The sequence below is a fragment of the Artemia franciscana genome, unplaced genomic scaffold (assembly GCF_032884065.1).
Source record: "Artemia franciscana unplaced genomic scaffold, ASM3288406v1 Scaffold_1510, whole genome shotgun sequence".
NCBI lineage: Eukaryota > Metazoa > Arthropoda > Branchiopoda > Anostraca > Artemiidae > Artemia > Artemia franciscana.
In genome coordinates this window covers 9-72,097 of record NW_027062853.1, presented here as the reverse complement: position 1 = coordinate 72,097, position 72,089 = coordinate 9, and the positions used below count along the sequence as shown (strand labels likewise).

The following is a 72,089-nucleotide window of genomic DNA, read 5'->3' as shown; positions in this document are numbered from 1 at the left end:
ATATATGGCCAATCTTACCGTTATTTTTAATCAGGTAAGAAATTTATTCAGTCTTTTCTTATGTCAGTTTACAAATTGTGCCAAGTGATTCTTCCTACAGATTTAGTAAAAGATATTGCTAACAGATCGCTTTAAGCGCCTTTTGTAGCTGACATCCAGCTATATTTTGCTAAACTAAATGTTTGGCTTTCATTGTGAAAATATTTAGCTTTCAACTATTTTCAGCAATTTCCACGACTATGCAGGAAAGTTACAAAATGATGAAAAAAAAAAAAAAAAAAATGAAGTTTATGCTGCCAGAATTAAATATTATGATCCAGTAACATGGGTAGAGGTAGAGAGTGTTAGTAAATAGTGGACGTTACAGTAGTGACCCCCTCACCCATTTCATAAAAATTAAAATCTGCTGATTTTGTTGTTGTCTTCAAAAGCTACATATATCTTGGACTCATGAGTTCACGTTCCTTCTGATTCATCCAAGGGGGGGGGGGGGGGTATTTTAAGTACCCTTCTGCTCAATTTGTCTGCTCTTTATGTATGCTTGGGAATGTGGGTTTAAATTTTTCACTCCTGAACAGATAGGCCAGATATTAATCCTGTTTTAAGCTTTGTTGTGTTGCTATTCATTTTACATCTTCTTATCATAGGACTATGGATGAATATCAGATCCATTGATGGCACGTAGGGTGTCGAATCTTCATTTCAGTTGTTGCTAGGTATTTTTTACAGGGACAGAGAGCTAGCCTGTTGACCAGCCTTGCGGCAGCTGGAATCGAATCCCAGGTATTCTATTGCCAAGCAAAGCATAAATCCACTGTACAGCCACATGGCTAACTTTTTATCAACATAGATAGAAAACTTGCGTCGTTGAGTAGCGTCATTCTGGCCTACTCATGGGATAGGCATCCAAACAAACTTTTCAACTATTTTAAGTTTTTAGCGTGTCGATGAAAACATTCACGAACGGTCTGATAAGCCAGTATTTCAAATACTCGGATTTTGATACAAAACAATGTAAATTATCAAATTAAAATTTGTCTTTTTTTTTTGTAAAAATTAATTGTGTGTTTCGCAAGCGCATCTTGCCAAGTGGCTGATCTCTTGGCTAATCTTTTTATCAGCTAATACACCTCATGCATTGTTTACATATATACAGTATTGAAATCTTCTATCTTTGCTTTGAAAGGTACCTGTGTGCCAATACAAATATTTCCATTAAAATTCAATCGAACCTCTGCCAATCAATACTCAATCCAATATTTCCGGCTCTGGTCACTTTCCTCTATAGCCCTAATACTGCTGTGACTCATCTTCAAAACAAAATTGCTTGACGGTATACTATATCTTCGCTGTGGTTTTATATATCTGCTGGTGTTGGTTAGTTCAAAACAGCTTTTTCTCCACGTCAATCAGAAATCCTGTAGAGTGTGAACTATAGTGACTTATTTATCTTTGAAATGTCAATAAAGAGGTCCGTCCTGCTGAAAATCACCGATACATCTTAAAAGTTAGTACTTCAGTCGAATGTTTAATTTTGCATTTTATACTGTCGTCTTCTTTTCTCTCATATTGCTAAAACAATAATTTTGAAATATAATTTTGCCAAAAAAACAGTGCATCCAATTATGAATACTTTTTGGCCCCAAAAAATAGGAGTATTCTTTTAAAGTTTTCTTTTCTTATTTAAGACCCACAAACTTGTCTTCTAGGTGGCGTAGAAACATCTTTGACATCTTTGACAGCAAGGGTGTTCAAGTGGTGTATCAACATTTCAAATGTCGCGGGCATGAAGTAAGTGTTGTCTTCGACCCAACGTGGAGAACGCGACTCGAGGGGGATCCTTTAATGCGAGAGATTATCGATGACAAGGCTGTTGTTTACCCATCGCAAAGCAGAACGGTTTTTGTGTCTGTTGATTGGTAAGTTTAATAATAATAAAAAAAAAACGTAAACTTAGCGATTTTTTATGGTAGACCTAGTCGTCATAAAAGGTAGTAACCGTTTTGTTTTGTTGCTAAAGTTGATCCTGGGAATTAAAATCTGTTCCGGGTAGTTTAAGGTAGCGGAGTTGGAAATCCGTTGAAATCAGTAGAGTTGTAATTTAACAAACCTGTGGTTTGAAGTATGTATTGGTAGGATATTAGCCCTGGTCAACCCTATTGCTCCCGCTCAGCTTCATGGCCTTTTACTCTCATAGTCTTTTTGTCCTTTTTTTCTTTTAATCGTATCTAATAAATTATTTTAGAGCTCAAAACTTCAAAATTGTCGAGAACTTTTGCATTGAGCGGCAATTCATTCAACTCACTCATTTCAAATCATTCAACACAGTTATTGTAAAAGAAGCTGCAAAAAAATATTATGCATCTATTTTATTAGCATTGTGATACACAGGGGTCGATCTGTCAATGGGAAATATGGTCATGTTCCTTAAACTTGTCGCACTGGTGCGTTCAAATAAGACGCTGATCTAGTGCACAGAAAATGTGAAATCATACCTCATTAATACAATGCTTCATTGCTTTTAAGTTCTAATGGTTAATTGTCTGTATTATATGATGTGGGTCTTGGTATGCTGAGGTAAGGAACAGGACATCTCGCGTATTCTATTACTCTTGGACTTGTTTAACCGTCTCAGTTCTGGTCCGAATACTGGTATTTTTGAGGAGCATTTGAACTAACACACTCTGGGAGTTATTATGCATCTCAAATGAAAAAGTGTATCTACACACTGCCCCGAGGGAAGAAGTGATTTTTTCCTCCATTTCTCCTACTCTGAATGTGAAAAGTGTTTTCCTTCACAAAAACCACTTTGGAGTTGATCCCTGGTTCGTAGCCATTTCTTGGCTGCAGCCTATATGGTGATAGAGCACTTGTTGGATCCAGTCTTTTTCATATACAAATATTGCCCAAATAAGTCTGCGGTATGTGGGGGCACCTAGGCCGCTGTCTATACCGCAAAAGGACCCTTGTTGGAGTTGACCTTAACCAGAACTTATGATAAGAGCAACTAAAACATCGCCAATTGAAATTTCGTATGGAAATACTGCCTTAGAAAATAAGCTAAGGGATATCACCCAGAGGCATGAATGAATTGACTGTCCCAACTTGTTGGGTATATGTACATACAGGAAATTTAAAGATACAAATTTGGGATCTTTAAATCTAGCTTTGAGTTGAGTCAAAATCTGTAATTTTACTTTTGGAACGGAACTAACAATGGAAAACAAACAAGTCTTAAGGTCTTTCCTGAAATAAATTAAATAAAAAAACAAGTTTTTTTTCAACTGAAATTAAGAAGCAACATTAAAACTTAAAACAAACAGAATTTATTATGTATATGAAGGGTATTCCCCTCTCCTCCACACGTCGCTCTTTACGCTGAAGTTTTCTTTTACTTTTAGTAAAGCTTCTTGTTGTTCTAATTAAACGAACCTTGCCTTTTAGAAGTCGTTCTCAAAAAGCTGGTACAAAATTTCAACTTTAGCGTAAAGAGCGAGTGTGGAGGCGGGGTTAATCCACTTCATATATGTTATAATTTCTATTCGTTTTAAGTTTTAATGTTGCTTCTAGCTTTAAGGTGGAAAAACTTCTTTGTTTTGTTTTTTTCATTTCTGATGGGTTTTTTTTTAAATAATGCCAGGTAATCTGGTCCAACCTACACGGGGAAATCCCCCTCCCTATGGAAATATTCTCTGGACAATTCAAATCGGTGAAAATTTACCCCGGACAATTATTCTTAACAACTCTGCACGTAAAATTGAGACGGAAAAGAGAAAGGAATTGAGACGGAAAGGGAAGGGAAGGAGACTTCTCTTCCCAAGGAAATTTTCCTGTTGAAACACCCCCAGCAGAAAATTCGTCCCAATCCAACCCGAAAATGTATACATACTTCCCAATAACAAATAGTATGCGCAAACAATAGTAATTCTTTTAACTTAAAGACCTTTCCTTGTGCCTGTGGGGGGGGGGGGTTCATGTATCCAAAGGCATAGTTATTAGGCTTTTAAACTAAGATGAATAAAATAGTTGACTCAAAATTTTGATCGGACGATTTTGGGAAAAAGGGGCTTGCCCTCCAATCTGATTGGTCACTTAAAAAGGGCACTAGAACTTTTAATTTCCGTTTGAATGAGCCAACTAACGATATTCTAGGACCACTGGGTCAATACAATCACCCCTAGAGAAAAACAAAAACAAATAAACGCACATCTGTGATCTTTCTTCTGGCAAAAAATACAAAATTCCACATTTTTGCAAATAGGAGTTTTAAACCTTTACAATGGGGTTTTTGACACGTTGAATCTGATGGTGTGATTTTCCTTAAAATCATATCATCAGAGGAGTGTTTCCCCCTCTTTTCGGAAATCGGTCAAATTTTCTCAGGCCCAAAGCCTTTTATGGATAAAACTAAACTTAATGAAACTTATGTATTTGAAAATAATATAATAAGCTGATTCTTTTTATATATCTGATAGTATAAAAATTTCGTTTTTTTTTTAGAGTTTCAGTTACTATTGAGCCGGGTTGCTCCTTCCTCAAAGTTCATTATCATGAATTGTTTGATAGTTTTTTGATCTATCTGGTTTTTTGACGTTTTGAATTCTGTATTGTTGTTCTTTAAGAGCTCATTTCTGTTTTAATTTTTTTTTTTGCTTCTTTTATTGTCACTGAGTTTTAACTCATTACGTGCTAGTGATTCTTGTGGCTTTTAAAAATTTTCACCTAAGCCATTATTTTGTTTTTTTCTGCTCGTGATTGTCCTTTATGAAAAAGTACTGTGTTATTAAATTATAAACTTACAATGGTGATTCTTGGAAAGATATTGAATGTCAAAATTTATTACTTTAAGGTTTACTGTTGAATTTGCAAGTGAGAAACAAGGAGTGATTGTTTCTGGTAACTCTTATCAACGTGTTCTACGACATGCAAACGAAAAGAATATTCAAGGTTGGCTTGATACTATCGAGTCAAGGTAACTATTAAATCATTTGAATAATATACCTAGTGTAGTTCTCAAAGAAAGTAGGAAACTAAAGTGTGAGGTCTGTGTTGATTTAACATGGCTCCTAAAAAGTTCGGAATTACCAGCACCACAGAATATACGCTGGTTAATCAGCTTTAAAAAAAAAGTAAAGTGGAATAAAAGTGCCTTTTGAAGAAGCACTTCAAGCAGCAGTCTGTTTGGAGCTCAAGTATTTTATGATGTAAGGGATATCACATTGATTGGGATGATTGCGCTAGTACTTCGATTGATGCTCTTACTCTAAATACCATAAATCACTACTGCCAATAATAAACTGCATCAAATAAAATACGACAAGTATTCAACGAAAAGTAAAGAGTGCTTTCAAGCCACTAATATATAATTCAATATTTTGTCATGTTTGGTATTTTTGAATTTCAATAAAGAAATTTATTAAATTTAATAAATTAAATTTAATTAAATTTATTGTAAACAATAAGATTGTTTGTTCAAATATTTAATGTGTAGTTAATAAATAAAACATTTGCAATTAACTACTGGCTGTGTTTTTACATTCTAACTTGGCCTACACGAGTATGGGTGTCTCATTTATAAATAAGATGATTTATGTTTCATTTGTTTTAAACTATGCTTTTTACTGTAATTAAAAAAAACATTGTTTTTTTTAAAGATAAATATTAATATTAAAGACAAATGAAGAATAGAACATTTTGTACGTATTTGTATCATATAATACCACTTGAAATTACTAGAGTTGATAGTATTAGTTTTTCGTGAATAAGGACCCAAAAAAAAAGAATTTTAGTTGGGATTACAGCCTCCCCTAAAAAGGGGCCAACATTTTTTTTTTTTTTTTTTTTTTTTTTTTTTTTCCGCTCGAAATTTATATCCATAAGTACTTAGGCTAACGGGAAGCTTATGTTAAAGGAAAAATTGAAACAAACAAAAAACATTTCAGTATTTTTTTGGACAGCTTGGAACCTATCACCTCAAGTCAATGGGTCATGAGGCTTAATTCGGCTCGCCCAAATTGGCGCCCATAAAAAAAATAATTGGTTGGGGTACGGGCTCTTGAAGTATGAAACTCGGAATTATCCAGAAACTTTATTTGATTGGCTTGTAACTTTCAAGAAGCTTTGTCTCGGCTAAGGGACTAGACATTTTGTGAAGAGGAGGAAGGATGTTAGGGGGCCTGAAAATGAGTAGAAAAACCTGTTACACTTGATGATTTTCAAACTTAAATTCAAGTCCCATACCCATCCACTCCTAATTTCATTATTTTTTTTTCATAGCTCTGCTAATGTGTGGCTTATCAAACATTTTGACTGAATGTTCAAATAATAACCAAATTTAAATTACTATCCAACTTTTTACTTACTAAGCAGAAACACTGAATTTGCTTTACAAATATTCCTCTAATTACCTTGTATAAATCTGTGGTGATTAAAGAACAAACATAAATAAATTTAAATTAACGGGTTCCCAAAAGGAATCTTTTCGAAAGAAGGTATAACCAAATAGAAATTGAATAGTACATCAAATATAAAGATAGAAGCTATGGATGAATAGATGAATGTTAAAACCAACAGAAATTAAAATCATTAATAAACTCAAGCTTAAAGCGAACAGAAATTACCACAAAAACGAATAGAGCTATCCCCTCCCCCTCCCCTCTAGAGCTCGGTTTGCACTTCACTGAAAACAAGAAATTTTGAAGATATTTTCTCTTTTCAAGTTCAAGATCTTTTAATGTTCATACTAATTTACCTGCATGACAATGATTCAGCGGAAAATATAGCATTTACAGAAGATGCCTACAAAATGAGTTATAGTCGAAAACAGTCACTTAAATAAAAAACTACAACAAAAATAAATCAGGAATACCATAAAGAAAAAAATAAATGACAATAAAAATATTGAACATAGAAAAAAAATAGATCTACGTTGTAGGGGCAACGTGAGGTGTTGTGCCAACCTTTGTTCAGCTTCGCCGAGTAAAGTGTTGCGAGAGCAACCCTTTGGTTTTGTTTCCTTGCTTCGATTAAACGCTGAAGTTGTTAATCTGTAAGGATCTTAAAATAAATACTAGGTACACCAACTCGCAAAAGCTGCAAACTCTTTATCGCTGAAGATCATTGTAGCCTGGCAGCCAATTATTACTTCCAGGTCCCCCACATGTCTTACCACTTGAGCCAAATTGGTCTTACCATCAAATACACCGAAAACAAATTATAGGTAGATCAACTAGCAAAAGTTTCAAACCCCTCATTGCCGAAGATGATCATGAGCTAACAGCCGACTGTTCCTTAAAACTTCCCTATATGTCTCACAAATGGTATCGGCCTATTTCTGGTTTCAGTGTGTACCTTTTTACTGAAGTTCTCAACCCCTTTAAACTTTCCAACTGGTATATCTCATGAAGAAATTTTTCTACCAAAAATGAATGACATATGCTTTGATCAGTTCATCAAGAGCTATCGACTGTCGTCAAGAAAAAAAAAATCTATCTGTCATAGTTAAAAAGTTGACTTTTTTGTCCTAGGCTAAGTTTCTAACGTCATCACTTAGAAAGGAGCTAAAGGATGAACTCTAACTTATTTAGCAATGAGAAAACTTTTAAAATTTAAAAGGCACATCTGATACCATTTCTGTATCCGCCTATTTTTGGTTGCAGTGTGTACCTTACTACTGGAAGTTGTTAACTCCTTTAAACTTTCAAAAGCTCATTAAGAGCTATCGACTGCTGTCCAAAAAAAAATTCAATTTGTCTTAGTTCAGAAGTTGACTTTTTTGTCGTAGGCCACGTGTCTAACGTCATCACTTAGAAAGGAGCAAAGGATGAACTCTAATTTCTTTTGCAATCAGAGAACTTTTAAAGTTTAAGGGCACATATGACGCCATTTCTCTACCGCAATCCCAAGTGCAAAAAACCGAATGATAAACTCAGCTGAAATCACGAACAGAAATGGCTAAAAAGAATAGATTTTCGGCCCCAGGCAAGAGTTCTACGAAGCTTTTCTAAATGCAAAGTCATATTCATCAATCCTAAGGTCCATGTTTTCCGTGAAAACTACTGAGGTTAAACCCTTACCACTTTCCAGGAATAAGCTGAAATCGGGGTGCTAAAAAAAAAACACGACTAAACCAAAGTGTTGCTCTCGCAACACAATGAGACAACACCTTCAACTCACAATCCGCATTCCAATTCAAATATTAACCCTAATATAGACAAACCTTTTTCTTTCCCTTTTATCATTTTATCTTTGGAAAGTAAATAGTAATGAGACTTCCAGGAAGTCACACAGTTTTATTCTGGAAAATCAGTCCGTTTTCATTAAGTTTTTGATTTAATCTTTATTATTAGCGTCATTGTTTTTTTTTTTTTTTTTTTTTTTTTTTTTGTTGCTAATGTTTTGAAAAATTAGAATCACACTCTTCGAAAATACTATCGTTTCCATTAAAATGTAAATAACTGAGAAAGAGGGGGATTGTCCCACTTTTATTTACTGTAGCTCTTATTTTTAAACCTTGATTTACGTTGTGATATTTTTGCATGTTGTGATAAATAAAATTCATGTGGTTCGATTTAAAATCGTTTTTTGTAAGGTGCAAATCCTGTTCTTATCTTTAAAAGGTTTAGAAGGGCGATATTTGTACTCTTAATTATAGTAATTTCTGTTAATTTTAAGTCTGATTTGTTTTTTTATTTTAATTTCTGTTTGTTTTATGATTCATGATTTAAGCCATAGCAGTGTATTTTCTTTATGTTAGATCTGCTTAATTTCTTTTCGCTTTTGTTTTCATTTATTCTTTCACAGTAATATCTGTTTGATTTAAGTTTTAAAAATTAATTGGCTTTATATATGCTCATTTTGTGTTTGAATAAGACTCTTTAATTTGCTTTACAACACTAAGTTTTTGGAAGATGTTTGTTAAAATTGGATCATGAGAAATAAAGAGATTTAGTTGGGAAAGTAGTTGTGAAACTTTTCTGTTTCACAGCTCAAATAAATTAGTATTAAAAAAATGAACCCTGAGAAAGAAAATGAACTCAGCATTCTCTTTTTTTTTTTTTTTTTTCGTAGATAAGAATTTGCTTAAAGGTTACTTTTTTCTACGTCAGATTTTATTTTCTATCCTTTTCAGACTCTTGGTACCAACCTTCGCGAAGGATACAGTGTTGTTTTGTGATAAGCCATACGGACCCGAAGGACCATCGCTTCAAAGTATCCTCAGGATGTGAATAATGCTCAAGTATGCAGTGAAAAAGAAAATGTGCATTTTTTTATACAAATTCATACATTTTTCAATACAAATTCTCTTTGTATTGTGTTTTTTTTTTTTCGTAGATAAGAATATGCTTAATGGTTACTTTTTTCTAAGTCAGATTTTATTTTCTATCCTTTTCAGACTTTTGGTTGCATACAGTCTTGCATTGGGACGGTGACAAGACAAATAATCAGCACATTAACGATAATTGCGTTCTAAAACACGTCCTAAATAGATTATAATACACTTATATAAAGGCGGCCGAGCTATATCGGGTAGTTTTGGTTCTTTGCAATTTATTTGATAACTGATAATTTTCTTTGAATACTTCGGTCTGTAAAGTATTCCTTAGACGGTGAATTCTAACATCAAGTACCTCCCAAGTAACTCTAGCTTACTCATATGACTTCATTTTAAGCTAGCAATTTTGAGGTGTTTTTCCAATAAAATACAAGACAATGAAAGTACATATTTAGAGCAAAACTATTCTTCATATGAGGACCCCTCGCTTATTCCCCACAATCACTAGCTGAAGTCTTGATACTCGTTTCCTCAGCACTGCAAGGATGGATGCTACGTCATAAAAACATTGTGCAAACAAGTGAACTTATTTTTTCCATAATATTTTAAGAATGTAACAGTCTAACTTTAAGAAATAAACTTCTCAGTTTAATTGTATTGAAAAGCAGCTGGTAAACACAAATCTTGAAACTACTAACCAGGCATAGCTTGTGTATTTAACGGTCATACTAGTCAAAATTTAGTGGACAGAGCGGGAGGTGTGTGGGGGTGACAACCCTCTCTCTCTCTCTCACACAAACACAAACAAATATATATATATATATATATATATATATATATATATATATATATATATATATATATATATATATATATATATATATATATATATCCTAGCTGGGTCCCGGCGGCAGTACATCCAAAACAAAAAATAGGTGCATCAACAGACAAGATCAAAAACCAATCATCTTCAAAGATGACCATGGTTTAGCAGCTAAATATCACCCCTAAACCAAAGCCATACCAACCCTGATACAGCAAAAACTTAAGAAAGAAAAAGTCAATGTTATAATTTTAAAAGTTACAATGTAGTAGATCATGAATTACGGCGTGAAATAATGTTAAGGACAACACAATACTCGTCACTTCAAATAGGCTAGAGCCTTCATAGTGGAGGAAAGATAAGGAAAAAAAATGGTCAATCCTCAGGGAAATTACAACAGAATTTTTTTTTTGTACCAAAATGTTCATAAAAACAAGTTTAATCACACAAATAAAATCCTCCTGAATCCCCCTTGTACAAATATCCTAAATTCGGATTTGAAGGAGGAAAATGAGGGGGCAATCGATTTTTGTGTTTATAAATATTTTGGAGTTTAAATAGTCGTATCCTATCAAATCAATCATGCAGACTCCAAATCTGAATTCAGATTTTCATTTTTCCGTGCCCTAATCCCCATTTCTACCCTTAAAGGGTGGAAGGAGGGGGGGGGGTACAACTCAATATCAAGAGGTTGCAGGATTTTTGGTCGTTTCTTATGAAATTAATGGCGGCGAATTTGGAAATGAAGTTAAAAACTTGATGTTATGTAGTCTAGTAACTCATCCTACCTAAAACAGCTTCGAACGTTAACCTACATGAACTAGTTATTTAATCATTTGTTGGTCTATTTACCATTTCCTATCAAGCACGGAATGGCTTCTTAGAATATGAGCCTCGAACAGTTTAATTTCAAACCAGTATTCCAGACTCCGCCTCCCCCTCCAGTTTGCGGTTTCCATTTCTTAGTGCAATTCTTTAAGTGATCTAATCAGTGAAGCCATCTACCATAGTATTTGCTATATGACTGGCGAGTTCAAGGCTATGTACAATGTTTGTGCCGTTTTTTATACTTCTGCAGAAAAAGACAAAAGAATAAACTGGCATCTGCGAACGTTGTGCAGAAGTATTTAGTGAGATAGTGTTTAGGATAATGCTTCTGATTAGAAAAAAGGGGATAATCATTCCTGTTTTTCAACTCATTTGTGCAATGCCATCTACTGCGTGTCATTCAAGCTGAGTCTGTTCTCTTAGGTAGTGATAGGTTGAATTCTGATTGGACACCGCCTGGGTTGACTGAACAAAAAGTGGTATGAATTAAGAATTCTCTTTTTCTTCTAGAACAGTCAATGAAGACAACATGGTCTGCCCGATATGCCATAGTAGCATCAAACCCAGTGAAAACAGTGCCATATTATCCGAAAAAGAAGCCTTTGCCGTGGATAACACAATCAAAGAAAGAGGTAGTAGCATAGCTGTGACGACCGGAAATGAAGTCCACATCGCGTGTCGTCGTAACCTCTGTGACAGACATCGGATCGACAGAGAAAAGAACGCTCAAAAGAAACTTGAGCAGAAAGAACCTGTTGCAGCCTCCTCCCCTGCTAGATCTTCCAATCCACGCTTTGATTTTTTGAAGAACTGGCTATTCTGTGGTCAAGCAGTGAAATTATGCAAGATAACACGTCGCGTATTTGATGAAGCTTATGCAGTACGAACTCATAGCTTCGACTACTCGATTAGTGAAATATATAAAAGCAGCAAGGATTAGTGGGCCATGGCAGTGCTTGGTCAGATAAAATCAAAGACTTCTGACCTTCATGCAGAGGATGCATTTATCATCAAATATGTTCAGTGAACTTCAGGGCAGGAAAAAAGATTCCGCAATAATTATGTGGTCATGAAAAAGTGAGTGACGTGCCTCCACCAAAGAAATGGAAGGGAAGACCGTGTGATAGTGTATGGAAAGACGCTCTCGAAGAAGCGCTTTGGTGCTATGCCCACAGTGAGGAGCCTGTACCTCTGATGACCATTTTAAGAAAGATGGCTCATATTCTCTCTGAAACTGATTGTAATAGCTTAGTATACAGCTTTCGTCAAGCTAAGGATCTGCAAGTCAGTGCGAGTTGCAAGTGCTTTCGTTCAGGCAGAGCGGCGTCCGTCGACTTTGGCTGCCGCAAAGTACCCCTTTTACTGGTGTAATTTGCAAATAATGAAGTGGCAAGACACGTTCAATTCTCTAAAGCCCGAAGAAAGGGGTTGGCACCTCTCTCCGTCAAGGACAATGCATCTTCTCATAATGACAGATGCTTCACCAGCACTGGAAATCTGACCGGAGGTCAGGGATATGCACAATTTGACTTGATAAAGTTGTTTTCCCCAACTCGACCATCTGGGGGGCTGAAAGGAGAGGAAATATTAGAAAAAATTAGGTATTTTTAACTTACGAGTGGGTGATCGGGTCTTAATGAATTTTGATATTTAGAAGGATCTTGTGTCTCAGAGCTTAAATCCTGACCGGCATTAAGCCTCTGATTTTCCTCTTAAATCAATCTGTTGATTCTTAGAATTTTGCTAGAGCTCATGCCATATGAGCTCTTGGCTGTTCTGACCTCGTCACAAGTGCCATATGAGCTCTTAGTTCTTGTTTCTGAAGGCCAACTTAAATTTTCACTATTACTTGTTTAATTTTTCTTCTCGATGTATTTAGGTAAAGTCTATGAAGGCGGTTGGTTAAATTCAATCCATGGGCTCTAGTTCAGAAACCCCCGCAATAGAGACAGGCATTAAGGCTAATGACGTATGAATTGGAGTTGCAAGAATTTCTATTTTCTAGTGTTAATTTTTAAGATGAGGTTTTTTAATCTTCTTCCTCTTGGTTTCCGAATTGTTTTTTTAAATATCCAAACTTTTAGCTTTAATAGTTTAGAGTTACACTTGACAGAATTAGTCTCTGATAGCTTTTTTAGTTAACATAGATAAGAGGATAAATATTTGTTTGTTCTCTCAACTAAAAAGTGATTTAATTTTTTTACAGTTTTTTGCATTTATCTAATACATTTATCTTACTCTTTAAATTTTACGATCTAAAAATTTGTTGTATATTGAAGATTATTATAGATGAAAAGGCACACTATTTTGAAAATACGGAGTTCTACTGCTAGATCCTACGAAAAGCTGATCGAGGGAGTTAGAAGAGGGAGTTCCTCTAGGCATGGAGCTAGTTTTAATTTTATAATCTCTATTTACATTTTAACGTATCTCTAAATTACCAATGCTTTCCCTCTGGGCTAGAGTTCAGTATCACATTTTGCCGTTTTACCTACACTTTATGAATCTATCGAAAAAAAACTTTAAAGTTTTAACATACAAATCTATCAAGCAGGAAAAAGAAGAAAGAAAGTTGTAAAATTTCTCACCACGGACCGTCTCTTTTCTAAATCATGGCGCGGTCAGTTAACTTGTGCAAATAATTTGTGTCATATTATGTATTTTTGTTGTAATTCCTTTTCAATGAGGATTATTAGTTCATGTCGTATAAAAGTCTTTGTGATGCGTTTCAAAGTGACATGTTTGATGATAAAAATACAAAAGGTTATATATTTTACGATGAATATTAAATGATGAAACACCTGATGAAATTTTTATGTCTCTTTTGTAAAAATATTTACTTAAGGAGATTCTTTAAAATCATTTCCTGGGCCTTGGTGTCGGCTGGCCGTCTCAAACACGAAGGGCCGCTTAGTGAACTCTCCCACTAGATGAACCACCATAGAGAGAAATTGAGGATATGTGGCTTGACTATGAAATTTGATTGAAAAGACAATAAGATTTAATTTCCTCAATATTGGTGCGGTCTTCAGTTAATGCGGGTAGCACTACAGAGAACAATCAACGCTGTCAAATTTCTCAAACGATAGTTCCTCCGCTTTAATTTTTAGCGTTTTTCTAGCGAATATGCTGAAAAGTTCTTAGGGACTGCCCTTTTCTGAACTTCCGAATGAAAATTATGCTCCATTTAAACGAAAAAAACGAAATTCACACTTTCTAAGGATGTAAATTTCTTTAAAACTGAATATGTTTATTTCTGGTACAAATAAGGGGAAGTTTAAAGGTTTTTTTTTTTCAAGATTTATGGAAAAGTATGTGTCGGCTTTTAGCTTTATGTGATTCATTTGGATCTCTTATCAAAACTCTACATGCTATGATCAATTTTGAATAGTTTGACCTCAAAACCTAGAAAAGTATAATAATTGACGAGATGGGGCGATCTTTAAAGGTATTGAATTCCCTTAAGTGCTTGTAATCATTTGTTTATATTATCTATCGAATCTATTATTGGATATTTAAGGGGGAGGGGAGGGTATCCGCTCTGAGCTTTTCATGTGTATTAATTTCCACACATAGTAATATTCATTTTAGGAGTTATGTCTGCTAGAGGAATGTTGGAAAATCCTGCCTTGTTTTTCGGCTATGTAAAAACTCCTCAAGAATGTGTAAAACGATACATCAAAATAGCTGAATTGAAAGAGCCCCTTTTTATGACTTTCCACCATCATTTAGTTTTCATGTTAGAAAAATCCCTGCCAAAACCTAAAAGGAAAGTATTCAACAATCTGCGAAATAAGGAGGCTGTCTTGGAATTCCTTAGTGAACATTACTTTGCACAAGAATAGTAAGTATAGAAATTTCTGATAATACAAAAATTAAGTACAATAAAAATTTAAAAAGAAAATAAATTAAAGCTAGTTTTTCCAGCAGGGCAATTGTATGAAGAATGAAGCCTGGAAAAATATTTTAATATCCGTGTAAAAGATATTATAACATTGAAGATGAAAAACTTTTTGAATACAGGTTTATGCTGCGATACTGGCCGATTCAGATGTTTCTACTATATCATTTTGAAAATATAGCTAAGTCAAGAAACGAAGCTGGAACATGCCCCTATACCAAGAAAAAAGGAACGTGCCAACATCGTGCAGTGAAATTGCAAATAATGATTGGAAAAAAAAACTGAGAATATAATCTTTGAAGTTTAATGCCCTAAATTCCACCCTAAGCTTGGCAAGAGGTGGAACGAAGCTGATAGGGTGTACGTTTCGTTTTTATGGATGTGATCTTTTGTCAGTGTGATCTTTTTACTGACGCATTTTCTGGTGATTGCAACCCTAAATGGGTGGTTTTTCTGTTTAAGAATATCAGTGGGTATAATGGGTACGTTTTGAATATATTTCTATCAACTAATGCTGTTACTACGAACAACTGACATCAACACAAAGCTACCTGAGGCCAACCCAACTGCACATGATCCTCCTCCACCCAATCTGTTCAAAGCTCTACTTATTACGCCTTCCAATGAAGCTCCAGTTTCCATCAAATCATTTCTTATGACTTCACAACCCTCCCCCCCCCCCATTTGGGATGACCTGCTTTCCCTCTGGTCGCAGATGAATGACCAAAAAGCCAGATCTCTTTGAATGTCTGTCATTCATCATCCGTAAAACTAGGCCTAGGCTTCTTAACCTTTCTTTCATTTTAGGCCTAGAAAGTGGGATATACTCATCTTTTTCATACAACTTACTATATGATATGTGGTTAGTCAAAGGAGTGCCTAAAACTATTCTGATACAGTTCCTCTGTAAGAAACATCATTGGCTCTCTAGACTAGACACCTTTTATGGCTCAACTATAGGGTCATCATATTTTCTATTGGAGAGTAGCAACTTTGATCCAAGAGAAATTGCACAAGTCATAAATTCAAGTAGCTATCCCAAAAAGATTGCACTAATGCGATTACACCTGTGAGATTACACACACAAAGGAAAATATGCTAGATTTTCTATTGTTAATACAAAAGGGCGTTTCCACAATAAACTATTGAATGCTACCAAGTTTTCGTGGACTTGTTCAGGTAATTCTTCCAAATTGGAGGTTTTCTATAGCCCGAAAGGTTTGTACCCCTCTCAATGTTTCCTAGACAATGACCGTGTCATTTTAGTTTCTGTAGAGATGCTTGTTGTATACTCAGTGAATTGTATGCTATTCATGGCTTTGTCAAATGCTAGGGGAAATACCTGTTGAAGATATTTGATTGGTCATGCTATTCTCGTCTAAATTCATAAGTAGAAGTTATCCTTACCTGCCTGTATGAAAGAATCATGCAAATAATCAGTTGTGCTTCGGGGGAGGGGGGGGGGGCTTATAAACATTTTAATAGAAAAGATAGACGCTTTGTACCTAGTTAAAATTTTAATAATGTGAAGAATCAAAAATGTATGGAGGGACTGGCAAAGAGGATTCTTGTTATCTCTAAGCACCCTGTCCCCTGTACTACCAACCTTTTAGCAGAAAGTTTGTCATGTTGCGTCTTTTTTAAACCAAAATCATGAACAGATTCTCTTCTTAGTGGAAAAATAACTCAATCGTTTCTCGACATCTTAATCTACTATTTCAAAGCTGTTCACTGGTTCAGTGCTTTGGAAGTCCAAGCTTTGGATTTTTGGTGACTCCCGGCAACAGCAATTTAAGTGCTTTCTGGGTTCTAAGCGATTAAAACTCTAAATTCGTTTTCTTTTTTGCCAAAAATGGCTTTCAAATTAAAATTATATCAACCTCTGGGATTTGTGTGTTCATTCCTTGTTTTTCAGCTAGGTGGCACTCTTGTTTAGAGTTGTTTAGTCCCTTTTTCTAACAGACGGCGTTCGTAAAGTCGTTCGCAAAGTTCGTAAAGTTGCTTCGTTAACCTTCCGAAAACCTTTACGTGAGCAAACATTAAAGTTAAACTTTGGTCAACTTTTTTCGTAAAGTTCATAAAAATAGGAAAAGAGTTCAAGAGCAAAACTTTTTAACAGATTTGGAAATGTGGAATCAGGAACCAGAAGATATGCTGATTTCAAGTGCAGTAGACATCAGTGGTTTGGAGTTTTGCACTAAATATCTAGGGTGCTATGGGACTGAATTCTTGCCAGGATTTTTGGCACCACCTGTCAACTTCACAAGAAAATAGGAAAAACCAGGAAATCTTGATATGCTCGATCCTGAAAACAGAATATGCAACAAGCCCTTATGCCTCAAATCGCATCACAAGCTCCTTATTTCTTCAAGACTTTTCTCTGAATTATGAAATGCTTCAGAAATTTGAATAGTTTGCTGCTCAAAACGCGCGCAAAGTACAAGGCTCATATGAGCGGTGAAAACTTTACGGAAAATACTTTGCGAACGACTTTACGAACGCCGTCACTTGGAGTTTTAGTTTCTTTTGACAGGGATCGGCTTTTAAATACCTTTGGTTACTACTGACTGTTTGATCCATGGTTTTCGTAATCTAAAGAAAATCTGCAAACTAGCCCCTCCCCACCCCCTCAATCAGTCTTTTATATATAAGTATACCATCCGTTCTACAGCGCTTTGATCATCCCTTAAAAGTGCATGACCACCGTAGTAAGGGAGGGGGAGAGGTATATAATATCAACAATAATCTTGAGATCATTCTTTTCCCGGTTTCAAAAAGAAATATTTCGAACAACTCTTTTCACACCATTACCACTTGCCACTCCCGCCGTCGGCGCAGGTATGCCTGTGAATGTAATTTTATATGCTACACTTCATAGTTTTGCAAATGTAATTATAAGATTTTTGCCTATTTTGATGCTTTTTGAGGCTTCTAGCATACCCTTTCCTACCATATGACCAACACCCGAGTGACACACTCTGCCATTCATATTTTTATGAAGCTTTAAATCATTCGACACAGTTAAATGAAGCCTTTAAATAATTATATGTAATAAGCGCTTATTTTGAATCGACTGCATGAATATTTAGGAGCGGATGTGCCACCGCGTGGCTTTGTGCCGTCCCAAACTTCGAAGCTTATTATATGGCTTTTTGATGTTTCAAAATCGATCGTCTATCTTAACGTTTTTATTCGGTTGTATTTTGACCCTCTTTGTCAGTTTATGCTTCAAAATGTAAAGAACGCCAATTTCTATGGCCTAGTATCTTTTGCTACCTAAAAGGGGCTCCAGAACCTTCAGTTTCAGTTTAAATAATCCCCTTTCAATGTTTTAGGACCTTGGTTCGATACCATAACCTATAAAAAAAAAACTCACCCACAGACTGTAGCACATTTTCCTAGTAAGTGCTTGAAACCTTTGTAACAGGGTTCTCTGATGTGCTGGAAATGATGATTTAGTTTTCATTGCAAGACCCCCCCCCCTTTTCCTATTGTTAACCAAATTTGATCAAGCTCGAAATATTAGACAGGGAATTTTTAACTTGATAGGTTTTACATATCTGGAGTTACCATAATATGCAGATTATTTTGATGTATATATTGCTATCAAAATCCCTTTTTGTAGTATTTTGTCTACTATTAGCACGAGTCGCTCGTAGCTCACTGTCCGTTGCAAAGAACCTCTTTTTTTATCAAGAAATTCTAAGTTTTGGCTTCAATTTTACAAGCATCATAATCATAAAGGATTACCTGGTTATTCTATTTATTAACGAACACATATTGAGTAGGTTTATAAAATTTGAGTTGAAAAACGAATCAATGAAATAGTCAATCGATTGAACAAGACCAAAGAAATTAGAGAGGTTGATTTGAGAGCTGTGAGAGAGGCCCGAGATGCCGCGGAAAGAGAGGACAAGAAATGATTATTAAGAGAGCAAAACCAGCGTGAAAAGGAAGAAGAAAAAAGACGGAAAGAAGAAGCAGAGCAAAGGTATTTTTTTTTTTAAATTTTGTTCCTTTTGTTACACAACCATTGTTGTCTTTACAAATCTCTTAAAGTTAGAGTTAAGATCAAAGAGTATGGGTAACATACAAGAGTGGGAGATGGCGGTATTGTCGGCAAAAAAAGAAAATGCGCTAACTAGCGTTTGGCGATACTGGTATTTTTTTTTTTTTAGTGTATTAATAGCAATAATTAATTTAATTATTACTATTATTTCCTTGATATTATTTATGCTATTTGTAACGCTAGTTAGCGCGGTTTTAAGTGTCTGATCTCAGTTCCTGACAAGAATCCAATAAGAAAGCTTAAAAAATGCCAAATGTATCCGCAATCGAGATGGTGTTGATGTTTTCTTGGCCGACACTAGAGCCAGTTTCCACTCCTATAAGTTACACATACTCTTTAGTTAAGATAGTAACATTTACTAACCTCAGTAAATTTTTCTAAGGCCAGCTCAGTCATGTTTTTGCCGAGGCCAGCCAAGTCAAGTTTTTGCTGAGGCCGCTCCAGTCAAATTTTTTTCGGCAACTATTGTTGAAAGTTGGACGAGAGCTTGGTCAACGCGAATGCTTGGAATTCCAGTTATCTTTTTTAAGGAGAAAATCGATCGGTAAGGGTATCCATTCACCCTTTATGTATCACATTGCTACTAATAAATATCAAGGCTGCCGTGTGGGTCAGAAGGAACTAAACTTTTGTATGTTGATACTTTAAATTTCCTTTTTTTAAAGGTAAAAAAAGCCCATTGGTTTACGTCACTTCCTCAAGACTGTGGGTTATGGAAAAATTTTGATTATACTTTTGAAGCTGGGGTTTAGGTTTAGCGTTGAATTGCTAAGTGTGGCACATAACTTCTTCCGTCTTGAAACATATTTTCCATATCAGGGAAGACAGTTACCCTATTCTGGCTACTCATTGTACTATTTCTGAAAAAAAAAACTACAAAACGATTAAATTCGGTGAATATATAGTTATTGCTTTCTCTTTCTTAGGGCTACGACAAGTTAATTAAAATTGAAAGCATGCAGTCTAACAAAGATGGCAACGATTCTGACGACTTCATGTAAATAAGAAAATTGCTGATTTTTGTAATTTGTATTATAATTGAAATTTTTTTTTTAAAACCAGCAAACAAGACTTCACAGGAGAAATTTCACCATGTAAGTGCCTTCTAATTCATATCCTAAATTCCGATAGTAGTTTCTCGTTCCCACTCCTAGAAAATAAAAACTACGTTAAAACAGGAAAAGTACACATGATTAAATGAAGTAAACTCGAACGATTTGATGGCCAACCTTTCAATTAATATCGACATTGCTGAAAGATAGAACATCACAAAAATGGAACGTTTTGACACACATCAATTGTAGGTACCCATTTAGGATGCCAGGCCACTACTGGCTTATCTATCTCGACAGTAAAGTTTTTTATTGTTGCAAATTGGGCTATTTTTGGCTTTCCGATGTGCTTTTTTGGAATATTTTAATCACTATAAATTGTAGGTTGGAAGTAAGCTTCATCTAAATTCTTTCAAATCAAAATCACACTTTTTTATCGTTTACCCCTCGAAAAGCTGAAAGTCAATTTGATATTTTACACGGGTAAAGTAAAATGAAGATGCTACGTAAATTCGCAGTGATTTTCCTTTAACTTGGAGAATTTAGCTAATTCGACTAGTAATTTAGGTCCCTCAGGTGAGTCTCTATGAACCTCGTGTTCATAGATATTTCTCTTTATCAAATGAAAACGCAAGATTAGTATGTTTACTCTCTTAGTCATTTTTACCGAGGCCAATTAATTTTTTCTAGTAATTAGTGATTTTCCTAGTAATTTCCAAGTAATTTTCCCTAGTAATTAGGGCAAGTTTCCTTCCCCTGGAAAAGCTAGCGCAACGTACAGCCCTTATCCTTTCACAGTTTAATTTAAACTGTTTACCTGATATAACAGCGATTTTATGTGATCCATGTTCCTCTAAGGCGATTCTTTCTGCTTCTTCCATGAGTAGCGTACCAAAACCTTTATGTTGGAATTTCCGTGGATCCCTTGCACTGACGGGAACAACAGACCCATAAACATGAAGCTCTTGAAATCGATACACCTCTTTTGGTAGATGGCGCTGTTGCGCTAGCACAGCTGCAGAGCCCATCTAACAAGTTTAGCTTAATAGTGCCCAATATATGTGTGCTGGTTCGTCAATGGCGTCACCAGTTAAAGCAGTGGCTATCCTGACAGTTTTCTGTGCCATCAATATGCAAATTAAATACAGGAACGATACTTTGTTTGACCTTTCTTCACCCTTGTATACGGTGGCGCCATCTACTTTTTTGATTTTGTGACTTTTAGATGTCAGCACTGTTCACAGTAGAGCTACTTCTATACCTCAAACTGATTCCAGTAGCTTCACGCACGAACCGCCACGCAAACTCAGTGACCCAGAAACGTTTAGTTGAGTGAATATAGGTCCTTCAATATTACACATTGCTCACCTGATGTACAACCTAGAGTCAGTGCAATAAAGGGCAGTTAGGATTATCCTGGGTTCTAGAGATGTTCCTTACCATGAAGCACTCATTACACTAAAATTTAGTGCATAGAACAAAAGATTGTGTGATCTCATCATGAGGTTTGAAAAAACATTGCTTTTAGACCCAGGCCATCGAGACATCTTACCCGTAGACGGCCCGCATGACAGTAGAACAAGACAGATGTCCAAACTGATTCCTATATGTGAACTGACAAACCGATATTATTATCCATTTGTGTATGTTTTACGTCTATGTTTAACAGTGCATTACTTTTGTTTTTAATGTTTATGCAACTGCAAATTAGCCAAGAGCTACGAAAGTTGTTTAATAAACCGTTCTCTCTCTCTCCCCTTTCTTTAATTCAGGCCTAAAAAATTGAAGTTTAATCAGATCATTCTGTCATTGCATGAAAAAAATAAAATAAAAACCTGTTTAAATTTCTAGTTTTTTTTTCGTGGCTGTAATAACCTAGGAAAAGATTCTCCATGCATTCCAACCCTCAAAGTCTTGCGTGAGGTATATGATGCTGTATATACTCTTATTGTTTACTATTTGGCTGCATATGGATATTACCAACAAAACGGCTTTGAATAGTAGGATACAAAAAATCGATTCGTTCATAAGATTGATAGACATTAATAGATATTATAGATACGGTTGACTAAATCAATTCATAGAAACACGGATAGACTAAGAAGGAATAATAAAAGAGGGAGTAAAATATAAAAAAGGGAGTACAAAGTAGTATGACGCAGTCTTTTCGTGCACACATTGTATTGGACATTTGGATCAAAATCTAATTAAGAATTCTTCCGTATGCAGTTTTCAAGCTGCGTCGAATAGAACCCCCCCCCCCCCCCCCAAAGCAACTTTAACTATCTCTTGATGCAAGATGGGTCTTCCAGCAACCATTAATTTTTAACAGTGATTACACAGCCAATGCTTTTTATTATAAAAAGCATGCCAAACTGACATGACTAGAAAAGTCTTTAAGCTTGTTGTGAAATACTCTTAAGTGAATTTCCGGTTCTCAGCCGAAGTAGATTTTTCTCCAAGGTACAAGTGTTGTTTTATGTATAAGTATATTTATATTTGCTGGAGAGTTTTGTTTTTGAAAGTTTTGGAAAGATGACATTTTAATGAATTTTCTATGATGAATTTAGCGTAACCGTTAGTAATACTGCGTGAATTTTCCACTACAACCGTTCTCTCATTTTCTATCAAGAATATAAATTTTTAGGGATTAATGCCTCACCGCGCGACAATATTGTATCTGAAACTTGGGGGCTAAGTGAAGATCTTTTTCCATAGTTTTAGACGGATTCATTGTCTCAGAACTTTTTCTTGATTGCATGTGTAGCACTAGTCACACCAAAATTATGGTTTTACATGGCAGAAATCGCCAGCTTTGTTGTGGCAAAACTTCTTTTGTTGCTTAAAAAGACACTAACGCTGTAAGATTCCATAACGATGAGTTTGATACGATCGCTCCTGGTGGAAAAATGAAACGAAAAACAAAGACGCATCTGTGATCACCCTTCTCAAAATAAATGTAAAATTTTGTATTTTGTATATATGGCTAGATACCTCCTGTTTTGGATTCCCAGACTTTGATGATGTAATTGTTGATGATGATGATGATGTGTTCATCAAGAACACTTTCCCTTTTTAGGGGAATTCTTCCTAATACAAATTTATGTAGGTTTTTTAACTAATAAATTTTGATAGGGAACCATATTCTTAATGAGATACATATATTGGAATTACCATTAAAAGTAGATTATTTTGATGTGGATTATCCAGCTTCGCTTTTTTAGAATTTCGGTTTCAGGTGACAAAGCTCACTCCTTACTCTTCATTACTACGAACAGGATAAAAAAAGACTTGCGACAGAGAACTAATTAATTTGTCCCCCTGAACCCTTCAAACATAATTTTATTGTAATGGACTTACGCAAAACAGGCGAATTATACGCAACATCAAGCAAAATTTAAAAGAAAATTGTAAAACCACAAAAAATTCAGGGAAGGGTCCAGGCGCTAATTCTAACCTGAGCACGTACTCAACTTCTTTGAATATTTATCTTAGAAAAAAATACCAACTTTACACTGTTCAGAACACTTATATTGAAAGCTTTCAATTATTTTAAAGAAAATGGCTGGAAAAATAAATTTTCCACTGAGAAGCAAATGGAATATTTGGCCCCATGGCATTTTTTTTCTTTCTACAAATTTGAGATTCAGCTATAAAAGCGAAATTTAATACCTGTCAAAACCCATCAAAAATCCTTGAACATAAGACTAATCACAAGCGAAATAATTTTCTAACCATAATACAAACTGAATAGAATAGAAAAAAAAGGTAAAGCATACGGCATTAGACTTTACAGTCCGTACCGGCGGTGCTGATCTCGGTTTCTTGGCCCTTCAGCCAGGAAGTACAATGGGGGGCTGGGGGCCAGCCATCCTGTGCTTTCGCACACCCTTCCTGTTTATCTTCCCCAGATTTCTCCACAAAAAAGCAATTACAAACATCAAAATCCACTCGAAATCAACTCAAATAATTAAAACACTTGCCGAAATGTGTCATCCATGTGCCGAAATGTGTTTCCCACCCATTGTTAGCAGCATAGTCTCTTCGAACAAGTTCCACCTACAGATGAAAAAGAGAAAATAAGAGGCTACAGAGAGATAAAAAAAAATACATGAATACAGGGATAGATATAGAAATACTGTTTGGAGAGGAACTGATAAAATTTGCCTTTCAAATCGCCATTTTCACTCCTCCGATACTGTAATTAGAGCAATTTTCGACCTTCAAAGGGAGGGGGTACGTGCCCTTGAAATCGCAACCTGGATCCATCCCTCTGTGAATAGATCAATTTGTTTTAATTCAAGTTTTCACTAACCAAAGAAAATAATACATGACAAACTGTATAAAAATTACTCAAACACAAAAAGATCTCAAACCCAGAAAAGTAGCGTTCGATTCAGCTTTTGAACAAAAGCATCAGACTAGTTTTCTGTTTATCGAAGAGATGTCACACGGGAATTTTGACTTCTTCGGAAGGAATGAATTTCAGTTTAATTCCTTCTTTTTTAATTAAATGGCAAACGTAAAAAAAATGTATCGCAAAAAGGCTAATCGCAAAATTGTATCGCAGAAAGATAGAAAAATAAACACACGAGAATTAGAAATGACTGTTTTAAAAAATTTCACCAGACAGAAAATTGTATTCACTAAAAGGCTTACAGGGGAGATTATTTTGAACCGTTTCTGTAATGATTTACTGTTGAATAAACTCGAAAACTAGGCAATGAATTGCTGATGGTAAAGATTTTGGATATACAGGGTTCCTTGTGCAAGATGAATAAAAGCACATGAATACAGGGGCAGATATAGAAATACTAATATGAGAGGAACTTAAAATTTGGCTTCCAAATCGCCATTTTCACTCCTCCGATCCTGTAATTAGAGCAATTTTCGACCTTCAAAGGGAGGGGGCACGCATCTTTGAAACCACAACCTGGATCCGCCCTTCTATGAATATACAATTTTTTTTTTTTATTCATGTTTTCACTAACCAAAGAAAATAAATACAAGACAAATCACACAAAAATTACTCGAATACAAAAAGATCTCAAACCCAGAAAAGTAGCGTTTCATTCAGCCCTTTTGAACAAAAGCATCAGACTAGTTTCTTGTTTATCGAAGAGATATCGCATGGAAATTTTGATTTCTTGGCAAGAGTGAATTTCAGTTTCATTCCTTCTTCTTTAAGTAAATGGCAAACGTAAAAAAAAGTATCACAAAAAGGCTAATTAGACAGAAAAATAAGCACACGAGAACTATAAATGACTGTTTTAAAAAATTTCACTAGACAGAAAATCGTATTCAATAAAAGACTTACAGGGGAGACTATTCTGAACCGTTTCTGTAATGATTTACTGTTGAATAAACTCGAAAGAAAGGGCAATGAATTGCTGATGGTAAAGACTTGGATATGCAGGGTTCCTTGTGGATCGACCCTTGGTTTTCATACTTTTAAGAGGAAAAATGCAATTCAAACCAGGGTTGCCAACTTGCACACTTTTGTGTGAAATGCACTCTTTTTTTTACATCAGAGGGGACATGGAAGAGTGACAATCACTTTTTTTTGGCCTTGATTAGCACTCTTTTTGGACACCAGGAGTTGGCAATCCTAATTCAAATAGTAGGGTTGTGAATATTGACAGTCAAGCCAAAATCACAGCCACCTCGTAAGCTTTTTATTTTATTGACAAACAACGAGAAAAAAAATACAAGACTAGAGACTTGAAAGTAATAACTCTGAAGAATATTCCAAACTTTGATATTTTTTTAGATACAATTTAAGCATTAAATATTTTATTTAAAGCCATTTGACCAAGTCTAAACTAAAATATACTTAATTATTTGTATATTTCCCATTAGATGCTTATTTTTCAATGGTGGTAATAATTTATTGCAAAAAAAAGCAACAAAAAAGCAGAAAGCCCAGTAGCCGAGCTGGCATTGGTGCTCAGAATAAAGACTTATTGAAAGCCAGTGTATTCTAGTGTCAATATTGCCAGAAACTGAACAAAAAATATATAAATAATTACTCGAGAAAAAAACAACAAAAAATCCATAAGTCATACAACTGCTGGCAATGGTGTCTCAACCAATCACGGAAGACCAACCTTTCAACTTCCTCTCTAACAGATAATGTCACCTGAGACACAGAACCACAGAACATGGAAGACAGAGAGGATAAACAGCGCGTAATCTTTAAGTAATCTGAAGTGAGGATTAAAAGTGGAAACAAATTTTCTTTTTATTTTCTCTCGATTATTGGCTTCGATGATTTAATTGATTAGGCTTTAGAAATGCCACAATAAACACGAAAAACCAGTCAAAACTCTCAGATGTGGTGACATTTTGATACGATATAAAGATTTTTTTTTGGATATTTTGATTTTACAATGCATAGTTGTCCTCATCTAATAAATTGAAAGAAATAAATAATGAAAGTTCAAAAATAATAATTGCCACTAGATAAAAAAGAAAAGATCAAGGAACTTCAGATATTTTGGTATAGTGGTTTCCTGGACAGCATAAACTTGAAAAAGACGTTTTTTCTTTGCATGGCGTTAAAGTAGCATAAGGCTACCAAAAATGTCAGAAGTCCAATACAGAACAAAAAAAAAAATGAATATCTAAGGTAGAACTAGTTTTCCTACATCAGTGAAATATAGCACATTGTTTTTCCACTGGGCGGGTCACTCTTTATTCGTGACCCGGACAAAGATCATCATAATCGTTTTTTCTTATTCTTTAGAATAACGACTTTAGCCAACAGTAATCAATCGGTCGCCCACAAACCTATCTTCTATCATTCCACTGACTTGCAGGAAAGTACTCAAGCTAGAAACGCAAAATATTTCAGAATAGTTTTGGACCCATGAAAATAGCAAAGTACAATCAAATATTCCAATAAAAAATTAATTGCAAGCAGGAAGTAATAAAAAGTACATATTAAAAAAGTAAAAATTGAATTAAATAATCAATTAAAATGGCAATTGTATAAAACCAACTCATGTCTCGACTGGTATTATTTCAAATATCACGAAAAGTGTACATATTCATTTTAAGAGTCCATTGTGTAAACTCGTTTGAACGACTGTATATCATCATGCAATATAACTCTGCGAAAAACGTGGCCCGATCCCACGTTTTGTGAATAAAGGATGGATGTTTGCCAAAATTGTTCTTGATAAGCCCCATTCACAACAACCTATAGCTAGTCCTAATTTCAGCCAATTAAGTCTTTTAGAATTTTTTTGTTTGTTTTATTAGCTGAACAATTCTAGGTAATTTCAAAATTAACCAGAAAAAGTGCTGGTTAAATTAGCGCTAGCTAAATTTCAGTATTAGTAAAATCTTATTTTGAATGGGTCATTATCGATCCAGCTGGACCAAACAAAAAACATGGCGGCCTCAAATGGGATGGAAGTAGCTCATAAAGAAATATTTATGAATGTCAGGGGGAGAGGAGGTTGAAGAGTGAAGTTTAGAACAGATTAGGATGAAGGCAAAGGAGAGACAGCTATGGTGGCTTTGTGGTGTGGCGAATTATCACTTATAGCAGTAGTGTTGTAGGTACAAGCCCCTCCTATGGTTTATATATCTATATTTTGTAATGACATTACACCTCAAGTAAACTAAGCATATTTTTCAAGTAGATATGCTTGATCTCCCTTGTCGGTTCGAAATCAAATTAACCACATACGTTTGATTACTTTAAAGGCAGTCTAGCATGTTACATCAAAGTAATTATTACTCTCTGCTGATCAAGGCCGTATACAGGGGGAGTAGGGCAGGGGATTGGGGACTTGAGCCCCCTCCCCCCATAATTTCTGTCCAATTCATAAAAAAGTAACGAAATACATATAAACTAATTTTCGATGTATTTTTTAAAGTTTGTCCTTTTTTTTAGCCCATAGTTATTTTGTTTGGTGCTCAACACCTTAGTTATTCATTGTAATTTCGTTTTCTTCATTTTCCCGTGATAAAATCATCAGCTAAGATGCTTATCAGCCCACATTTTGGTTCCTTTAACGTCATTCTCCAACGGTTTAGGTTAATAAGTTCCACACACAAGCAACACAGAGTCAGACACACACAGACGCACTCAAGCCCTACAGACGGAGTTCCCAGGGCCGTTCCAAGGAAGCTACTACTTTTATTCTGCTATGTAATTCCTTCAAACAGTAAATATTATCGCACCACCATCTTACCTTTGACTCCCAATCCCACCAGTATCAGTCTAAATTGTTCTTTTAATGTTCTTCCTAGAGATCAGCAGAGATTTTCGTCTTTTTCTTTAAATTTAATTTAAAGCATTGAGTTGTAATCAGTTTCTCTTGTTTCTCAATTCCCCATTTCCTTCCTGCCATCTCCTAATATCCTTTGATTCCCTTCGTCCTCTCTTTCCTTCCCGTCTCCCCCAGTGGGTTTTAGTTCTGTTTTACTCCACCCCTCACAAGCAAGCTTTCAGGGTTTACTTGTCTCTTTTACAACTATCTTAGCATGGTAGATTTTGTTGTAGTGATGGGTTTACAGAGGTTCAGATAGCAACGATGATCAAAAGATTTCTACGTCAGTTACTTGGATAAATTCATACCTCATGTGATCGGACTTTTGATGAATCTCTTGGATTCCTACTTCTCTAGTTCTGACATCACGGCATTCAGTTCCAAAATCTTTCATTCTTGCTAAAGCTAATTCTCTCAAGTTGCCATGCTCAACCCCAGAACTGAAACAAAAACAGAATAAAGAAGTGAGGTTGTATAAAAATATAAATTTTACCCATGTTGGATTATGACGTTCAACCCCAGAGCAAACATGTAGATTATGAACAATACTCGAAGCAGGCTATGAATTAGAGCTACTCAGGGCTGCTATACGCAACTGCAGACCAAACAAGCTTTTTGAGCTCAACTCCATAGCTAGACTGTAAAGTAAATCAATGACGAAATAAAGACACCAAAAATGCAAATTCTGCCAAGCAAAGCACGGAGAAAGTATCATATTTAACTGGCCTTGGATGTTTGAGCTATATTAGATACATTACTTATTCAAAAAGAATTAATGCGCTGGGAAAGTTACTTATAGTTAGCCAGTCTTGCTTAATACTGCTTATGTTAGTTAACTCTCCAGTTAAATGGATAGCTACGAATTAAATAGGTAGTTTGTGAGCACAAAAGACCGTAAATTTCTCAAGACAACTTTTATTCATAACGCAAGTAATAGTGAATGATGTAATGATTGTGCGTAGCGATGGTGGTTGCGCCGAGACGACCTGGAATTCATTTTGTAAGTATTTACCATACTCAAGCCCTGCAGATGGAGGTCTCAAGCCCTATGCAGCTAACCTGGCCACAAAGGGCCGTGCCAAGGAAGCTACTAATTTTATTCTGCTATGTACTATGGTTCCCTATCTTTTAAATTCGACTAAACTCCAACTCTCCTGTTTCTCATTAAATTTTTAATTATTGGTCCTAAAATCTAATTCGAACACCTTTTATTCAAAATCTAGCAAATCTTCTATTTCTTCATTCAGCCTTATTCGAATTTCTTACAATTCTTAAAGTAATTTTTTAAGCCCGTTACATCGAAGCGATTATTTCATCACTTTTGACCAATCCAAAGAGTCAAGTTTGTAAGAAAAATCGAAATTATATCACACGTCTTGAAGTGCACAAACATAACTGGACACTCCTTAGTAAAATAGCAATAAATACAATATTTCAATTAAAAAAAAAACAAAAAAACTAAGTTTTGACCATGTGTATGACTCACATTTGGCCAGTTCTAATGCTGGAGTATGTCCTATCAGGGAATATTTATCAGATTTATCTGTAGGTCCTATGGGATCATTGTAGAGATTAAAGTTTAATTCAACCCAGTCTTAGAGGTACGAAGATGAGTGAATGGAAACATTGATTTCGTCACTTAAGATCTCTAGGTACAGCTCCATCGATGAAAAACTAGTATTTTTAGCAACTGAAATACTTCTTTTCAGTGAAATGAAACATATCTTTTGATATAAAATTAAAGACCGATCAAAATTTGTTTCTTAAATTTTGAAAAACAAAGCATTAAAAATAATAAAAGGTGAAAAATTAAAAATGAGGCTCGAATATAGAAAGCTAGAAAACGCAATGAAATCCCTGTGATTATTTTTCCATCCCAAACGGAAGTCGTCAAGCTTGACATTCTCCTCTCAAATCTAACCCCTTACAACCCCCTCCCCTGAAATCTTGACGTGTTTTCATTTCACCTATTTTTGCACCTTTTTCGGACCTGCCCCCCTCCCCTAAAACAAATTCTCTTATCCAGGCATCATGAAGTTCCAATAAGATCCCATAACATTGGCAAGTGCTTTCACTCCACCCGTCCTCTTTCAATTTCTGCAATGGCCATCACTCAAATTATTCGATCTGGTATTTTTTTAATCGTGTACCAGGTGCATAATCGTGTCATATGGCGCATATAAAGAAAATCTCTTAGGACATTCCAAGATAAATAAGCCACTATTCCATGGCACAAAAATGGCCCTTGCTTTTGCTTAATGTGTGGAGAAAGCCTTTTTCACTTCGTAGAGGAAAACAAAGGGAGTACAAAGACGGATTTAAGGAAATAATTTTTGAGGGGGTAAAGTTTATTGATAATAATAATTGGGCAATGAGAAATGATAGTTGCTTTGGCAATTCGTAAGCTAGGGAAATTCCTGAGACAATGCCTCACCTATAGTTTTTTGTAGACTTTTATTACATTACATTCACGTATTTATGCGTTAGATATTAAAAGAATTCGATACCTTGAAAATCATTTTGTGAGCCTTGACCTTGGCTGAACGTCACAAAGACAAAGGGATTATAAGTGAATTCTCCCAGTGGACTTGTCATCATTGATAGCTATTGAGAATTTATGGTTTGCGTATGAAACTTGATAGAAAAGACGCGAAATTTTGTCGGCAAGGTTTTCAAACAAAGGCACCACAGGGAGCTTCAAAAGTTGCCAAACTGATCAAACGACATCTCTTTTGAGCCGATTTCTGGTGTTTTCTTACCAGGTATACAAAATTTGTAAAATTATTCATACACAGCTTTTAGGGACTATCCTTTCCTAAATTTAAAAAAAAACTCTGAATGTTCGATCGATAAAACAAAAGTCACATTTTCTTATGACAAATTTTTCAATGAGCTGAAGATCTTAATCTTCAGCACAGAACGAGAGAGGTTAAACATTTGTTCCAAAATTTCTGGAATAGAAGATTAGCAGATTAGTGGGCTTTTAGTGTTCGGTCGTTTATTTTCACCTCTTAATTGAGCTCTACAAATTATGGCAAGATCCCCCAGTCAATTCTAAAGAGTTTGGCCACACAAACAAAGCAAGTTTATAAAGGATGAGATAGGCTGTTTTATTTTTGTATTAAGTGATGTTACTTGTCGGTTGGTGTCTTACTCGTTTTTGTCACGGTCCTTGCTGGCTTATGTATATATAAATTATTATTATTGTACATAATCTTTCCTTGCGGCTTAGTTTGTAAAACCATTATGAAAATATGGTCATGAGATCAAGACCATTTAGCAACTCTCTAACGGTAAACATACTGCACAGACTTGAATTAACTCGTTTGAAAAAAAGATTAAAAATTAGACACCTCGTCTGAGGCATTAAGATCAAGCTTACCTGACAAGAGGCATAGGTATGTCTCGTTGCACACGATATACCCTCGCCCAAGGAGGAACATGGGCAAGAATGCGTGCAACAAGGTCCACAAGCGTATTAGGAGGATAGCTTTGATACCGTCCAGTCTTCCAAAGATCATATAGACCTGTACCACGAATAACTAATGTAGGATATATCTTTAAGCTGTCGGCACGAAAGGCAGGATTCTAAAAAAATTCTGGAAAAAAAAGAAGAATATCCCAGTCAAATTTAGTATGGAATTTTACTTTCCCTATAATAGCTTTAAATACTACTAATACTAATACTACTACTTTCCCTATAATAGCTTTAAAATACAACTTTTTTTAATCCCCACATTCACTCCTCTCAGTGACCAAACCTTCAACAAAAATTTAAACCATAGACGTCATCTACTATTCTTTTTAAAAAGATTAAATATCAGCTAAAGTGGACATACTTCAAACCACCATGTCCTACGAAGATAAAACAATCCATTAAAAAAGAAAAAGGCAATCATTACAATTATGAGGTATAGATCTGAATACGGAAACCTAACAATCTATTTATATGCACTGACAATGGGACAGCAAAGAATGTTGTATATTCGCAAGTTTTACGTAGTTAAAAACATATATATATATATATATATATATATATATATATCTATCTATATTCACAGGTGGGACATAGGGACACAACTACAATGGCGCGTAACGACTTACGCGCGCGGGGGGAATATTGAATTAATATTGATATTGAAAAGAATATTGATTAATCCCATCTCCTCAAAAATATATTTTCACCATCCATTCACGCGGTAGATATTCTTGAATGGGTTTGTTCCTTCTGGGCAAGAAAGCATGGTGAAATTATACCTTCTATGGACACAATGCCATCCATCTCAATTATACTTCTCTGCAAATTTTTACACAAACCTTGTTCCCAAAAATGAATGCCCGTGTTCTGCAGAGCTCATAGAAAGCTGTTTATACTCCTCCAAAGGATTAATAATACGGCTTCTAGAGATATAACAGGATGTCAATGGATATTCTTCTGAGTACCCACCATTCTTACTAGCTATATACTAGTATCACCGTTACGGTAGGTAAAGAAGCACCTCACAAGGGATAGTCAATTCCTATGTTTAGACAGCCGGATTGCACTAAAGTCATTACTAAAAAAATACTACTGTTGCCAACAATCTATGAAAAAAGGTTGAGCCTTATATCTCGAACCGGCGAAAAATTTGTTATAAAGGGTATTTTCAATTACAACAGCAGAAAGAACTTGTTTCCCAAAGAAACAAGTTTTTTTGTTCAACAATCGACTGTTTAAAAGGCGTTTTATATATTTTTTTTGCTAATCTTCAACATTTTGTAAAATGTCACAAAATATATGCCATATTTCCACGACCTTACTGCATAGTTCTTTTGAAGGACGATAAAAATTCTTCTTCAATAATTTTATTAGGTTCTTAAAAGTTTCCTCTAGGCTTCTCATACAAGCCTAGATACTCATGAAAACGCCCATAAGGTTTTTTGGGGTTAGGATGCTCATCCATAGACCAGAAGCTATCGTCAACGCAAAAGTACTGTATACACTGTTATTTGATTTAAAAATTCAATGCATGAATACAATGCATTTTCACGAAAGAAAAGACACAATTTTAGAGATCAGAGCGGGCATAAGTCGAATCCTCTAAGTTAACAATCTTAAACCAAACAGACTAAATTGAATGAAGAAATCCGGCACAAAAAGAAACGGAAAAGGCCATTAATATGAGTTGTGCAACCATCATTTAACTCCCCAAAACAATTAGTAGCATTGCCTCTTCAATGAATACGCAATATATTTTCAATTGAAATTATTCTTTACCCGATGGTCAATATATTTGAAAGAATGAATTATTTTAGTCATTTTATGATTATTATTACTTCGCCATTAGTAAGCATATAGATACAGTAAATCCTGGCATTGGGGTTTTTGGACAAGCAAGATCCCCTTTCCTACTTTTATCAGGTTCACTCTTTATATAAAAAAGTCCTAGCTACATTTTTTAAGTTTAGCATTAATCCGCAAATATAAAATGGCGGGCCCAAAATAAATCTGTCGAAACTGTTTTTGAAACAACCACAATATCACTTTTCCTTCATGGCATCCCCTTCTTAAAAGGGGATGCTTAAAGTTGAAAGTATACAATAGTTGTTCGTGTATAGTAAGTGCCCTTCATAAATTGTTTTGATAAACATAGTTATGTATTTATTTTAATTTTCTCTATCTTGTACTCCGTCCCTATGAACTATCCCTAGCTCTAAGAACAACAAGCAGTTTGCAAGAATACAAAGAAACAATATTTTATTGATTAAATTTATACTAAAATATAAAATAAAAAAACGTTGTTGTATGTTGAGTCAGGAAGAGGTTCTTTGGCAGGAGCAGAGGCCACATAATTGCACAGTTTCAATGAGCAGTAAATTCGTTAGGTGAAGGATGAGCAAAAAATTGAAGCAAAATTGATTAAAATTTTTTTGAGGGTTCTATTTTTTTAGTAAAATATAAAAAGGGGAGCAAACAAAAAACATACGCGAATTTTACTGAGATTCTATTTAACTTGAGGTTTAGAACCCTTGTTTTTTTTTTTATTTAAACTTTAAAATTATAAGAAACCAGTTCTGCTGCACTGTCTTTTTATGTAAAAATAAGCGTCTATACACAAAAAGACAAATGCAACAGAGAACAGGCTTATACAGAGAGTTCCGAAATTTACTGCCCAGCTACTTCATTATCTAGAAAAGAAAAGAAAAGTCAATCATTTGCAGACAATAGACAATAAATATTTCTGAACTAAAAAATTTATAAAAGGATAAATTTTGAAGACTGGCTAAATACATTACAAGAGCGAAAACCTCAAGCCCATGTGAAGAAAACCTTTTTTCTTCACATGTAATTATGCTTGCTATTAACAAATCCTTTTAGACTTTCCTGGAACATTTTGTGATACAGGAAAAGCACAGATACAAATATATTCCTTAATACTGAATTAGTCAATACAAGATAAATGCTAAATATGAAAATGAGCACTACCTAAGGAGGGGCGGGGGTAGCATGGATTAGTTTTTGGCGGAAAAGAAATTTTCTGGGCAAAAACTTTCATGGGTAGATAAGGTGTGATTTAAAAATTTACATTTTCTAAGAGCCCCACGGAGATAAAACCATCGAATAAGTGATGAAGAACTATATATATATATACATATATATATATATATATATATATATATATATATATATATATATATATATGTAGCTAAGCGTATTTTACTGATTATCAATTCTGGTACCCCTTTTATTGAAATCCTTTGAAATCCAACTTAGTCAGGTCTTGGGGGATGGTGAGAAGGGTGGTGAACTGTATGAGAGTCAGGAAGGTGTACTACGTGTAACAAGGTCGCAAGAAAGACACATTTGCACTATCAAGAACGGCTCAGGAGCGACTAAGGCCCAGCGGCCATGGGGCAACTGTTTTGAGACTATAATTGCTAACTGATTGCGCATGCAACTGTTGTGACAATGGCCTTGAGGAAGTGAGGTCCAACCCACGAGGCAATCCAGATGTTACTGGTTTCCAATCAGTCTAAAACCGGTTCCGAATGAGACCCCAGTCATGGTCACAGTTGCGTTGGAGTGCTGTCCAAGACATTTTCGGAGCTACCGCGTTGATATTGTCCAATTATTTTGGCTCTCAACATGTCAGACCAGGAATTAAACATGAAAGTAGACTAAAAGTAGACTTTTGTATTTTTTCCTCCTTTTGATTCTTTGACACAACTCTACTTTTTAAAACAATAAAAAACTTTAGCGTAAGGAGCGGGGTGTCGAGGAGGAAAAGCCCCTTTCATATACGGAGTAATTTCTGTTCGTTTTAAGTTTTAATGCCGCTCCTTACTTTCATTTCAAAAAACTTGTTCTTTTATTTAATATTGAACTAAATCGGTGAACTGTATGCATCCAGGGTGTCAAAATGGTTCATCTGCAATACGGCAGGAACGGCTAAGATATTTGAAACTTTCTGTAAATACTGAAGGTGATGTTGAGCTAGATCAAATGACACTATCTCCATCCAGGATATCAGAATAAGACGTCTTCAATAGTTCATATACGGTTAATGGTATAGATTAACGCCTTAAGCAACCTACCTGAAACTGTGAGGGAATATTGGACGGAAAGGACAAGTAGATACTAAATTTTGATTTGTTGACCGAAGGGAGCTCATCAGCGACAAAGAATGTTTGAAAAAAAAAATGGTTGTATTGATTCTTAGTTTGAAAGTGTGTGTTATTAGTGTGTTATATTCTTAGTGTGATCTCTTTTATTGATCTCATTAAAATTTCAGGCCGTGAAGACACCTCAATAAAAGTTTCAGAACCAAGGGAATCGCAACTGGAAACAAATCTTGTCAGGGATTCTTCATCTCCTTTTTTTTTTTTACAACAAATTGGAACTATATTACCTAATATACTAGCTCAAAATGCATAAATGTAAACAACCAAGCTATTAAAGCAAAATATAACACACACACACAAAAATTCCTACAACGAAGTGTTTGATCATTATTCGTCTATATCAAAGGTTGTAACAGTAGATACGACGGAACAGCTTCACCCCTCAAAAATTCCCAAAATTGTTCATTTTTAAAAATACTAGTACCCGTACCCAACCATTTGTAGTTCTATAATATATAGCTATTTTTAGAATTCCTAGCAAAATTTTGTCCAGAATATGAAGAGCAACCCAAAATCTTTTTGCTTTTATTCATCAATAAAAAAAATATCAACAAAACTTACAGAAATTAATTTTTTTACTTAACTTTACTAATTTAACTTAACAAACAGAAGATGTTTCAACAAAAGAAGTTTTTTAAAATAAGTACAGAACTAATTTAAACCAAAGGGGAGCAGAAGTAGTGAAAAAAAAGTCATGCTTAAAACGTAAATAAATCATTGAAAATAAACTAATGAAACCCTCTGACAGACCGTATTTCAAACAGTAGGTGGTGCAAATATCGTAGGTAAATACCGCTTTGTAGGGCTGTAATGAGAAAAAGGTAGATATAGCTAGGGCACAATCTGCGGATAAAGGATGACAGATTACCAAAAATTGTCCTTTTCAGCCAACTGTCTAGGGCTCAACAGAAAGCAGGTTGTCCGCAGTTGAGGTGGGAGGATGTCATTTAAAGGGAATAGAAAATTCCTGGAAGGGTGTAAAGAGGGAGGCTCTGATAAATTGGAATAGAGGAGCGTGCGTAGCTGTGTTGGACTCCAGTGGCTTGGTGCTGCGGTGAGTTCTTCATAGTAGTAGTAGTAAAGAGAGTGGAGGGGTTTCCCCTCTCCAACTCCCCCCAATGTCATCAGATCCGGTCGGGATTTAAAATAAGATTTCTGAGACACAATATCATTCCAAACATCACATTTCATTAAGATCCAATCACCCGCTCATAAGTTAAAAATACTTCATTTTTTCTATTTTTTTACGAATTAACCGGCCCCCCACTCCCCCCCCCCAGATGGTCAAATCGGGAAAACGACTATTTCTAATTTAATCTGGTCCGGTCCCTGATACGCTTGCCAAATTTCATCGTCCTAGCTTACCTAGAAGTGCCTAAAGTAGCAAAACCGGGACCGACAGAATTTGCGATTGCTATATGTCACTTGGTTAATACCAAGTGCCATAAAAACGGAACTTGGATACCAATAGATATATCAAAAGAATCGAAGTTTTATGCTGATTTCAAATATATAAGTTTTATTAAGTTTATTATTACCCATGAAAGGTACAAGTCTGAGAAAATTTGCCTGGTTTTTGAAAAAAGGAGGAAAACCCTCTAAAAGTCATAAAACCTTTATGAAAATCACACCATCAGATTCAGTGTATTATAGAATCCTACTGTAAAGGTTTTCAAGCGCCTATTTGAAAAAACGTGGAATTTGGTATTTTTTGCCAGAAGAAAGATCAAGGATGCGTGTTCATTTGTTTGTTTTTCCCAGGGGGTGATCATATTGACCCAGTGGCCCTATAATTTCGTAAAAAAGCTAATTTTGACGGAAATTAAAAGTTTGTACCCGATTTAAGTCACCAAAAAAATTAGAGGGTAACCAGGCCTCTCCCATGCCCCTTAATTCTAAAAATCGTCCGATCAAAATTTAAACTGAGCCGTTTTGCTCGGCATAGTCGAAAGGCCAAAGAAAAATACTTTTGGAGATATTAACACCCCCCCCCCCATATAGCCCCTAGGGAAAAGTCTTTTAAGTTACAAAAGTGCCTATTGCTTAGGTATAGTATTTGTTATTGGGAAATATGCTCTAATATTAAACTTAACCCCCTCCCCCGAACAAGGAAAATTCTTCATGGGGAAGGAAGTTTTCAGGGGGAAATTTTTCGGGGAAAATCTTACACCAGGGGAATTTGGAAGAATTTCTATAGGAAATGGTTCTTATGTCTTGCTTTCTCATTGCCTGCTCAATTTTAAGCATGTAGATGTTAAAGGTAATTGTCCAGGGAAAAAAAAAAAAAAAAATCAATAATTACATTTTACATCTGGAAAAATGTCAAAATCTCTTTGGTTTATTATTTATTAAGACAAGCAGAAATGAAGTCTTGTAATGATGCCATTTTCAATGGAGCCTAATTAACGACTAATAAGTTTACCTTTAAAATGGCTTTGTACATAAGATAATCTTATCCATAACACATCTGAGAGCACTTTTAATATGTGTTTCTGGTGTTGAAAATTTTTTATTCCAATTTTTTTTTATTAAAAATGCTTATTTTCTTTTCGTTTGTAAAACGCCACAGAATTTATCATATATACCCCAGAATTAGAATAAGATCTTTCAATCTCTTTACTTTTATATGAAGGCTCGTCCTCTCCTCTACCTTATTCTTGGATGTCCTTAGGGAGAAAATGGGCTTGGGAGGGGACTAGGCGCCCTCTAATCTTTTTGGTTACTTAAAAAGGGCACTAGAACCTTTGTTTTCCATTTGAAAGAGCTCCTTTCTGATCTTATATGACAATTGGATCAATACAATCAACCCTGAAGATATATATATATATATATATATATATATATATATATATATATATATATATATATATATATATATATATATATATATATATATATATCAAACAGTTTGTGAAAACGAACTGTAGTAGGGAGTAACCCTGATCAATAGTAACCAAAACTCTAAAAAATGGAATTTTGGTACCAATAGTTACATAAAATGAATTGCATTTTAATGCTGATTTTAAATATATAAGCTTCATCAAGTTTAGTCTTACCCATCAAAAGTTTTAAGAGCCTGAGAAAATTTGCCTCGTTTCAGAAAATAGGGAGAAATACCCCCTAAAAATTATACAATATTAACGAAAATCACACCATCACTTTCAGTGTGTCAGAAAAGTTTCATCCTGATCTCTCGACTCTTGAGCGTTTTCCAAGATTTAAGGTTCCCCCTTCAACTTCCCAACCAGACCTGGTATGGATTTAAAATAAGAGCTCTAAGACATGAGTTCCTTCTACATGTCAAATTTCATTAAGATCCGGCCACCCGTTCTTGAGTTAAAAATACCTCTATTTTTCTAATTTTTCCGAATTAACAACCCCCCTCCAAACTCTCCCAAAGAGAGCAGATTCAGCCGGGTTAGGTCAATTAAGTATTTAGGACTTGTGCTTATTAAATATCCGCGTTATCTTAGTATTTCCTCTCTACTGGCCGCAGTCTCGTTTGAGGTTTTTTTTTGTGGAGTTTTATCTCTCTTTGTTGTTTATTGTCATGTCTGGCCAGTTCGGCTTAAGAACTTTCATTCGTCAAGCTTACGGGCAACAATTAGCCGCTTCTGTCAATTATTATTTTTCTTTGGTTAAAAAACATGCAAATTTTCTTAAAAAATTGCAAGAAGGAATCAGTGATTCCTAAGTCTTTTAGGAATCACTAATAAGACCAGCGTCTTATTTGAACGCACCAGAGCGACAAGTTTAAGGAACATGACCATATTTTCCATTGACAGATCGACCCCTGTGCATCACAATGCTAATAAAATAGATGCAGAATATTTTTGCAGCTTCTTTTACAATAACTGTGATGAATGATTTGAAATGAGTGAGTTGAATGATTTTGCCGCTCAATGCAAAAGTTCTCGACGATTTTGAAGTTTTGAGCTCTAAAATAATTTATAAATGCAAAACGGCTTAAGAAAGCATCTTTACTGAATAAAGGACGCAAAGATTTCTTAGTAGCTATTCTTATGGTAAAGCCAAAGTAGACTTTATAAGCGACATATCAACAAGTTATCATATTTATTTAAGAGGGTAGTTTAAAGTAATTTTACCTTTGTTCCGAGAGGACGTTTAGAATAATTTTACCTTTATTTTAAAGTTAGAAAACCGTGATCGGTGTATTTAGAGTATAGTATTTAATAGCCTCTAAATCTTTATCTACATTTTCATATGTGTTTTGTGACATTTGCAAGGTATAATTTAAACATTTTTTTTTAAGATACGATTAAAAGAAAAAAAAAAGGACAAAAAGACTATGAGAGTAAAAGCCCATGAAGCTGAGCGGGAGTATTAAAGTTGACCAGGGCTAATATCCTACCAATACATACTTCAAACCACAGGTTTGTTAAATTACAACTCTATTGATTTCAACGGATTTCCAATTCCGCTACCTTAAACTACCCAGAACAGATTTTAACTCCCAGGATCAACTTTAGCAACAAATCAAAATGGTTACTACCTTTGATGACTAGGTCTACGGGAATTCTAAAGAAATAATATCAGTCCAATTTGTTTGAGCCCATCTTGCACTTGTACAGTCTTAATAAGTTTTAGGGACGTCAACAGACCTTCAGATATAGACCCCAAAGTGACGACTTATTTAAAATAAGGAGCATCAGACTAATTTAAGAAAACGGTTTTAGAGTAGAACTCTGATTCCTTTTGGGTTATTTATGATTATAAAGAAGCTGTTTTTGAAAAAGCATACTCTACACAAGAGGCACATTCAGTTTATATTTATTCTTTCTTTGCAGCTTTTATTTTTATTTTAGTTGCTAATGGTGATACTATTTTGCCTTTGTAATTGCCAGCATTGCATATAAACTATTTTTCTGTTTTTTTTTTTTTAAATATATATGCATTTATTTTCCTTCAACTGAATGACAGTCTTATTTTATTCAGCAAAATAAATATTTCAGAATATTACACAAAGTTTCTCCAGTATTTACCGTCTATGATTTTTATCTATAGAACAAGGTACTGAAGAGTGCAGTCTTAGGCTGCAGACTTAAACAGCCTATACTTATAGACAATTTATGTACGATTCTCAAAGTGAACTTTTACGATGGATCGATATCAGTAGCAAGACAAGCAAATTTTTATGCAAGTAATAAAGGGACTCTACAACACCATCTCCAATGTGTTTGATATAGCTGATGTCAACCAGAGTAAATCACCATTAGCCCAGGCGACGTAAATTAGCCAAATTATCAGCCTTAACTTCGGCAATGCACGATAACAATAAATTCTATATATTTACACTGAAGGATAAATTGACAGTAAGAGAGTAGACATTTTTCATTTTACTGCAAACTTCACAAAATGATCAACTTAACATAAGCAATGGAAAGTTTTGTTTGTGAAAAAAAAAATTCTATTTGATAGAATTGAGGGCAACACCACCATACAAATTCACTAAATTAACTTTTTTTTTGTTAGTAAACTTACTTACCATCAGACTCGACATATTTTGGGCATCCTACTTGATTATATACTGGTGTCCATACTACAGCTTGTGCAGCAAATATCTGTCATGTTAGAATCGCCGTCTAGTTTACCTCTTAATTCATTGCTGAAAACAACTTCGACTGTGTGTCCACGTTCAGCGAAATATCGATAAACTAGTTGAACACCCTTGGAGTCAAATTCCTTCTTGTTTTTACGCAGCCTAGAACATAAGTTTGTGGGTCTTATGAATGAGAAAACTTATGAATGAGCAATGAAAAAACTTTAAAAGAAGACTGCTATTAGTATTCATAATTGGATGCACTGTTTTTTTGTTTTTTTTTTTACAAAATTACACTAATTGCAATTTTTTAAGAAAATTTGCATGTTTTTTAACCAAAGAACAATAATAATTGACAGAAGCGGCTAATTGTTGCCCGTAAGCTTGACGAATGAAAGTTCTTAAGCCGAACTGGCCAGACATGACAATAAACAACAAAGAGAGATAGAACTCCACAAAAAAAAAAACCTCAAACGAGACTGCGGCCAGTAGAGAGGAAATACTAAAATAACGCAGATATTTAATAAGCACAAGTTCTAAATACTTGATTGACCTAACCCGGCTGAATCTGCTCTCTTTGGGAGAGTTTGGAGGGGGGGTTGTTAATTCGGAAAAATTAGAAAAATAGAGGTATTTTTAACTCAAGAACGGGTGGCCGGATCTTAATGAAATTTGACATGTAGAAGGAACTCATGTCTTAGAGCTCTTATTTTAAATCCATACCAGGTCTGGTTGGGAAGTTGGAGGGGGAACCTTAAATCTTGGAAAACGCTTAAGAGTCGAGAGATCGGGATGAAACTTTTCTGACACCCTGAAAGTGATGGTGTGATTTTCGTTAATATTGTATAATTTTTAGGGGATATTTCCCCCTATTTTCTGAAACGAGGCAAATTTTCTCAGGCTCTTAACTTTTGATGGGTAAGACTAAACTTGATGAAGCTTATGTATTTAAAATCAGCATTAAAATGCAATTCATTTTATGTAACTATTGGTACCAAAATTCCATTTTTTAGAGTTTTGGTTACTATTGATCAGGGTTGCTCCCTACTACAGTTCGTTTTCACAAACTGTTTGATATATATATATATATATATATATATATATATATATATATATATATATATATATATATATATATATATATATATATATATATATATATAATTTTTCTTCAGGGTTGATTGCATTGATCCAATTGTCATATAAGATCAGAAAGAAGCTCTTTCAAATGGAAAACAAAGGTTCTAGTGCCCTTTTTAAGTAACCAAAAAGATTAGAGGGCGCCTAGTCCCCTCCCAAGCCCATTTTCTCCCTAAGGACATCCAAGAATAAGGTAGAGGAGAGGACGAGCCTTCATATAAAAGTATCTTACATGTGCTTACTTCAAATATTTTGTGTTTACTCCAATTGTTATTAATTTGAATGACAAAATTCAAAGAGATTGAAAGATCTTATTCTAATTCTGGGGTATATATGAAAAATTCTGTGGCGTTTTACAAGCGAAAAGAAAATAAGCATTTTTAATAAAACAAAATTTGAATAAAAAATTTTTCAACACCAGAAACACATTAAAAGTGCTCTGAGACGTGTTATGGATAATATTATCTTATGTACAAAGCCATTTTAAAGGTAAACTTATTAGTCGTTAATTAGGCTCCATTGAAAATGGCATCATTACAAGACTTCATTTCTGCTTGTCTTAATAAATAATAAACCAAAGAGATTTTGACATTTTTCCAGATGTAAAATGTAATTATTGATTTTTTTTTTTTTTTACCCTGGACAATTACCTTTAATATCTACATGCGTAAAATTGAGCAGGCAATGAGAAAGCAAGACATAAGAACCATTTCCTATAGGAATTCCCCAAATTCCCCTGGTGTAAGATTTTCCCCCTGAAAACTTCCTTCCCCATGAAGAATTGTCCTTGTTCGGGGGGGAGGAGGAGCTTAAGTTTAATATTAGAGCATAATTCCCAATAACAAATACTATACCTAAACAATAGGCACTTTTATAACTTAAAGACTTTTCCCTAGGGGCTATGTGGGGGTGTGTGTGTGTGTTAATATCTCCAAAAGTATTTTTCTTTGGCCTTTCGACTATGCCGAGCAAAACGGCTCAGTTTAAATTTTGATCGGACGATTTTTTGAATTAAGGGGCATGGGAGTAGACCTGGTTACCCTCTAATTTTTTTTGGTGGCTTAAATCGGGTACAAACTTTTAATTTCCGTCAAAATTAGCTTTTTTACGAAATTATAGGGCCACTGGGTCAATATGATCACCCCCTGGGAAAAACAAACAAATGAACACGCATCCTTGATCTTTCTTCTGGCAAAAAATACCAAATTCCACGTTTTTTTCAAATAGGCGCTTGAAAACCTTTACAGTAGGATTCTATAATACACTGAATCTGATGGTGTGATTTTCATAAAGGTTTCATGACTTTTAGAGGGTTTTCCTCCTTTTTTCAAAAACCAGGCAAATTTTCTCAGACTTGTAACCTTTCATGGGGAATAATAAACTTAATAAAACTTATATATTTGAAATCAGCATAAAACTTTGCTCTTCTTGCCTCGTCACAAGTGCCATATGAGCTCTTAGCTCTTGTTTACAGTTTCGGCTACTATTGAGCCGACGGTTCGTTACTACGAACTGTTTGTTTATCGTGCCTTATGTGAATATTAGGAATTTTGATTTTGTTTCTTTTGTCATTACCAGCTGTCTTTTTCTTTCTATTGTATTCCGTTTATTGCTAATTTTACAACGAATCATTAATAAACTCAATTTAAGTATCTGAGTATGGTAAAATATGCTTAATTCCAATGTCTTTCAAACAGGTTTTTTTTTTTTTTTTTTTTTTTTTTTTTTTTTTTTTTTTTTTTTTTTTTTTTTTTTTTGTTGCTAGTACTGACTACATAGGATGGAAAATTTTCTAACAATAATTTAATTCCGCTTTGCTGTGCATTTTACGTTATTTTACACAAATTCATTTTCCGTAAATATATTTTATTTTTTGTACATCCAAGGATGAATGGTAGAAATAAATCAGAAGAAAATAAAGCAATCTATTTCTTCACTCAAATGGGAACGTTGTTTCAGAAATGATACTCTTTAGAAATGTTGTCTTTTCCGTTTTTTTTGTTTTGTTTTTTATGTCGTTGTTAGTTTTTTGATCCATAAAAGCTGCATTTTAAGTAGCTGTGCCATATAGTTACTATGCAACTAAAATTAAACACTTCCCGCGTCAAGTGGTTATGTAGTGCCTTCATTATTTCTAGATTTCTGATTGTCTTTACAATGCTTGATCAAACTGCAAATTTTAGTTATAATCTTCAGTAGACCTCCAAATATATTCTATATGTAGGAGTTGGAGCGCATTTTCCCAAATCAAGTTAAAATGGCTCTAAAAACAAAAAAAAATAAGCCGTTTGGTACCATAAAGGTACTATTTAGTACTATATAGATACTTTAGTAATGTATAGGTAAGTATGTTCTAAAGAAAACTGGCCCGTTTCTGTTGATGCTTCGGTCATGCAGGTTTATTTTAGTTTTGACATGATCTTTGAAAAAAAAACTAAATTTCAACTGGGGGTGTATGGGTTTGGGTGGAGTAAACAGAGGGATGAGAGGGACAGTTGCCCTCCCTTGTCCTATAGAAAATTACAACCCTATAGCTAGTCAATTCAAAAAAAAAAACTGAATTTGGCCTAGCAGGGTCAGTTGTGACCACCTTATCAATGTATAGACTTTAGCCAAAAATCGTCTGCACTGGGACACTCATCCTTTTTATTACCCGATAAATGTCCTTTTTCTCTTTATTATGAATATTCTTCAGGCGCTCTTTCAGTGAATCGTTTTTTCAAGCTTAAATTTGGCAAAAATTATATTGGCTTATTAGTGTGTTTTTATGAGTGACCATACCAGCTGACTTAATCCTTTTTTGGTTATTTTGCTTTCTTTCTATAGTCAATTGAAGTTACAAACGCTGATTGACAAAGGTTTCTTCTTGTTAATCAGCACTGGTCCTTGAAAAGAGAGGACTTTACCTTATTTTCATTGTACTATTTCGAGTTCAGTTCATATTGAGCATCTAGTGACATTGTGTTTAAGTTTTGACCTGTGATGCAGTCTAATGAATCAATCTTTTTTTGCGTAACTATGGGGAATTCACTATCTTTAAAAAATTACATAGACAAAAAAACGGGGACAGTACCCATATCATACTTATTTGCTGCAATATTAACACAGGCCTAGAATATCAATGAGATTCAGAGGTTATGCAAGATTAATTGCTATTTAATAGGCAGTTTTAAAGTGAGTATAATGCATCTGCAATTTTCAAAATAAACAAAAAATGCTGAATAAAATGGGTGGTCAAAAGAGCTTTGGATTACCAAGCTGTAACCCTAAATTAATAATAAACCCCAAGCTGGCTTTGCGGTTACACCTAGAAGGTTCCAGGATCTCCAAAAGTCAAAGAGGCTGTTTTAAGAGCTTATGTTCATTCTTTCAGCGTATTCTCCCCCTCTCCCCTGGAAACTTCCACCCCGTGGGAATTCCTCCTCTCCCAGGCAGATCCCCACCCATATTCTTCCGGAATAATTACACAAACTGATTATTGCTGGAAAAGTAAAGTTACCAATGCTTGTAAATTGGTTGTAAGTTTCCCCGCTTTTTTTAGTCATCTGCTTGAGAATTCAAATATTCGACTGTAAGCAAAAATTTGAACACAATATTTTTTTTTAGCCAATATTTTCTATGAAGAGTAGTTTTGTCGCATAAGTTCTTAATATTCAATTAATATTTTGCCAGATGTTAAAAAAAAAATCAAAATTATATATGAACATGAAAATTTTCAAAAAGGCAATAGTCACATCTCAAGACTGGTTTACATTATTAAGTATACATATTAATTTGAAGCTTATTTTGTTTTCAGGTAAGCGCAAATTGTGTTCTGGTCTTGAAAAGGCACGAGGATTATCAGCCCTATTCATGTTAATTTTTGCTCATTTTGAGTTTAACTCAGCTATTTATTCAATACAAAAACACAGGTTTTTGTAACTGCGAGTAAGGAGCGATATTAAAAAGATCAGAAATTATTCCGTATATGAAAGGGGTTAACCGCTTCTCAACACCTGGCTCTTTACCTCAAAGTTTGACTCTTTCTTACAACTCTACTTTTTAATTCAATAAAAAACTTTAGCGTAAAGAGCGAGGCGTTGAGGAAGGGATAACCTCTTTCATATACGGAATAATTTCCGTATATAAAATATCAAAAGCTAGTTTGTTTTTATTTAAATCCGGAAACTTTTTTAAGTAAAGCGAAGTCTTGATTTTGGCTCACAGCGCATGAATAATTCAAACTAAATTTGCATATTATTATTTTTTTCTGGCTAAATGTTTTTTTCAGTTTTGATAAAAAAAAGGGGGGAGGAGGAGGCGGCCTAGTTGACTTAAAAAATTATTAATCCAAAAAATATTAATCCAATTTTTGATAACTTAAAAAAAAACAACTATAACTTTTTTACGAACTTTTTTGTTAGTAATAAATAAACGTAACTTACGAATTAACTTGTGCAACTAACTTCTATATTTGTATATTTTTATTACGTCTATGAGGCGTTTCGCCCCCTTTTCAATACCTCGCTCTTTTCACTGAAGCTTGAATTTTGTCTGAGAATTTAGAGACCCATCTATACCAGCGAGATAAAAGATAAATAAACACGTAATTATTGGCCTTCTTTTATAAAAAATTTTTTCGAAAATCTGTTCCTCTTGAATGTATGCTCTGACCTTTGAAGGGGTATTTCGACTCATATACTTAGTTCTAAGTATATACTTATACGAGTCTTTATCAAAATTCTTAAGAGTTTGTGCTTTATTTAATGTTTTAGGATGAACAGAGGAGGTGATACGTCATATCATGCAGAGCTTTAATTAGATGAAATTAGGCAGTAAAATCGCCACCATTTTCTCACTGAAATCCAAATCTTAAATTTATAATTTTTGCACTTTTCATACATTTACTTTCTATCATACAAATCCCCTTTTTAAAAATCAATTTTATAAAAACCAACCTGCTTTGCAAAAAAGCAAACCCAAAAAACCAAAACCGACAGTCAAAAATAGTAATAATATCAGTTTATTGGCCTTAGTGCCATAGCAAGACTCGAAAACAAATTTTTGTCAGTAAAAAGAAGCGAATGTTGTGCTTTTCAACCCTGTTGTGACAGCACAATCCTGAAATATCATTTCGACAGCCTAAAGAAGTTAGGATCTTAAATTTACCCTCCCTTTTTATTACGAAATGAAGATTTTTGCCTCCCAGTTGGCTTTTGTGGCAATATGGACAGATTTCCTTGATAAAACTAAATTTAATTAAATACTTTTGACAGTGTGCATCACTAGCAAAATCTCACGGAGATTGTACAAAGTAACTGAAACCTTGTGTCAAACTTGTTTGCAAAACGAAAGTCTTAAAAGTTGGAAACTTATTAAAAAATCGACCATTAAAACCAATTACAGAAAAAATTACTTTCAGCTTAACCCAAACCAGACCAAGCAGTACAAGTTACAAGTCCAATTCCCAAACTACAGTGAAGTAAAAGGGTCTTCATGAATTTTGATATTTAGAAGGACATTGTGACTCAGCACATTTATTTTAAATCCCGACTGGCATTAAGCCTCTGGTTTGCCTTTTAAATCAATCTATTAGTTCTTAAATTGTGTTAAGAGCTCATACCATATGAGCTTGGGGCTCTTAGCTTTTCTTGCCTCATCACAAGTGCCATATGAGCTCCTAGCTCTTGTTTATATATATATATATATATAATATTTTTAGAATATAATATATTTTACACGGTGGAATTGAAGAATGTGATTTACAATTTACCAAGTTTTATATCCATAGTCCTTTTATATGGATACACCAACAACCTTTTTGGATGTTAAAAGCAAGACTGATAATTGACCTAAAATAAATGTGTAGTTGAAAAACCAGTCAGGGTCATCAAGGATGAGTTTATTCTTAACCCTTCTCCTTCTGTATCTTTTAAGAAATATGATTCTGAGCAGTGGATCAGTATATGGCAAGCAAAGAATTACATGTATGTAATTATCCTGCAATCAAGAAGGCAGGGGCTAAACAATTTGGCAGGTGGAAGTGGCAAAGCACGTACCTACAGTAATTTCCTTCCAAATTAAATTTTAAACAGATCTCTTTGATGTTTCAGTGCCCTTCTAGTCATGAAGAAAGAAAAAGAACAAGAGTTAAGAGCTCATATGGCACTTGTGACGAGGTCGGAAGAACCAAGAGCTCATATGGTATGAGCTCTAACAAATTTCTAAGAATCAATAGATTCCTTTAAAAGGAAAATCAGAAGCTTAATGCCAGTTGGGATTTAAAATAAGAGCTCTGAATCACAAGGTCCTTCTAAATATCAAAATTCATATATATGGTATGAGCTCTAGCAAAATTCAAAGAATCAATAGATTGCTTTAAAAGGAATATAAGAGGCTTAATGCGAGTTGGGATTTACAATAAGAGCTCTGAGTCACAAGGTCCTTCAAAATATCAAAATTCACGAAGATCCCATCACCCACTAGTAAGTAAAAAATACCTCAATTTTTCCTCTCCCTTCAGCCCCCCAGATGGTCGAGTCAGGGAAAACAACTTTATCAACTCAATTTGTACAGCTCCCTGACACGCTTACCGATTTTCATTGTCTTAGCACATCCGGAAGCACCAAACTTGCCAAAGCACTGAACCCCACCACCTAACTCCCCCAAAAAGAGTGGATCCAGTCTGGTTCCATCAATCACGTATGTACAACATTTATAAGCATTGTCCATGATTTCCCCCTCGAACTCTCCCCAATGTCAACAGATCTGGTTGGGATTAGAAATAAGAGCTCTGAGACATGAGTTCCTTCTAAATATCAAATTTCATTAAGATCTTGTCACCATTCTTAATTTAAAAAAAAACCTCATTTTTTCTAATTTTTCCAAATTCACAACGCCCAGTACCCCTAAAGAAAACAAATCCGTACCAATTAAGTAAATCTTGTATTCATAACTTGTGCTTATTCTTCCCATCAAGTTTTATCCTGATCTCTCCACTAAAGGCGTTTTCCACATTTCTGCTTTCCAAGATTTCTGTTTTCCCCTTCCAAGAGTTCTGAAGCACACAAGATCCTTCTAAATATGAACTTTCATTAAGATCTAATCACCTGCTTGTAAGGAACAAATACCTCATTTTTTCTAATTTTTCCAAATCACCCCCCCCCCAACTCAACCAAAAGGGAGCGGATCTGGTTAGGTTATGTCAGTAACCTATCTTGGACTTGTGCTTATTCTTTCCACCAAGTTTCATCCAGATCTCTCTGATTTAAGTGTTTTCCAAGATTTCTGGTTCCCACCCCCTAATGACACTGGGATCTGGTCAGGATTTAAAATTAGAGATTCTTCATTAGAGATTCATTAGAGGATTTAAAATTAGAGATTCTAAAGTTAGAGTTTTGAGGTTCTTCTAAACATGAAATTTCATTAAGATACAGTCACTCTTTGGTAAGTAAAAAATATCTCATTTTTTATTTTTTTGAATTAAAAACTTGCCCAAACAGAGCAGAAACGTTCCAGTTATGTCAATCCTGTGACTAGGACTTGTGCTTATTTTTCCCACAGTTTCACCCCAAACCCTCCACTTTAAGCATTTTCCATGATTTTAGGTTCTGCCCTCCTCCCCCAACATTCTCTTCACCGGATCTGGTCGGGATTTAATATAAGAGCTCTGAGACATGGTATCCTTCCAAACATCAAATTTCATTAAGATCCAATTACTCCTTCTTAAGTTAAAATTACCTAATTTTTCAGAATTAACCCTCCTCCTCCCCCAAAGAAAAAGGATCCCTTCCAGTTATGTCAATCATGTATCTAAGACTTGTGCTTATTTTTCTCCCCAAGTTTCATCCCAATCCCTCCACTCTAAGCGTTTTCCAAGATTTTAGGTTCCTCCTTCAATTCCCCCCAATGTCACCTGATCCAGTCAAAATTTAAAATAAGAGCTCCAAGACACAATATCCTTCCAGACTTTAAATTTCATTAAGACCCAATCTCTCTTTCTTAAGTTGGAAATACATCATTTTTTCAAATTTTTCACAATTAAAAAACAGAGTAGATCTGTTCTAGTTATGTCAATAATGTATCTAGGACTTCTGCTTATTTTTCCCATCAAGTTTCATCCTGATCTCTCCACTCTTTAAGTATTTTCCAAGATTTTAGGTTCCCCCCTCCAACTCCCCCCAATGTCACCAGATCTGGTGGGGTTTTAAAATAAGAGCTCTGAGACATGATATCCTTCCAAATATCAAATTTCCTTAAGATCCCATCACCTGTTGGTAAGTTAAAAATACTTCATTTTTTGAGAAATAGTCTCCTTACTCAGAGCCTGGCAATCAAATAATACATGCAGAATTGTTTCATCTGTTGAGAAGCAGACACAACATAAAGGGGAATGATGTAGCTTCCAATGAAATAACAAGTATTTAGTCTAGTATGAAACAGGGACAAAAATAATTTAATGTGATTAACATTAGATCTTTTAATTAAGCCTGTTAATATTATAATGAAAAAAGAAATCACCAATGCAACAGCACAGACACAAAAAAAAGACAGGGAGAAAAGGAAGACTGTTTTCCTACATTAGTAATTAATATAGATCAGTACTTGAATGAGGCCTTAGCCCTACTCATCCATACAATTACATAGGTCAAACAGCATAGCCATACACAATCAACCATAAAGAATAGTCCATGGACAGGCATTTGTGTTGTAAGTAAGTATAAGTTGTCATTTACCAAATATTAAAAAAAAGACAAATAATTCAGAGGCAACAACCCAACACAAGGGCTCATCAGGAGAATACACACTTGCTTATAGGGTTTCAGCACATTAAATTCCCTACCCAGGAAAGTGCCATGCCTACCATGAATTCCCTATGGTAGCCCTGTGTTAGGTATCACCCCCAAAATATATGCCTATGAAAAAACAAATGTGGAACAACCAAGTAACACCAAAACAAGCTTATCATACCTTAATTTTGGTTCTTGTGTATTTAAGTTACCAAATCTATATTAAAACAAAACAATTATTCAAAATTATACACTATGTCTAACCTTTGGCCAGGCCTTTATGACCCTGGATTCATTACTGAAAGTTGCATATTCCTAACCTGTCACCTTTCCAAGATGGGAAGAAGTAGCCTAGCTGAACTGGAATTTTGCTGACACATTGAATGGTTCCTTCAAATTTAATTGCCAATACATTTCTTTTTATTTCTTGAACACCCTAAACTACCTAGGCTATCAGTCAAGCTATTATAAAATTAGCCAAGCTATGAGGCAACACAAAAAACTCAAAGATTTTCTGAGTTACTGTTTAGGCCCCAGAAAAATTCCTGTAAGTTTTAATCACCAAAATTAGCTACTTCGCAAAATGGTTAAAAAAAATAACAGTTTATATAAATGGCTTACCAATAAAGTGAACATAGGCCTATCATTGGTAAATTTCTAGTTAATTGACTTCTTGCTATCTCTGAAAGGGTTTGGTTTAGGAAAATGAAACTAAAAGCTTAAGTATGTCCCGTGAAGGTATTTTAAAGTACCCCCTCCACTCCTTCCCCCTCTAGAGGGCCCTGAAATTTGCCTACATGACAGGTAAACTTTACTGTTGTAAAATTTTGATAAAACAACATTCTCATTAGTGGTATTTCCTTCTGCAAAACCACTAATATAAATCTTCAACTATTCTGTTTTCTTAGTACCACCAAATTATAAATGCTTAACTTACAAACAAGATGTTTAATGATAATTGTAATATTTTTCCATGGCTTCCCTACTCCTCCATCAGGTTTGGGGATGATAAGTTAAATTTCGACGAAAATGAAGAATTGTTTCTGAGGCTGTCAAATAAGCAACCGAAAATTAAGCGAATACTATCGTACATTCAGAAGGCAAAAAACAAAGTGCTTTACTAAAAAATGAAATGTAAGAACCTGGAACTTACATCCATAAGCTAAGGGTTGTAAAAATGTCAATAAAAAATTATTAGTAATTTTTTTTTGTTAATAAATATCTGATTAATATTTTTCTCCCTATCCCTTAACCTTTTTATAGGTCTTTTAAGCCCACGCTGTCATTGAAGATTTTTAAATACTTCATTATATATGCTAATAGAAAAACAAACAATATGGCACAAAAGTGGCTTTCATTAAAAAGTAAGGAACTTATGTTATCGTATTTATGTAGCAGAAATAAAATGCTAGGTATAAACATATATATATATATATATATATATATATATATATATATATATATATATATATATATATATATATATATATATATATATATATAAAATAAGTTGTTTGTCTGTCTGGCTGTCCGCATATGACATCTGAATTATTTCATCATGTACCAATTCAAAAACGAAAGTATTCAAACCGGTGTAGCTGAGTTGGTAACGCGTTATGTTCCAGGTTCTATGTTCAAGAGATTCTAGGCTCGAACCTTGACTTTGGTATTAATACAGAAGAAGAAAAAAACTGAAAAAAGGTAAAAACTACAAAAAAAAACTAAAAAGAAAATAACTCAAAAAGCTAAAAAAAACGTATGAAAATAAAAACTAAAAAAAACAAAAAAAGGGTAAAAACTACAAAAAAAAACTAAAAAGAAAAAAAAACTAATAAAAAAAACTAAAAAAGGCTAAAAAACTAAAAAACGAAAAAAAAAAAAGGTTTGCCTGTCTGTCCGCATTTGATGTCTGAATTATTTCATCATAAACTACACAAAAAAACTAAAAAGAAAAAAAAACTAAAAACTAATAAAAAAACTAAAAAAACTAAAAACTGAAAAATAAAAAAAATAAAAAAGGAAAAACACTGAAAAATAAAGGAGAAAAATAAAACAAAAAAAATAAAATCTATCTATGTATATAAAAATAAGTTGTTTGTCTGTGTGTCTGTCGAGTGACGTCATGCCATCATGTCATGTCGTCAGGAAGTTAGTTGTTGTCATGTTTGTTATGACGATGACGTCACTAAAGGTATTTAAGACATTCGTTCACGGAAAAATGTTTAATTGTAAAATGACTGAAGAACCTACAATGGCAACAGCCGAAGAAGCTGCTCAAAGAGTCTATGCCAAAAAAACTTGCCGCTTTAAGAAAAGAAAGCGTGCCGAGGAATCACAAGAACAGCAAGAAAACAGGCTTGCGGCTGATAGAGAAAGTAAGAACAGAAAGTGTGCCGAGGAACTACCAGAGCAACGCGAAAGCAGACTTGCTGCTAAAAGAGAAAGTGAAAAAAGAAGGCTTGCCGAGAAATCACAAGAACAGCAAGAAAACAGGCTTGCGGCTGATAGAGAAAGTAAGAAAAGCAAGCGTGCCGAGGAATCACAACAACAGCGGTAAATTAGGCTTGCGTCTCAAAGAGAAAAGACCAAAAGAAATCGTGCTGAGGAATCACAAGAGCAACAAGAAAATTTTCGCCTAGCATTCAGGTACAGCCCAGTCGATGATTATAGCTTCTGAGATTATAGATGATTATTAGAGATTATAGATGATTATTCTGAGATTATTCTGATGATTATAGATTATAGACTATAGATCTGAATACGGAAACCTAACAATCTATTTATATGCACAGACAATGGTACAGCAAAGAATGTTGTATATTCGCAAGTTTTACGTGGTTTAAAACATATATATATATATATATATATATATATATATATATATATTATATATATATATATATATATATATATATATATAATATATATATATATATATATATATATATATATATATATATTATATATATATATATATATATATATATATATATATATATATATATATATATATATATATATATATATATATATATATATATATATATATATATATATATATATATATTTATATTATATATATATATATATATATATATATATATATATATACACATATATATATATATATATATATATTCACAGGTGGGACATAGGGACACAACTACAATGGCACGTAACTAATATGGCGCGTAACGACTTACGCGCGCGGGGGGGCTTGGGGGGGCACGAAGCGCCCCCACCAACTAGGTGTTGGGGTGGCGCGAAGCGCCACCCCAACAGCTAGTCTATAAATATAAAAATAAGTTGTCTGTCTGTGGATCAGGTGACGTCATGTTTCTGTGTCGGCTGACGTCATGAACTTAGTTGTCGTCATTTTTGCTATGACGGTGACGTCATTAATGGTATTTAAGACATGCGTTCACGGAAAAGTGTTTAATTGTAAAATGACTGAAGAACCTACAATGGCAACAGCCGAGGAAGCTGCTCAAAGAGTCTATGCCAAAAAACTTGCTGCTGATAGAGAAAGTAAGAAAAGAAAGCGTTCCGAGAATCACAAGAACAGCAAGAAAACAGGCTTGCGGCTAAAGAACGCAAAACCGCGCAGTTAGATGAAAATCCACCTGGACAGCGAGAGTCAAAACATATCAAAACTGAAAATGATAGCGATGATGATTGGGTTTGGGATTTTGACTTGGATAAGGTCATCAATGCCTACCAGATTTAAGTTAAAAAAACGAAGGTTCGTCGATATGTACTTCATAGTGACGCTGAAAAATAAAGAAGAAAAAGAAAAATGAAAAAAGAAAAAAGGTAAAAAGCTAAAAAAAAACTAAAAAGAAAAAACACTCAAAGAGAAATTACAGACCGGGACACAAATGACGACCGAGACAGAGGGAATATAAGTGACGACCGGGAACCTCAAAGAGAAATTACAGACTGGGACACCTGGACACAAATCACGACCGGGACACAGGGAATATAAATGACGACCGGGACACAGGGACACAACTACAACGGGGACGCCGGGGGCACAGGCGGGATATATAAATGACGACCGGGACACAGGGATTGTTCGAATAGAAATTACAGACCGGGACACCGGGACACAAATGACGACCGGGACACCGGGACACAGGGAATATAAATGACGACCGGGACACTCAAAGAGAAATTACAAACTGGGACACCGGGACACAAATGACGACCGGGACACAGGGAATATAAATGACGACCGGGACACAGGGACACATCATTAGAATAATGAGGTATAGATCTGAATACGGATTGTTTTTCCCATGGACAATTATATGTTGCATGTTCAAGAGTCAGTAAACCTGACAATCTATTTATATGCACAGACAATGGGACAGCGAAGAATGTTGTATATTCGCATGTTTTACGTAGTTAAAAACATATATTTATATCTATCTCTATTCACAGGTGGGACACAGGGACACAACTACAATGGCGCGTAACTAATATGGCGCGTAACGACTTACGCGCGCGGGGGGGCTTGGGGGGCGCGAAGCGCCCCACCAACTAGGTGTTGGGGTGGCGCGAAGCGCCACCCCAACAGCTAGTATATATATAAAAATAAGTTGTCTGTCTGTCTGTGGATAAGGTGACGTCATGTTTCTGTGTTGACTGACGTCATGAAATTAGTTGTCGTCATTTTTGCTTTAACGGTGACGTCATTAAAGATATTTAAGACATATATGTTCACCTAGAAATCTATTAATGTTTAAGTTTAAAATGACTGATGAACTTACAATGGCAAAAGCCGATGAAGATGCTCAAAGAGTCTATGCCAAAAAACATGCTGCTGATAGAGAAAGTCAGAAAAGAAAGCGTGCCGAGGAATCAAAAAAACAGCAAGGAAACAGGCTTGAGGCTAAAGAACGCAAAACCACGCAGTTAGATGAAGATCCACCTGGACAGCGAGAGTCAAAACATATCAAAACTGAAAATGATAGCGATGATGATTGGGTTTGGGATTTTGACTTGGATAAGGGCATCAATGCCTACCAGATTTTAGTTAAAAAAACAAAGGTTCGGCGATATGTATTTCATAGTGAAGCTGAAAAATAAAGAAGAAAAAGAAAACCGAAAAAAGAAAAAATGTAAAAAACTAAAAAATACTAAAAAGAAAAAACACTCAAAGAGAAATTACAGACCGGGACACAAATGACGACCGGGACAGAGGGAATATAAATAACGACCGGGACACTCAAAGAGAAATTACAGACTGGGATACCAGGACACAAATGACGACCGGGACACAGGGAATATAAATGACGACCAGGACACAGGTATTTAAGAATATCGTTCAAAGACAAATTTTTAATTGTAAGAAGACCGTTGAAAGAGAAATTTCTAATTGTAAAATGACTGAAGAACCTACAATGGCAAGAAGAAAAAGAAAACTGAAAAAAGAAAATATGTAAAAAACTAAAAAATACTAAAAAGAAAAAACACTCAAAGAGAAACTACAGACCGGGACACAAATGACGACCGGGACAGAGGGAATATAAATAACGACCGGGACACTCAAAGAGAAATTACAGACTGGGATACCGGGGCACAAATGACGACCGGGACACAGGGAATATAAATGACGACCAGGACACAGGTATTTAAGAATATCGTTCAAAGACAAATTTTTAATTGTAAGAAGACCGTTGAAAGAGAAATTTCTAATTGTAAAATGACTGAAGAACCTACAATGGCAACACCCGAGGAAGCTGCTCAAAACAAATGTATTCAAGCCGAAGTAGCTGAGTTGGTAAAGCGTTATGTTTCAGGTTCTAGGTCCGAGAGGCTCCAGGTTTGAACCTTGGCTTTAGCATTAATACAAAAGAAGAAAAAAACTAAAAAAGGTAAAAACTACAAAAAAACTAAAAAGAAAATATATATATATATATATATATATATATATATATATATATATATATATATATATATGTATATATATATATATATATATATATATATATATATATATATATATATATATATATATATATATATATATATATATATATGTATATATCTTCTATATATATAAAAATAAGTTGTCTGTCTGTGTAACGATGACTCTGGTCAAACATTTTCAGATCAATAGCTGGCAATTGGAAACGGAAAGCTCCCAGTAGTGGGAAAGCCAAGAATGTTGTATATTCGCAATTTTTACGTAGTTTGAAACACATATATAAATCTATCTATATTCACAGGTGGGACACAGGGACACAACTACAATGGCGCGTAACTAATATGGCGCGTAACGACTTACGCGCGCGGGGGGGCTTGGGGGGGCGCGAAGCACCCCATCAACTAGGTGTTGGGGTGGTGCGAAGCGCCACCCCAACAGCTAGTATATATATATATATATATATATATATATATATATATATATATATATATATATATATATATATATATATATATATATATATAGATTTGTGCGTATGTATGACAAACAAACCTCTTCAGGATTTGGGAATCCCTTCAGCTAATCGTACCGCTGCTGTTTCGACATGTGTAGAATTGGATCGTGAACAAAGTTACAGTAGGAGTGATCTATAGTCGTATGTACAAAATAACATTTCCAAGTTAACGTCGGAACAAAAAGACATTTATGATACGATAATGCATTGTGTCGATAACAACGTTGGAGAAATTTTCTTTTTGGATGCGCCAGAAGGTACTGGTAAAACGTTTGTGATAAAACAGATTCTGGCATCAATTCGATCAAAAAATGATATGGCGTTGGCAATTGCGTCGTCCGGAATAGCCGTAACGTTGCTGCCTGATGGAAGAACTGCTCATTCTGCTTTGAAATTGCCTCTGAATTTGCATTCTAAAGAAACTCCCACGGGCAATACTTCCCAATCATCAGGGATGGGTAAAGTATTGCAGCAATGCAAACTTATTATTTGGGACGAGTGTACAATGGCACACAAAAAATCACTCGAGGCTCTGGATCAATGTTTGAAAGATTTGCGAGGGAATTCGAAACCCTTTGGCAGCACATTAATATTGCTTGCGGGAGATTTCAGGCAAACATTACCTATAATACCTAGATCAACCCCTGCATACGAAATGAATGCTTGCCTGAAAAATTCTAATTTATGGGCACACGTAAAAACATTAAAATTAACTACAAATATGCGTGTCTGAGTGCAAAACGATGACTCTGGTCAAACATTCTCAGATCAATTGCTGGCAATTGGAAACAGAAAGCTCCCAGTAGACTCAATTTCAGGACGTATACAACTACCTGCTGAATTCTGTAATTTAGTGACGTCCAAAAATGAATTGATTGAAGAAGTATTTCCAAATATTCTAAACAATTATAAAAATAATAAATGGCTAAGTGAAAGAGCGATTCTTGCATCCAAAAATATATACGTCCACGAAATCAACAATATTGTTTTAACCAAGATTCGAGACCAGGCAGTCTTTTACAAGTCAGTCGATACAGTTTTGGAACCAAATGAGGCGGTTAATTATCCATCTGAATTTTTAAATTTCCTTGGATCTTTCAAGATTTTCTCCACACGTGCTACAACTAAAAATAGGCGTAACAATAATAATGTTGAGAAATATCAACCCACCAAGCTTTGCAATGGCAAGCGACTCGCCGTCAATGGAAAACGTAATAGAGGCCACAATCTTGACAGGGCCTTTTGAGGGTGAGGCTGTTCTTATTCCTCGCATTCCATGATTCCAACGGATCTGCCTTTTCAGTTTAAAAGATTGCAATTCCCAATTCGATTAGCATTTGCAATCACCATCAACAAAGCTCAAGGTCAATCATTAGAAAAATGTGGTATAGATTTTAGTACTGATTATTTTTCCCATGGACAACTGTACGTTGCATGTTCGAGGGTCGGTAAAGCTGACAATCTATTTATATGCAGCGACAATTGGACAGCGAAGAATGTTGTATATTCGCAAGTTTTACGCAGTTAATTTGTATTGTATTTCTCTATCTATCTATCTATATAAAAACGAGTTGTGTGTATGCATGTTTGTTTGTTTTTAAAAAGAGTTTTTGCATATGACGTCATTATAAGTACATAAGGCTTTGTATATGCACAGACAATGGGAAAGCCAAGAATGTTGTAAAAATCAAAACAGGCATTCATTCAAAAACGTTCAGAAATTAAATACAGAAAAAACAAGTTTTTTTAACGGAAAGTAAGGAGCGACACTAAAACTTAAAAGGAACAAAATTTATTTCGTATGTGAAAGGTGCTGCTTCCTTATCAACACCCCGCTCTTTACGCTAAAGCTTTTTACTGTTTTAAAAAGTAGAGTTAAGAATGAGGAAGTTGGATGTCGGAATGAGGAAGGAATGAGGATGTCGTTGATGAGGAAGCAGCACCTTTCACATACGAAGTAATTTCTGTTCCTTTTAAGTTTTAATGTTGCTCCTTACTTTCCGTCAAAAAAAAAACTTGTTTTTTTTTGTATTTAATTCTTCATAAGGGCTGCCCTGCCCGGTTCAAAATTTTAAACAAACGAATGAGGCTGTAAATCAGGATTGAAGATTTGGCTGTATCCCATCAAAGTTACTATGCAAGAAACAAGTTACACATGTCACTATGTTGAATAAAGCCAAATTCAAATTTAACGTCACATTACATAGGACACCTTTTCTATGCGGTGCATTAGAATTAAATTAACTGGGTTAACCTCATATTTAAAGACCACACGTAACTAAATAAGGCAAAACGCTATGGATAACTACCTTTAAGAATGTATCGATAATGATGATAGTTTTTTCCATATTCTCTTACCGTAACTTCTTCACTATCAATAAATTCTTAAGCTTTCTCACCTCCTTAGTACAAAACAAGAACAGTTTATCGACGATAATATCATCAACAACTTGATTAGGACCCCTTATTAAAGTTGCATGATAATTTCCGTCGCATTTTTGGCACTGAAATATAATTTTCACCATCTCCAAGATATTTATTTTGGCTTCTAGCATATATTTCTTGGGGCAAAATATAGAATAGTTAGTTCATTTTTAAACAGTTTGTGGCAACGAACAGTAAAAAGGAGCGACCTGGCTCAATAGTAACCGAAACTCAAAAAAATGGAATTTTGATACCAATAGTTACATCAAAAGAATCGCATTTTTACGCTGATTCTACATGTGTAAGTTTACCCATCAAAAGTTACGAGCCTGAGAAAATTTGCCTTATTTTTCAAAATATTATTTTAGAATCTTAACGAAAATCACACCATCAGATTCAGTGAATCAGAGAATACTACTGTAGAAGTTTCAAGCTCCTATCTACAAAAATGTGGAATTTTGTATTTTTTCCCAGAATACAGATCAAGTTTATTTTTTTATTTTGTTTCCAGGTGTGATCGTATCGACCCAGTAGTCCTAGAATAACGCGTTAGGGCTCAATCTAAAGGAAATTAAAAATTCCAGTGCCCTTTTTAAGTGACCAAAAAATTGGAAGGCACTTAGGCCCCCTGCCACACTCATTTTTTCCCAAAGTCACTAGATCAAAATTTTGAGATAGCCATTTTGTTCAAAATAGTCAAAATAACCTAATAATTATGTCTTTAAGGAAAACTTAATACCCCACAGTCCTCGGGGGAGGGGTTAAAGTTACTAACTTTGACCATTGTTTACATATTATAATCGTTATAGGAATGTGTTGAGACGTTTTCAGGAGGACTATTTCACGTTAAAGGGGGGGGGGGGGTCAGAAAAGGGGGCTGTGTGGGAGGATCTTCCCATGGAGAATTTATCATGAGGGAAGACAATTTTCATGAAGGGGGCGTAGGATTTTCTAGCATTATTAAAAAAAAACAATGAGAAAATAACTAAAAAAAAGTTTCAGGTGGAAGTAAAAAGCAGCATTAGAACCTAAAACGAACATAAATTATTACGTATATAAGGGGGTTCGTCTCCTTCACAATACCTCACTCTTTACACTAAAGTATTTTTAGTAATTTCAACCATTTATTCTACGGCCTTTGTGATTCAGGGGTCGTTCTTAAAGAATTGGGACCAAATTGAAGCTTTAGTATGAAGAGCGAGGTAATAGTAATGGTTATTGCGAAGTGTACAGACGTTTTCAAGGGATTTTGTTTGTTGGGGGGTGGGGAGGGGTTGAGGGAAGGGGGTTACGTAGAAGGATCTTTCCAAGGAGGAATTTGTCATGGGGGAAGAGGATTTCCATAAAGGGGGCCCAGGATTTTCTAGCATTATTTAAAAAAAACAATGAAAAAATAGATATAAAAAAGTTTTTTCAACTGAAAGTAAAGAGCAGCATTAAAACTTAAAACGAAAAGAAAATATTACGCTTATGAGGGGTTCACGTCCTCCTAATACCTCGCTCTTTACGCTGAAGTATGTTTAATAATTTCAACTATTTATTCTACGGCCTTTGGGATTCAGGGGCCATTCTTAAGGAAATGGGACAACATTCAAGTTTTAGCGTAAAGAGCGAGGTCTTGACGAGGGGGTGAACCCCCTCATGTATATATATAAAAATAAGTTATATGTTTGTTTGTTTGTACGCATATGACGTCATTATAAGTATATAAGGCTTTGTATATGACGTCATTATAAGTATATAAGGGGGCGATTCAAAGAGAAATTTTAGTATAAATCCTACAATGGCAGAAAAAACAGCCGAGGAATCTGCTTAAAGAGTTAATTCCAAAAGGCTTGCGGCTCAAAGAGAAATTACCAAAAAAATCGTACCGAGGAATCACAAGAGCAACGTGAAAACAGGCTTGCGCCTCAAAGAGAAATTACCAAATAAAGCGTGCCGAGGAATCACAAGAGCAACATGAAACCAGGTTTGTGACTCAAAGAGAAATTAGCGAAAAAAGTCATGCCGAGGAATCACAAGAACAACGTGAAAACAGGCTTGCGGCTCAAAGAGATTCCGCCAAAAGAAACCTGAGGAATCAGGTACAGCCCAGTTGATGATTATAGCTTGAGTAGATGTGTTTCGCCTCAGAAAAAGTCAAATCGAAAATAAAGATCAATACACCGGGACGCTCAAAGAAAAATTACAGACCGGGACACCGGGACACAAATGAGGACCGGGACACCAGGACATAGGGAATATAAATGACGACCGGGACACAGGGACACAAGCATCTCGCAAATGAATGTATTGTTCAGAGCGGAGCTTGGTCTGATTCAGACGGATAAACAGCTAACGTTCTGATTCAATCTTTGCAAAAATATCAACGATGTATTGGTGAAACAATTGACGGCATTTTAAAATATAATTATCTTCATTGTGACGAATCATTAATCTATAGAAATAATAATTCATTGCGCTGCATTTCTTATCCGTTTGTTTATTAGTGGATGGATCTATCAATTTATTATTAAAGTGATAGCCGTCGGCTCCATCCCAAAAATGATAGGATATTGTAGGGCATCGTAGCATCGATGAGTTTCAGCAATTCTTACCAACTGAGCGTTTCGCTTATGAAAAATAATATCTCGAGAAAAAACTGATCACCGACCATAACGATTCACACTCTGTCGATAGTTGGAGCATTGTATCTACGCACATGTTCTCCAGTAGGGGTTTTGTCAGCGGAAATAACAATTTTATGCGTAACAGTAGTCATCGAATTGATTGCTGTTTTGAATAGATGCACTAAATCATTATTTTTGTGGAAAAGATGTTGCAATTGAGAAACGATAGTTCTTTCAACGTCGGGAGAAATTTCGCAACGTGCATTCAATTCAGAATTGCTATCACTGATGAAGTACAGTTGTAAAAATTTATGATTCTCTCCTGAGAAGGGTAGAAGGGACCCTGCTCTGTGATAAATTTGCCCTTTTGCTTTGAAAGTAGTCATATATTATTCTTGATTTTCGATTTCGGCACCAAACGAGGTCATTTGGAAACATGAGTTATATTTTCTGATGCTTAATAAAAAACGCTTAGATTCTGACGTAGTTCCAGTATGCAAAGTCTTCAATGGCTCTGGTAGTGCAGCCAGTTGAGGAAGTTTAACTTTTCCTAACACATTCCCATTGTTTCAACATTAAATTTCAAGGCCTTGCAATAGGGACGAATTTTAGACATAGTCCCGATTTGAACACATCTACTCAAGGTATAATCATCGTCTGGGCTGTACCTGAATGCCAGGCGATAATTTTCACGTTGCTCTTGTGATTCCTCAGCATGCTTTCTTTTGGCATTATCTCTTTGAGCCGCAAGCCTGTTTTCACGTTGCTCTGGTAGTTCCTCGACACGTCTTCTTTTTTTACTGTCTCTTTCAGCATCAAGTCTGGTTTTGCGCTGTTCTGGTAGTTCGTCGCCACGCCTTCGTTGACGAAAATTGCAAATTCCTAATCTGGCCCTTTCTCTTTGAACCGCAAGCCTGGTTTTGCTTTTTGGTAACATTCTATCTTTTTCAATGTTTTTCAATTTGTCAATGTTCATTCTAACATTGACAATTGGAAAAATCTTGACGTGCCAAGCATGCTAAAGCTCAACAATTTATAATAAACCTTAAACTTTTGGGTATCTGTTTTAAGGTTTTCGAATTACTTTAATCCATTGTCAAAATATATTGAAATATTTGTGCAAATCCCAGTTTTTAACATTTTAAACAATTTAATAAAATTGAAAGAGCCTCAATTTTTTTGAATACTTATTATTCAAAAGGTTTTTCATTTTTAATTTTTTTTGTTTTTTCTTTTTTAATTTGTTTTTTGATTTTTATGTTTTCTTTCTTTTTCTTTAGTTTTTGTCTTTTTTATTTTTTTATTCTTTTTTTTTATTTTTTAGTTTCTTTTAATTTTTTAGTTTTTTTCTTTTTTAGTTTTTTCTTTTTAGTTTTTTTTTGGTTTTTTGATTTTATAGTCTTAGTTTTTCTTTTTTTAGTTTTTTTCTTTTTTTTTTATTTTAGATTTTTTATGTTTTTTCAGTTTTTCTGTTATTTTATTTATTTTTTTTTTAGTGTCTTCTTTTTTTAATTGGTATTCTGTTTTAGTTTTTTCTTATTTTTTTAATTTCATATTTCCTTTTATTTTTTTTTTAGTTTTTATCCATTTTTCTTTTTAGTTTTTTTTAGTTTTTTACCTTTTCAAGTTTTTTCCTCTTTTTTAGTTTTCTTTTTCTTCTTTATTTTTTAGTTTTTTTCTACTTTCTTGGTTTTTCTTTTTTTACTTTTTTCTTTTTTAGTTTTTAGTTTTTTCCTTTTTTAGTTACTTATTTTTTAGTATTCTTTTATTAGTTTTTTTGTTTTTTCTTTTTTTCTTATTTTTTTTTAGTTATTTTTTCTTTTTTAGTCTTTTTCTTCTTAAGTACTTTTTTCTTTTTTAGTTTTTTCAATTGTTTTGTTTTTTTGTTGTTTTTTTTTAGTTTTTTACCTTTTTTAATTTTTATTTTTTTTAGTTTTTCTTTTTTCGTCTTTTCTGTTTTTTCGGTTTTTCATTTTTCTTTATTTTTTTTATTTCTTATTTTTAGTTTTTTATTTTATTTAGTTTTTCTTAGCTTTTTTCTTTTTAGTTTTTTACCTTTTTTTGTTCTTAGGTTTTTCTTTATGTGTTTTTTTTTTTTTAGTTTTTCTTTTGTTATTTTTTTTTATTTTTTAGTTTTTTCTTTCTTTTAGTTTTTTTCTTTTTAGTTTTTTTTTAGTTTTTTACCTTTTTTCTTTTTTAGTTTTCTTTTTCTTCTTTATTTTTCCAAAGTCAGATGCAAACCCTCAAACAAAAATACATACAACTTATTTGGTTATATATAGATAGTGTAACAGACGGACATATATGCAATTTATTTTTATATATATAGATAAATGTACTGTACGTCTATCTGTCTGTTACACTATCTTCTATAAAAAAGGAAAAAAAAATAGAAAAAAATGCAAAAAAATAAAAAAAAAATAAAAAACTAAAATAAAAAAAAGATCTACTAAGAGAAACTAGCCAAAAAAAGAAAAAAACTAAAAAGAAAAACAGAAAAAAGAAGATAAACTAAAAAAACAAAAAGAAAAAATTAAAAATAAAGAAAAGAAAAAAGAAAAAAAGGACAACAGGTTTCAGTTTTCTCCACCACTACATTTTCTCCACCACTTTATGTTAATAAAATATTCAATAATAAAATCTGTATTGAAACTTGCTGGAATACATTGGCATTGATGCTCACTTTCGAATTCGAAGGATGTAAGTTCAAGTCACTTTACGGTAATCTTTTTAGAATATTTACATCTTATCTATATATATAAAAACTAGCTGTTGGGGTGGCGCTTCGCGCCACCCCAACACCTAGTTGGTGGGGGCGCTTCGCGCCCCCCCAAGCCCCCCCGCGCGCGTAAGTCGTTACGCGCCATAATAGTTACGCGCCATTGTAGTTATGTCCCTATGTCCCACCTGTGAATATAGATATATATATATATATATATATATATATATATATATATATATATATATATATATATATATGTATATATATATATATATATATATATATATATATATATATATATATATATATATATATATATATATATATATATATATATATATATATATATATATATATATATATATATATATATATATATATATATATATATATATATATATATATATATATATATATATATATATATATATATATAAATAAGTTGTCTGTCCGTTACGCCAGATTATATCTTCTACATATATAAAAGAAAACAAACTAGAATGTAAAAACTGGAAATTGTATAAATATTTCAAAATATTTTGACAATTGATTAAAGTAATTCGGAAAAAGAAAAATGGTAAAAAACTAAAAAAAACTAAAAAGAAAAAACTAAAAAAAAATAAAAATTAAAAAGATTAAAAAAAGAAAAAACCTAAAAAGAAAAAACGTACAAAAATAAAAAAGATAAAAAACTAAAAAAAAAAACTAAAAAAAGCTAAAAAACTAAAAAAAAGAAAAAACAAAAAAAAACTGGGAATTGCACAAATATTTCACTATATTTTGACAATAGATTAAAGTAATCCGAAAACCTTAAAACAGATACCCCAAATGTTGAGGTTTAATATAAATTGTTGGAGCTTTAGTATGCTTGGCATGTAAAGATTTTTCCAAGCGTCAATGTTAGAATGAACATTGACAAATTGAAGACAACAAATCAATAAAAAGAAGAAACTAAAAAAAAAAGAATAAACTAAAAAAGAAAAAAAACTAAAGAAGAAACTGTATCTATATATAAAAATCTATATACATAAAAATAAGTTGTCTGTCTTTTATGTCTGTTACACTATGTCTGTTACGCCTGATTATATCTTATCTATATATAAAAATAAGTTGTATGTATTTTTTTATTGAGGGTTTGACGTCTGAAAAATAGAGAAGAAAAAGAAAACTGAAAAAAGAAAAATGGTAAAAAACTAAAAAAAAACTAAAAATAAAAAAAACTAAAAAATAAAAAAAAATAAAAAAAGAAAAATCTTAAAAATAAAATGTAAAAAAAATAAAAAAATAAAAAGGTAAAAAATTAGAAGAAATTTAAAAAAGAAAAACTAAAAAAGAAAAAAACTAAGAAAAAAAAAAACTAAAAAAGAAAAAAAACTGAAGTGAAACTGTTTCTATCTATATATATAAAAATAAGTTGTCTGTCTGTGTGTCTGTCTGTCAGGTGACGTCATGTTTCTGTGTCGACTGACGTCATGTTTTCAACTGACGAAATTACAGACCGGGACATCGGGACACAAATGACGACCGGGACACCGGCACATAGGGAATATAAATGACGACACTCAAAGAGAAAGCGACCGGGACAAAAGGAATGTTCGATTAGCAATCACCATCAACAAAGCACCGGGACACAAATGACGACCGGGACACAGGGAGTATAAATGACGACCAGGACATAAGTAAAAAAACTGAAAAAACTAAAAAAAAGGTAAAAACTAATAAAAAAACTAAAAAAGCTAAAAAAATAAAAAAAACTAAAAAAGAAAAAAAATAAAAAAGGAAAAAAAAATGAAAAAATAAAGGAGAAAAACTAAAAAAACGAATGTATATACAGACCGGAACACCGGGATACAAATGACGACCGAGACACAGGGAATATAAATGACGACCGGGACACAGGAACACAACTACAACGGGGACGCCGGGGGCACAGGGGGATATAAATGACGACCGGGACACCGGGACACAAGGAATATAAATGACGCCCGGGACACTCAAAGAGAAATCACAGACTGGGACACTGGGACACAAATGACGACCGGGACACAGGGAATATAAATGACGACCGGGACACAGGGAAACAACTACAAAGGGGACGCCGGGGGCACAGGGGGATATATAAATGACGACAGCGACATAAGGAATGGTCGATTAGCAATCACCATCAACAAAGCTCAAGGGAAATCATTAGAATCATGAGGTATAGATCTGAATACGGAAACCTAACAATCTATTTATATGCACAGACAATGGTACAGCAAAGAATGTTGTATATTCGCAAGTTTTACGTAGTTTAAAACATATATATATATATATATATATATATATATATATATATATATATATATATATATATATATATATATATATATATATATATATATATATCTATATTCACAGGTGGGACATAGGGACATATAGGACATACATATAGGACATATAGGACATATAGGACATCCTGTATGGACATACAGGTGGGACATATGGCGCGAAGCGCCACCCCAACAGCTAGTATATATATATATATATATATATATATATATATATATATATATATGGTTTTAACTACGTAAAACTTGCGAATATACAACATTCTTTGCTGTCCCATTGTCTTTGCATATAAATAGATTGTCAGGTTTACCGACTCTTGAACATGCAACACATAATTGTCCATGGGAAAACAATCTGTATTCAGATCTATACCTCATGATTCTAATGATTGCCTTTGAGCTTTGTTGATGGTGATTGCTAATCGACCATTCCCTGCCCCGGTGTTCCGGTCGTCATTTATATCCCCCTGTTTCCCCCGGTATCCCCGTTGTAGTTGTGTCCCTGTGTCCCGGTCGTCATTTATATTCCCTGTGTCCCGGTCGTCATTTATATTCCCTGTGTCCCGGTCGTCATTTGTATCCCGGTGTCCCGGTCTGTATATACATTCGTTTTTTAGTTTTGTTTTTCTCCTTTATTTTTTTCCTTTTTTTTTCTTTTTTAGTTTATTTAGATTTTTAGGTTTTTTTAGTTTTTTTATTAGTTTTTAGTTTTTTTTTCTTTTTAGTTTTTTTGTAGTTTTTACCTTCTTTTTAGTTTTGTTAGTTTTTTTTTACTTATGTCCTGGTCGTCATTTATACTCCCTGTGTCCCGGTGCTTTGTTGATTGCTAATCGAACATTCCTTTTGTCCTGGTCGCTTTCTCTTTGAGTGTCGTCATTTATTTTTTTCTTTTTTAGTTCTTTTAGTTTTTACCTTTTTTAGTTTTTTTTAGTTTTTTAGATGAAAATTTTTTTTAGTTTTTTCCTTTTTTTCTTTTTAGTTTTTTATTGGTTTTTACCTTTATTTTAGCTTATTTTTCAGTTTTTTCCTTTTTTTTAGTTTTTTTTTTATTTTTTATTTTTTTTTAGTTTTTTACCTTTTTTTTAGTTTTTTTAGTTTTTTTAGTTTTTTAGCTTTTTTACTTTTTTTATTAGTTTTTAGTTTTTTTTTGTAGTTTTGCCTTTTTTTAGTTTTTTTCAGTTTTTTTTTAGTTTTTTATTGGTTTTTACCTTTATTTTAGCTTATTTTTCAGTTTTTTCCTTTTTTTTAGTTTTTTTTTAGTTTTTAGTTTTTTTCAGTTTTTTACCTTTTTTAGTTTTTTTTGTTTTTTAGTTTTTTACCTTTTTTTTAGTTTTTTTAGTTTTTTAGTTTTTTAGCTTTTTTATTTTTTTTATTAGTTTTTAGTTTTTTTGTAGTTTTTGCCTTTTTTTAGTTTTTTTAGTTTTTTAGCTTTTTTATTAGTATTTAGTTTTTTTTGTAGTTTTTGCCTTTTTTCAGTTTTTTTTTAGTTTTTTAGCTTTTTTATTTTTTTTATTAGTTTTTAGTTTTTTTTTGTAGTTAGTTTTTTTAGTTTTTTACCTTTTTTTAGTTTTTTTAGTTTTTTTAGTTTTTTAGCTTTTTTATTTTTTTATTAGTTTCTAGTTTTGTTTGTAGTTTTTGCCTTTTTTTAGTTTTTTTAGTGTTTTAGCTTTTTTATTAGTTTTTAGTTTTTTTTTTGTAGTTTTTGCCTTTTTTTAGTTTTAGTTTTTTAGCTTTTTTATTTTTTTTATTAGTTTTTAGTTTTTTTTGTAGTTTTTGCCTTTTTTTAGTTTTTTCAGTTTTGACGTCACCTGATCCAGTTTTTTCAGGTGACGTCACCTGATCCAAATAGATTGTCAGGTTTACCGACTCTTGAACATGCAACATATAATGGTCCATGGGAAAACAATCCGTATTCAGATCTATACCTCATGATTCTAATGATTGCCCTTGAGCTTTGTTGATGGTGATTGCTAATCGACCATTCCCTGTCCCGGTCGTCATTTATATCCCCCTGTTTCCCCCGGTGTCCCCGTTGTAGTTGTGTCCCTGTGTCCCGGTCGTCATTTATATTCCCTGTGTCCCGGTCGTCATTTGTATCCCGCTGTCCCGGTCTGTATACACATTCGTTTTTTAGTTTTGTTTTTCTCCTTTATTTTTTTCTTTTTTTTTCTTTTTTAGTTTGATTAGATTTTTAGATTTTTTAGTTTTTTTTATTAGTTTTAGTTTTTTTTCTTTTTAGTTTTTTTGTAGTTTTTACCTTCTTTTTAGTTTTGTTAGTTTTTTTTTACTTATGTCCTGGTCGTCATTTATACTCCCTGTGTCCCGGTGCTTTGTTGATTGCTAATCAAACATTCCTTTTGTCCTGGTCGCTTTCTCTTTGAGTGTCGTCATTTATTTCTTTCCTTTTTAGTTCTTTTAGTTTTTACCTTTTTTATTTTTTTTAGTTTTTCAGATGAAATTTTTTTTTTAGTTTTTTCCTTTTTTTCTTTTTAGTTTTTTATTGGTTTTTACCTGTATTTTAGCTTATTTTTCAGTTTTTTCCTTTTTTTTAGTTTTTTTTATTTTTTTTTAGTTTTTTACCTTTTTTTAGTTTTTTAGTTTTTTAGTTTTTTAGCTTTTTTACTTTTTTTATTAGTTTTTAGTTTTTTTTTTGTAGTTTTTGCCTTTTTTTTAGTTTTTTCAGTTTTGACGTCACCTGATCCAGTTTTTTCAGGTGACGTCACCTGATCCACAGATCCACAGATCCACACACAGACAACTTATTTTTATATATATAGATAAGTTGTCTGTCTGTGTGTCTGTCTGTGGATCAGGTGACGTCATGTTTCTGTGTTGACTGACGTCATGTCCGAAGATATACTCCATCGAAAACAGTTAGAGACGTCAGATATGACTTTTGATTTTACATCAGAAATTTATAACTACACTTTAGTTGTTATAGAAGATTTGTGCGTACGTATGGCAAACAAACCTCTTCAGGATTTGGGAATGCCTTCACCTAACCGTATCGCTGCTGTTTCGACATGTGTAGAATTGGATCGTGAACAAAGTTACAGTACGAGTGATCTATTGTCGTATGTACAAAATAACATTTCCAAGTTAACGTCGGAACAAAAAGACATTTATGATACGATAATGCATTGTGTCGATAACAACGTTGGAGAAATTTTCTTTTCGGATGCGCCAGGAGGTACTGGTAAAACGTTTGTGATAAAACTGATTCTGGCATCAATTCGATCAAAAAATGATATAGCGTTGGCAATTGCGTCGTCCGGAATAGCCGCAACATTGCTGCCTGGTGGAAGAACTGCTCATTCCGCTTTGAAATTGCCTCCGAACTTGCATTCTACAGAAAATCCCACGTGCAATATTTCCAAATCATCTGGGATGGGTAAAGTATTGCAGCAATGCAAACTTATTATTTGGGATGAGTGCACAATGGCACACAAAAAATCGCTCGAGGCTCTGGATCAATGCTTGAAAGATTTGCGAGGGAAGTCGAAACCCTTTGGCAGCACATTAATATTGCTTGCAGGAGATTTCAGGCAAACATTACCTATAATACCTAGATCAACTCCTGCAGACGAAATGAATGCTTGCCTGAAAAATTCTGATTTATGGGCACACGTAAAAACATTAAAATTAACTACAAATATGCGTGTCCGATTGCAAAACGATGACTCTGGTCAAACATTTTCAGATCAATTGCTGGCAATGGGAAACGGAAAGCTCCCAGTAGACTCAATTTCAGGACGTATACAACTACCTGCTGATTTCTGTAATTTAGTGACGTCCAAAAATGAATTGATTGAAGAAGTATTTCCGAATATTCTAAAAAATTATAAAAATAATAAATGGCTAAGTGAAAGAGCGATTCTCGCACCCAAAAATATAGACGTCCACGAAATCAACAATATTGTTTTAATACTTTTAAGAAATATAAACCCACCAAAGCTTTGCAATGGCACTCGACTTGCCGTAAAAAAAAACAATGGAAAACCTAATAGAGGCCACAATCTTGACAGGGCCTTTTGAGGGTGAGGCTGTTCTTATTCCTCGCATTCCCATGATTCCAACGGATCTGCCTTTTCAATTTAAAAAATTGCAATTCCCAATTCGATTAGCATTTGCAATCACCATTAACAAAGCTCAGGTCAATCATTAGAAAAATGTGGTATAGATCTTAATACTTATTGTTT

General features: G+C 34.1%; 1 protein-coding gene and 2 long non-coding RNA genes across 3 annotated transcripts in view; 1 reads left to right on the top strand and 2 right to left on the bottom strand.

The window, feature by feature from the left end:
* Positions 1-9,311, top strand: part of LOC136042582 (probable ribonuclease ZC3H12D) — a gene marked incomplete at its 5' end in the record, with an annotated part of 16,627 nt that extends 7,316 nt beyond the window's left edge. Inside the window, 3 exon segments of the mRNA XM_065727541.1 lie at positions 1,710-1,919; positions 4,850-4,972; positions 9,131-9,311. Of these exon segments, the coding sequence (XP_065583613.1) occupies positions 1,710-1,919; positions 4,850-4,972; positions 9,131-9,227 (430 nt within the window).
* Positions 9,312-19,792: 10,481 nt separating this feature from the next.
* On the bottom strand, positions 19,793-32,812 carry LOC136042581 (uncharacterized). Its single transcript, XR_010621354.1, has 4 exons — positions 31,612-32,812; positions 28,538-28,669; positions 23,931-24,006; positions 19,793-20,045 (listed from the first exon to the last, which is right to left on the bottom strand). It is a non-coding gene; the product is annotated as an uncharacterized LOC136042581 (long non-coding RNA).
* Positions 32,813-33,949: 1,137 nt separating this feature from the next.
* LOC136042583 (uncharacterized) lies at positions 33,950-52,397 on the bottom strand. Its single transcript, XR_010621355.1, has 3 exons — positions 52,297-52,397; positions 41,398-41,613; positions 33,950-34,397 (listed from the first exon to the last, which is right to left on the bottom strand). It is a non-coding gene; the product is annotated as an uncharacterized LOC136042583 (long non-coding RNA).
* Between the last annotated feature and the right edge of the window lie 19,692 nt (positions 52,398-72,089).